The sequence below is a fragment of the Thermobia domestica genome, chromosome 18, assembly GCF_964235325.1.
Source record: "Thermobia domestica chromosome 18, izTheDome1.hap1.1, whole genome shotgun sequence".
In the NCBI taxonomy this organism is placed as follows: Eukaryota; Metazoa; Arthropoda; class Insecta; order Zygentoma; family Lepismatidae; genus Thermobia; species Thermobia domestica.
In genome coordinates this window covers 173,182,416-173,254,504 of record NC_137471.1, presented here as the reverse complement: position 1 = coordinate 173,254,504, position 72,089 = coordinate 173,182,416, and the positions used below count along the sequence as shown (strand labels likewise).

Genomic DNA, 72,089 nt, shown 5'->3' with positions numbered 1-72,089 from the left:
AATCGTATCATTAAATTGTTCCGACTGTTTCTCAAACAATGCTACGAGCATATTATTTAATTCCTCAGGCTCTGACATTTTGTACAAAATTTAGTAATCAATAATCAAAACTAATAATTTCTCTAATTCCAGCTAAAAATGCACTCTATTGGTTACTAATGATTTCTCTAAAGGAACACAAACATAATAAAACACACAATCAACAACAACTATTAAAGGTGAAACACGTTTAAGCAATGCACAAAATTTGTCACGCGTTTTACTTTTTGTTTTACTTCTTAATACCAGTGCAAGGTAAAAATAAACAAGATCACCGTATTGTAAATCTGTCCCGAGTTTGTTTCTGTGTCAATTAAATATATCTGTCCCGGGTTTCGGCACCAATTAAATATACTATCGCTTTAGTGAAAGGAGGTCGTACAACTTTATTTACGTCTTTCGTTTACATTAATTTTGAACTAGAAATTTTCCCAATCATCCGCTTTCACCTGGAAGTATATACATGCTTTGCCAACCTCTGCCTGAGCTTGGGAACGACTCAAGTAGAAGGGTTGGTAACAACGTGTTTGGTCGCGCCCGAACTATCCAAATATAAAGATTAGTAAAAAAAATATTGATTTAACTTTTCTTGTCTGAATGGAAGTTTGGCGCGAGGGATAGTTCACTACACAAGCATAATTGGAACTTGGTACATTCCGCAACCTATTCTCGCGTCTACGTTCAAAACTAAAGACAACAACAAACAAAATATAAGGAAAGCAACAAGATAGAAACTCCGGGACTTAGTTATAGACTGTTCATATTTGACAAGAAGCAAAAGTAATAATCTTACATGCACTGGACACTACATTATAAATCACTCGATGATCGCTCCTATCACATCAATTTATATTACTTACAGTTTAATTCTCCTTAGAGGCAGTAAGCTGGTTCCGTGTTTTCTCCGGCATGCTAAGTTCCAACTCGATGAAATTCCTTATTTTTGGACTTTCCTTGATAATATTACGAGTATTGCATTCCGTCGTCACTTTTACATGTTAAAGTCACTTATCTTCGCCAACTAGGCATGGATGCTCTGTTAAAAATTACACTGTTACCAACAAAATGTCTCACAACTCGGGATGCACGTTGTACTCTTTGAGTCCCAGATCCCGATTGCTTGGCGCACTTCTCAACTACACAAAGCATGTGAGTAGAGCATACTTGGGATATAATGTAGTTTCTGATTGGTCAGTAATTGAAAAGTTGTCCAATCATCACTAACTTTAGGAAATCACCGGAAGTACGAAATGATCTAGTAGTTTCTAGAATGTTCTCGAAGCTATACAACCGGAAGTTCCAATGTCTTTGAGACAAAGAACTGTTGCTCTGCACACACACATATTCACAAGAAAAGTCAGTTTGTGGCGTCGAAGAGAAGTCATGTGCTGAACGAGTATGCGCATAGTTGCCAACCGTTGACTTTTGTTACCAAAAGTCAATTATGAATTTAATAAAATGCACGCATTAATTTTTCTTGGTTCGGTGGTCGATAGCAAATATTTAGTCGATAGTTGATCGATTTCGTCTAAATCCGCACTGATAATCTCCAATAATTTCATCTGCGTGTGGGGTCAGTCTTGCTAACAGAATATTTGAAAGGATTTTATAGGATGTTGACAGAAGAGAAATGCCTCGATAATTATTACAGTCAGTTTTGTCGCCTTTCTTGTAAATTGGAACAATGATTGATTCGTTCCACTCTTGTGGCAATTCTTCCTTGTTCCATCTAAGGAGAATGAGTTTGTGTATCTTGTTCCACAATTTTTCGCCTCCAGCTAAAATTAACTCAGCCGGAATTTCATCTACACCCGGAGATTTATGTATATAACACTTTATCGTTTCGAATTCTATATCCTCCGACACCTAAAAATAAGGGTAGTTTACTGAAGGATGAAAATTTAAAATCATTAAATTGTCTCAAAAACGGCTGTAAAGATTTTGCTTGTATTTTTACAAATATAGTATGAATCATTGCTCTGAAAAAATACGTAAGGTGTAATTTACTGTATGGGATGCATTTTTTTGAACAATTTTCTCAATCACATTTTATAAATAAATGTATCATTAATAACCTGACAATATGACACAACTCGTTCGTCCTGTAAACATTCATAAGAGGTAGTTTAGCCTACTCTTCGACGATTTTCCCATTAACGCCTGACTCAATTTTGTTCATATTTCATAAATAAATGTTACATAAATAACCTAACGATATGGTATAATTCCATCATCCTAAAAAGCTAGAAGTGGTATATTACTTTTCGGAGTAAGTTTTACCCTACGATTTTGTCGAGAACGACTCAGGCAATTTTGTTCGTATTTCATAAATAGCATAACTCGTTTGTCCTGAAAAAATATACAAGGGATATTTTATTCTTGGGGATGTCTTTTTTAACGATTTTCTCAGAAAGTACTCAGACGCTTTTGCTCATAGTTCACATACAATAATCTCCTTAATAATTCTAATGTATGGCATAAGTTATTTCTAACAGAAATATGACGAATGGGTACTTTACTTTTGGACGTGAGTTGCTTCGAACAAAGTTTTCTAAAACACATTATTTTATTCGCATTTCCCAAATAAATGTTTCAGTAATAGCTGCAGCCTAACACGAGTCAGTTTAAGAAATTCGAGCGAGAAAATTCAGTGCGTTTCATCCGTACCCATTCTTAAATATATTTTTAAATGTTACACCCAATCACAATTTTCCTAACAAAATAGAAACTTCTTCTTAAATGTGCCTTGTTGTGGCCAAATGGTTCAAGTGCATTGGTTCTGGATTTGATTCCCGGTAAGAGCTAGTGTATTTTTATCCAACGTTAAGGAATAGGTGCAAAGAGAAAAGTGTTTAAACAAGTCTAACCAAGCTAATGAATAATACCAAGAAATAATACAATATTACGAAATTATAGAAGAAATGTTGTTAATATTAGATATTTGCGTGTAAAATGTCCAACCCATGACTGTCAACTCCAAAGGTAAGAAAGTGAAACATCCAATACCAGGTTAATCAGTGGCCTCTAGTTAAAGCTATCCTACTAGGAAGTGATTGAGATACCAAAAAATATTGTAATCGCTGGGAGACATGTTAGGAGAATACATTGGGTGAGAGAGTTTAATACTGGAACTCATGAATAGTTTCTGCACCTTCGTTGAGTATTGAAGTGCGTAGGTCTATATAGGTTTGCATTGAAATGATCATTAATACACAATGATCTGTTGAACATTACGGGGGGCTTGCGGACAGGTTTGCAGTACATTTTACGGGGTTCGATATTGTAACGATCCCAGCAAACTCCTCAGCCTTTCCGCACTGTACTCTATAAGTTAAATTCGTGCTTAATTAAAACTATGTGTTTAAATTTAACACTGTTAACCATTAATACCTGTGCACTACGGGCAACAATCCGCCAGTAATTCTTTATTTTTGCCCTTTGTTTTAGCGCCATAAATGTCTTTGTTCATAAATTTCTTTGTCTATAGTTTTGCATATACGTAGCGTGGACATTAAATTTTGACTTCTACGTCTAATTACAAACACACCTATAGAACGAGCACAACAAACTTGGAATATATAGTTTATGTATGGAAAATCATACACGAGGCGCTGCACGGGAGAGCAGTGTGCATACATATGGCAGTCAACGTCCTAAGAAATTTATAATAATAATAATAATAATAATAATAATAATAATAATAATAATAATAATAATAATAATAATAATAATAAAAGCAGAAAACGAAACAGTTATTTACATAATGTATTTATTTAAGCATGGAAGTGCAATAGACTTAAGTTATTTCTCTCTCTCTTTGAAGGGAACAACCTTTAGGGTGCCAAGACGTAGAAAAGGACTTGTGGCACTCATGACTATAGAGTTGTGTGTGTTTGGCACATCGGGTTCCTTCGTTGTTAGCCCCAGCTTTCTAGACCGGACGCAGTTATTCCCGGTAGAAAATACAAGAAAATATACCTTTCTATTACTATTAAAGTAAATAATTACACTCATTCCCTCAACGTGATACTTGTTTGTTTAACTGTATACAGACAGCTGATCCATGGGAGAATCGTTGATAATAATAAATAAAATAAACTCGACAAATATTCTTGTAATTTGCTGGGCACGCCAGTGTGCCTGTTATCCGGTTGTGGCACACTGGAATATAGGGTATGGCTTTCTAATTTTTCCCCAACTATTTTAACTGCTTCTATTGAAATTAATCTATAATAATAAGAGTGAATTTAGTCTTCTTACCCTTCGATTTAGAAATAAGGTCAGCTAGAATTGTATATTTAAAAAATAATAATACTCAGAATTTTATAGTACTCAGAATAATACTCAGTAGTTTGTTTTATTCGAAATGATATACTTCCTGCAACTGTTTGGGTTGAAATTATTTGAGATCAAATCTGTAAGTTTTACGACCCACGGTTATACCGAGTAGGCTAAAGGACACGGTGATGATGAGAAATGAATGAAATGGTGGAATGAAGAAAGTGGGAGAAAACGGGAGAACCCCGAGAAAACCCATGCACATGGTGTTTGTCCACCACAAAATTCACTTGGTGCAAGCTGGAGTCGAACCAAGGATCCCATGCACCAAAGGTGAACGCTTTATCACTGAGCCACCGCGGCCCCTCTGAAATTATTTATAGGAGAGAGTGACTACTTTATGAAAACTTGATATCGAACACATTTGTTTAAAAATACCAGCTTTTTGTGAAATGTTGCTTAATATTCAGGAAAACCTAAGTCAATAAAATAATAATAATAATAATAATAATAATAATAATAATAATAATAATAATAATAATCTTAAATTAAAAACTCTCTGGACCTAGTGCATTGGCACAATTCCACGAATTAAAAAGAGTATGTTTACTTCTCATGTAAGTGTAGAAGGACGTAATCCCTGTTGCTTTCAATATACGAAGAAAGTGTCCAACTGTCAAATGGTATGCTACATAAAATGCCCTATGCAACATAATGTAATATAGAGTCATCATTTCAGGTTGTCTAAAGAACCCTTTCGTTTTAGCAAGAAAGGAAGAAAATAGAAAATACTCAGTTTTAACCTAGTAGAAAGTTTGCAGATTTAAGAGAAAATGTACAGAGTTGTTGGATATTAAATGTAGTTCGGATTAATGGAGTAAGACACCGTAGTTCATTGTATGAAATATACTGGGAGTGACCAAGCCATTGCCTATGGAAATATCGAAAGAGATACGTTAATGATGTTAGTTGCAAACTGTTGTAGAAATGAAAAATTTAAGGAAATCTCTAAAGCTCTGAAATCACAGATCCAAATTGACTAACTGCTAAGTAAAACTGCTAAATCTGACTAAAGCAAAAAAAAAAAAAGTCTTAATGAACAGTGTTACAGTTTCAGACACATCATTCTCATATCAAAACTACGATAGAAGTAAATTATGAATACAGGTGAATTTGCAGTTCTGGAATACCAACAAATGATTTTGCTAGATGTAAATTTTGGGAAAACTTTTTTATAAGGTTTTAGATTTATTTATTGGTTTGTTTGTTTATTAGCTTCTCCATGCCGTAAACGTCGCCAACACCTAGTGGCCCACTTGCCGGTAAATGGCGATCGTCAATATAGCGACGCGTCGAAGGATTGCCGCTAGTGTGCCACTAGTGGCAGGGATTCGTCGAGTCGAAGCAGATATCTAGAATCGGGGATATTGAAGTTACCACCACGTAACAGCGAGGACTTCATTTTGATCCCCGCTCCTTTGATTTGTCACGGAGAATCGCAAAGGGACCAACACGAACTATCGCCAGTCATGTGCTTGCGGTTATTATTATATATTACTTTTCCCTCACGAATTGTTATTATAAGGACAATACTTGAGCTCCTTGGGTCAAGAGTAACTCCTGCCTTTACATCATGAAGTGAAAAATCTTGAGATGTGTGCGTATAATTGTATGAATTTAGTTGGCAACTGTCGCCGATCACTAGCAAGTGAATATGGGAGAACTATGAAAAAAGTAAATAGACGCTTGCCATTTTGTTATAAAATTACATGACGAGTGTATTTGATCTGATTCCAAACAGTTATCGTCAAATATACACGGTTAATGGAGCACTCTGATTAGAAATATTAAAAATACTTCAACGATTTATCACTCTACAAGCTGTGTCTTCATAATCGCCTCCGTGGCGAATTCGGAAGAAAACGCAACTAATAACCCTAAGGTTGGTGGTTCACGCCCAGCTCAGGGCACTTTATTTTTACTTTTTTAAAAAAAAATGTTTGTAGACTCACCTTAATGCAAAGGCGATTTAACGTATTTTAGGGGAACAATTTTGTGGTTCGTTGGCGTTCCGTCGCTTCTCTGCCGGTGGTGGTATAATTTTCAAAGCGGAAGTGGGACCAATTTTTGGCTGCGGGACCATCAATTTTTGGAGATATGTCGCTAGTTGCCTATCGGTAGTCCACCGACGCTTACGGCATGGGGTTGTCCCCTCACAAGTGAGGCAGATTGTAATCGACCAAGAGTGTTTGGGAAAAATGGGAAACATCTTCCGACTTCGACTTCTGAATAATCCGTTTAGGATCAAGTCGAATCAAAGCTGCGTCACGGGAAGGTAGAACAAGTGAAGCAATCTTTCCAAGCACTACGCTGAAGAGCCTCTGTCTCATTCAAGAATTAGATTCTTCAGGAAAAGTAACAAGTTTATTACTTGTAATGTATTCTTTGAGTCAAAGTATTTTGCAATAAACCATCGTTTTGTAAGATATTTTTACGATTGTATACTATTAGTTTCGAAAATTGTACACATAATATAATTTCCCATCATGGATTTGAAAAAAATCAAAGTTCGAACAAAGAAAGATCTTCGATCCACATGTCTCTTTCATTATTGACCCTTAATTTATTTTAGTCCTAGACAAAGCGAATCGATTGGATGGCTCTAAGTAAAAACATTGATTTAGATGGTTAAGTAATCTGGAAATTCCTGCTGTTATTTCACGAAACACAACAAATCTTGAGAAACAAAAACAATTTTGCTTACCAGGGGAAGGGAGTAAATCATCTGCTTACGTTTGCTTAACTAGGAAGAAGGCAAGGGCGCCGGTCCTAGGGAGCTGGGCCCCCCAAAGCTCATGTAGGCTCCTTTTGTATTTATGAATATACAAGGTTTGGCATAATTTGAATGCAATTTGCCTTAAAATCCTAATATATATCGTCTGCATTTGAATGTCCTCCCAAAAAAATTACAGAGAAATCGGCGCCCTTGGAAGGTCTAGTGAAAGGAATAAAAATGTAATAACGTAATGCTTGAACAACTCTATCTAATGGACAAAAGTAAATTAGTATTCAACACTTCTTTCAATTTTAAGCATTTCAAAGATTCTCGTAATTTAGTAGCGTCCCGGATTTGCATTTTTGAAGTACGGGTACTCTATCTATACCTTAACGTTTCAGACCACGCACTTAAGCCGCTTTGCCACAAGAGGCACATAGGAGTTTTTCTTTCGATTTCCTTAGGAATATTGAGAATGGTATGACTTTTAAAATTATGTTTAAAAAAAGAATACATATCGACACAATAAGATGATAATCTAATACCTAGGAAATATATTGAATTGTTTTATTTTTTTTATTCCAGCCTTTTAATATAAGCATTTCACACTATTGTCTGTTCTAGAACAATACAATTCTAGTTCATGTACATGCTAGCTTTGGAAATACAGTAGAATTTCGCTTATTCGACATAAACAGGCAGGCAGAACGCTGGATAATGTGGATGTGTTAAGAAAAGACCTATTAAAAGTAAAACTTATGATATAATTTTACATATTACACATCTAATAATAATGTTTTATAACAAACAACTGCACTGCACTGAATCAGGGACGTATCCAGCGTGAGGGCTGTCCCCCTCCGAAACTCAAGCACTTTTTAATAAACATGCTTTTACCCCTTTCAGATTCTTTTATATCAGTTTACTAATAGTCAGTGTCCAAACTTTGAGCAATGTGCTGTTGTCTTGTTATAATTCTAAGAACATACCATAATGCCATTATACCATCTGGAATTAAAGAACAGGAATTAAATAGGATTAACATTTTGTTTCCGTTCTGTTTTTAACTTTAATATATTAGAACGATGCACTCAATGTCTTCTTGCTATTATTGTTATGTGATATACGTAGGAGACAGTTTTCTTTAGTTACATATTTCTCGAAAATATGTTTCATTTTGTTTGTGCTATAATGCAGTTTCCAAAGTAAACCGGTTTATAAATGGAAAGTAGGAAAAAGTTTAAGAGAAATACAGAACTGTTGCATTATTATTATTATTATTATTATTATTATTATTATTATTATTATTATTATTATTATTATTATTATTATTATTATTATTATTGATATTGATATTTTTAAAACATTAGAATTACGTGCTTACGAGGATTCGTGTTGGGCCCCCTCCGAATAGAAAACCTGGATACGTGTTTGCACTGAATGATAGATGTATGAGTCAAGGTGTAGACGGGCGTGCTAGGCGATATACTCCAGAGCATGAAAAATAGATTAAGACCACAACTTGCAGTTCTTCTTGCCGATTGGTGCTTTCTGCAATGATATATCGGATCATACGGTATGTGTAAGAAAGGAGGGTCGGATAAGCGAGACCATGGTGTATTGGTGTTTCACGCACCTAAACCTGTAAAATGTTTGCATAAACGATTATCTTTCACTCCCTAGCTAAATTTGTGGGTATGATCACACACCTTGCCTCATAAAGTATAGTCTTATAAAGAAAAAAATATTTCTTTAGCTAAAAGCTAAAGGGAAGACAACTTCAGTAATATACTTTAGTTTTTTTTATAAATAATGGCAAACTAGTCCATTTCATCACGATAAATCACGTTTGATACTAAGATGTCTTTTTCTGTCCGTATATATCCTTTACATTTTGTTGGAGACAAAATTGTTATTTTCCCAATAAAACAGAGTGAGAGAAGCTATACAACAACATGAACTGAAAACAATAGCTATTACCAATAATACTGTAGTCCTGGATATCAATAAGTTGTCCTTAGTATATTGCTTCGGTTCTTATTAACATGAAAATTATAATGTTTTGTAAAAAAAGAAAGAAAGAAAGAAAGTAGAAGAAAAAAAAGAGAATGGGATAGGGTGGGATTCGATGTGGTGTCAAAGCAATAAAATATCTACGAGTCCGCCACTCTATCCACCTAACCACAGAGGCTACGTTGTGTTTGTTTTTCTTTCTTAAGAAATAATCGTCATAACCATGGTGCGTATCGCTTCGAACCTTAACAAAAGAGTTTTTCTGTTTAATTCTATATTTTCGTACGACATCTTAGTTACAGAAGCTAATTTATATTTGGCAGGCAATCTACACACTAGGTTTTAACCAATAAATGCAACATTTTAGTCCACTATCCAGTTCCTTGATCCATCTCCTCGACTTCCCTACTGAATTTCCTCGGCAATTGTGCTGTGCTACTGAAAAATCCCTAGAAATCATCGTTGCCAGTATACACAAAACCAAGCATAATTTTGATTTATGTTTATATTTTTATTATTTTATTATATTTTTTGGAAATATCTCCTTAGATGGATTGCTCTCTATTATCTCCACATACTAATAACTCAATTTTACCCATAAACGTAAAGAAAAAGGAATAAATGCGGAAAATCGTGAGTTACAGTATACGCGCAATTTTTTTTGCGCATGGGAGTACTAATGCAGTGTGTGCAAACGATACCAGTCAGCAATGCTGAGTGTGAGAGGGGTTTCAGTGTAATGAATAATGTTGTCACGCCAACTAGAAACGCGCTATCGGTTGGAAGCGTGTCATCTTTAATGATAATAAACATTAATTGTCCGGCATTGTCCGCAACCCCTCCCGTACGATAAAAGCTGGATATCACAAGGAAGAAACACCGCCCTCTCAAGTTGCTAGGGAAAAAATCGAGGCAGAAGAAAACAAATCGAAGGGAGCTTTATGGAAACTACGGTGACTTAACTGCATACCTTGTATTATAAGAGGTAAATTCAGCTATTTTGATATTATTATTCACATAAAAATTATGTGAAAACACTATGTTGTAATGAGATTTGTTTGATTTGTGTTTGCACAAGATTTCCCAACTATATTTAATATGGAAGTGCCTGGAATTTTACAAGATTTGACTAAACCGCACACACACACATATATATATATATATATATATATATATATATATATATATATATATATATATATATATATATATATATATATATGGTAGCCGGGAAAGCCCCGGTACTTTTTTATCACGAATTTAAACATTGCCCTTACTGTACATCCCATTATCCCTTAAAGCCACTTTTAAGGTAAAATAAAATAACGAACGTTTTGGTTTGTTTCAGTTTACCGCACCACGGTTATGCCATGATGACTAAAGGAGACTTGTACTTACTGATTATAATGGAATCTGAACCACTTTTTCCGTTCAATGTATCCCACCGGGAACCGAATCCACGCGTGCCGTAGGCAAGCTTGTTAGCCACTAGACCAAACGGATGTCCAAAATAACGAAAGTTAAATATTAAATGAAATATTACATGATATAACACACGACGGTATATATCCCTTGAATCAAATTACATAAGAAAGAAAAGTGTTTAAATCTTCTTACCTTAACGTGATGTGTTTTGTAGAACCAGAGATTCCAGGATCGTCATCATCTTCTGATTGAGTGTTCCGTGCAATCACTTTGTTAATACAAGACATGTGTTTAGTTCGCAAGTGCGATAATAAAGCACTTGTCAATCCTCCTTTGCATCTAAGTACTTTTTTACACAAGAAGCATGAAGCTTCTTCTCTAGTCTTGGCACGTTCAAAGTATTTCCACACTTCACTTCGTGACATATTGTGATTTGCTTCACCTTAATTGCTGCTTTCACCCTTATCTTGCAGGTCACTGAAATGAATATTAAATGCTTGCTCAGTGCGTTTGCGCAGTTGACCTTGACAATTGTTGCACCATATGCACCTGCAAATGTTTACTATCAAAAGCTCGACACATTATAGGCTTAAGACTTTTAGGTTCCAAAACGTTCAAATTAGAATAAAGTACATTTGAGGACGTTATACGTTATCAAAAACGTTGTTTAGCATTTTGTTTTATATATTACAGAAAATGACATTTTCGTACATTTGATTACCAGTATATTTTAACAATGTTAGCTATTGTGCACATCGAAACATCTTTTAATACAACAATATTTTAGTTTTAAGCTAACATCTTTTAAACAAAATAAAATATTAATAGAACTTTCCTTACCTGGAGTTGTTAATCAAATCTGGTACAAGTAACATTGCCAAAGGGGGCCAAAGAGGCGGGCGCTACCCGTAGGCTATACCTGCACCCCAGACTGGTAGTAAATTTTAATATTGCGCAATTAATGTGAAATTAGCCTTTTCAGTATAACCCCCCTCAAGTAAAATGTATCCAGCCTTCGATTGTGTCCCCAAGAAATTAAATCTGATACTGTAACTGGTGGTATAGAATATCATAGCCAGTTAAGAACTACAATGAACCTACTTTTTTATTTTACTTATTTATTATTTTTAATTTTCCTATTTTTAAAATCAAATGCACTTCACTTTCCTAGAATCACACTAAGGGAGAAAATAATACCTATATGAGGAAGAACATACCGCGTAGAGGGAGCCTTGTTATTCCATTGTTCTAAACTGTTTGACGATGAGAGGCTAAATCAATATTTCGTGCGTTGATATATATATATATATATATATATATATATATATATATATATATATATATATATATATATATATATATATATATATATATATATATATATAAACGGCAACTTAGGGTTTAGATTCTAAACGCGGGGGACCCCGTCCCGACTTCGAAAAAATATGTACGCGTCGCCCAGTTCCTAAAAAAGATACCATGGAGAAAGATAGGAAGGGGGAACAAGCGTGACGTCATGCTGCTACCTACCGTCCTCCTACCTTTTGAGATCCACTTTTACCCCTTTTTATGACCCCCAAATTAGAACATTTTAGATGGTTTAAAATTCTTGTATTTTTGATCATAGCAACTTGACCTGCAAAGAAGACAAAATTTCTCCATTAACTGTACGAACGAAATAGGATCATCCTTAAGAATCTGAAGCTTCGACATAACACTCCAGGGCATAGTGTTTAATTTCAGTATTCTCCCCATTAAATTGATTACTTGTGACTATAAATATCTATATATTAAAATGCTAGGTTTATATGTTTTTGTGTAAAGAAAAATTTATATGTTTGTCTCCAATCCTTTTGACAATGAGATCTCGAAAACCACAAGTGCTAGAATCGTGCCATTTTTGCTGGTCGATTCCAAATTTTGTGTAGATTGGCCCAGTTCCAATTGAATATTTAAAAAACATGGCCATTATTTCTTTAATACATTTTTTAGGGTACACTGGAAGTGTTGACATTTTAAAAAATAACACATTCTATAAGTTATATACTCCAACACAACATGTTTGTATACAGTGGTTGTATATTTCTCAGGCGTTTGTTTCATGATCAATTGATAATGATAATCGAGGAAAACTATTTCTCGAGTGATGGAGAATCTTTAATATACAGAATGTTTTGCTAATGAACACCATATATCAGTGGCATTGTAATAAATTGTGTATGTAATGTATTTGCTTATTACATACTGCATGCAAGAAGAAAGAAAGCACTGATCATACATGAATTAGAAATTCCAACCAGAAGTAGGTTCAATCTTGCAAACGGTGCGAGATATTGAAAAAATAATCGAAAAAATCTCTCCTTTGTGGTACCCCTTGCCGATTTTTATCAAGACATCTTTCATTTGTGTCAATAAAGGGACATGTACAGATGTTGTGAGGAATGACAAGGAGATTCATGCTCATATGTGAATGATGCGCTGTGTAGAGAGTGCAGGTTAAGCTAGTCTAATTAAAATAAATCCAGGTTCTAAAAATCTATTGATAATAAGGAAGGTAATTGTATTCGAAACAACTAGAGATTTACAGAAGAGTGAATATTGAATCGAAGGAAAAACATGTTTTTAAGCGTAACTAATAATAATAATAATAATAATAATAATAATATTAATAATAATAATAAAGTACCGTTATAACAAAAATCCCAACTGGGTTTTGATGAAAGTTCAAACTGGATTTAAGTAGAATCTCAAAGGTAGTTCTTGATGAAAACGGAAGCCAATTTTGATTGAAAACTAAGCCGATTTGAAGATCTAAGACATATGTAGATTCTCAAGGAACCAATACCGGATTCGGTAAACATCACAATGGTTTTAGTAAAAACTAAAACTCAAAACTGTTCTGGAAAACACATAAAATTATCTGTGGAAAGGAAATGGGCTCCGGAGAACAACGAAAAATATTCTGGTCAGAAATGGAACCAGTTTTGAAAAAACTGATACAGGTTTTGATGAAAAACTGAACCGGCTTTGAAGAAAACCGAAATCGGTTTCAGTAGAAAAACCGTACCGGTTTTTGAAGAATACAAGAAACGGTTTTGGAGAAAACCGAAACAAGTTTCGATGAAAACCGAGCCGTAAATGAAGAAAACCGAAACCGGGTTCTGAAGAAAACCGATACCGTTTTTTGGGAAACCGAAATCGCTTTTTTGGAGAAAACCGCTTTTTTTTAAAAATTTTTGAAAAACCGGTTTAGGTTTTCTTTTTGAACCGGAAACCGAAAAACCGGTTTCTGTGCCTACCACTAGTATATACTGTATGTGTGTGTCGTCTTTTTAAGCGTATGAGTAATTGTATGTTTATCTGTTTATTTATATATTTATTTATTTATGTGTATTTATATATATTTATAATATTATTTAATTATTTATGCCAATTATTTGTTAGTTTAGATTATTTGTGCTAAGATCGTCCTTTTGATGTGTGTGTGTAATTTACAACAGATAGGAAGCCTCGGTATATGTAAATACGAATTAGAATACTTGAAGTGGATTGGCTGCTGCCAGGAGCCAATCAGAAGCAAGATATCTCAGCTCTTGTTTGTATATAAAACTGCACGTTTCTCATGTAGTCTGATGAAGCCAAAATGTTAATTGGCGAAACTGTAACACGTATGTAATATTTTTATGTGAATATACTGTTTTGCTCAGCAAATATTTTGTTTGTGTTTAAGTATATATAAAGCAAAGCTTCTACTTATGGAAAATATTACATGTGTAAGGATAAAATATTATTGTAACGCCGCTAGTGGCGCATCGAGCCGGAAGCTTCATATCGTGTGGAATGAGTTGATAGCCGGTAAATTTGCAATTAAGTTTGGGAGTGAGATGCGTTTTACTGATAAGTAATGTGTCAAATAGTTCCTCGTGTAATAGTTGTTAAAATATGAGTTTATGAGGTAAGTACAAGAGAATGTTGAGAAATAGAAATAAAAGTCATAGTCAAATAACTAGATACATGATCACTATGAAGTTAAATAGTTGTTTCGGGTGGAGATACATGAAAGTGCACGTACGAACCACTGTAAGTGGCATGAAAATCGAGGTGAAGAATGTTGCGAGCTGCGTGCTGAACGTGTTTTAATATTAATGGTTGTGCAAAAGATGAACGTTTTGAAGAGTGTGGGTGACAAATGCTAATAGTTTATGCATATAAAGAAATTGATTGGTCTTTCTAAGTCACACCTTTTCGATTTTGAACATAATGAGTCAATAGTGGTACTACAAGTTTCAGCCTGAATTCTTCTGGAGCAAGCCGAGACTTGCAATTGTAGCTGTATCTCGGAGGCGGGAATTGATTCCAAGTTTTGCAGATTGGAACTTGTTGCAGATTCGGACAGTTTTCATAGGGAAAGGAAAAGTGTGCACCTCTTTGTAGGATAACAGGTTCATAGGTTGCATCTGTTAGTAGGATGTACTTTGTTTTCTTGACAGCGTTTACCTGGGAGCAGTGTTCCCACACTTGGTACAATTGTACCAAATTCAGCCCTTTTTGTCATTCATCGGCCCGTTGGTACCTCGCTGGCATTTTCAGCCCTTTTTGTGAAAAAGTTGGTACAATTCTACTCAATTCAGCACCATTTAACAAGTACTTGTAACATTTTCAAGTGTCAGTAAGACTTTTCCTACAGCTCATGTTACTCATACCATTGTGACTTAAAATGATTAATAATGTGTTGTGATGTCTTTCAGGGAAGGTTCTAGGACCCTGGACCGGTTTTACATTTTCTACAAATGTCAGTTTACTTACCTTATATTCTCCTTACAGTCTATTATCCTCCTTCGGTCTTAACATAAGCGAGAATACGGTGGATAACTATACTTTATTATTTTATATTAACGTACTATTTACACACGAACTCGAAGATGATTAATTTGTTCCTCGTTTTATATATATTTTTTTCATATATGGCCAAAATGCCGCTTTGGTTTATTTCACTTTGAAATAAAGGCGGGTTTGATTTTCTTGCAATACATACCGAAGATGATAACCGTTTTACCAGTGGTGGATCTAGCCTGGTGCCGGGGGCCCAGCCCCCACTTTTTTAGGTGACAAAAATAATTTAATCTATTACATATATATTTTTGAAAGTTTATAGTAAACTCATCATATAACTACTTATCATAGCCTGAGTTCTGCCTGGCCCCCGTTTTTACCTTCTACCTAGGTAGATCCGACACTGCGTTTTCCCTTTTAATTTGCGGCCTCTGTTATATTTCCTACATGTGAGAAAAGTTTCATTTACTTCCACGGTTTTTCGGGGCCCTACTTTTTGGATGTCTTTCAGTTGACTTTGAGTTTAACGTCCCGTTCAGCAGCGAGGCTATATGAGACATGGACCTACTGATTAACGTGGAATTCGAACCATATGAGCTCCCGCCGGGAATCGAACCCAGGTCTCCCACGCCAAAGGGGCGTACGCTAACCGCTTAGCCACGAAGGAGCACCTTGGATGCCTTTGAAAAGTAATTTTTAAAAAGAGGTGTCTTGATTTGTACTCTTGGAAGAGGGGAGTCTTCTAGAACTTTACCTCTTTTAGTTTCGTGTTATAGAGCCATGTATGACACTGATATAAAGTAATTAATTCAGCCCTTTTTGTTCCAATTTGGTACTATTTTTCAGCCCGCTCCAGAGCTAGGACTATGTCAACACTGCCTGGGAGAGGAATTTGTCGTAATGAGCAGGATTGTTCAAATCGGCGTCTCTTATTGAAAATTAAGATTTGTTTATGCAAAAGGTCGTTCATATTATCCTAGGATGTTCTCAGAATTCGAACTATGTACGTTGGTCCCTCATTGTTCCGAATACGGATGCATTTTTAAAGGTGTATCCCACTTCAGGAAGTTCAGCCTATATATCAAGTGTTATAGATAGAGGGACCCCTCGTAATACTATTGACATGGTATGTGGCTGAGGTTGCTAGTGTCGGATGTTGTTGAGAGAAGTTAAAGTTGCAGTTTTCCTGAACATTTCGAAACTGGGTTGTCACGAATTATTTTGCGAACTTAGCCGACTGTGATTTAATGATGAATCCATTGTTTTGTTCTTACCATTTGCGAAATATCTTTGCGTTGCCGATACTGGAGAAGTTAGAGAAGTAAAACCTTCGAACTAAAGTACTTTGGATTGTAGTTTTGCTGTAGCAAGCTGTAGACAGGCTGCAGAGGAGGATAAGCTGGTTGAAGTCAGAGTCGGAGCTCAAGATGCTATGTGCATTTGTATGCTTCTTAAATGGTGGTGAACTCGTTGATGATGCTTGGTGGGTGCCACTGATTGGAGAACGAGAACTCTGGGAACTTGGTTCAGTTTATGCTGAGCATAAATGAAATTGTGTAATGAAGAAAGTGGGAGGAAACTGGAGAACTCCGAGGAAACCCAAGCACACGGTGTTTGTCCACCACAAAGTTAACTTGGCGGGAGCAGGGTTTGGACCCGAGACCCCATGCATCAGAAGTGAACGCTTTACAACTGAGCCACCCCGGCAATTTTATCTTCAAAGGATGTATGAAAGACTTTCCATCATCAATTATCATATGCAGTCTAATAACCGAACTGAAACAGTATCCAAAACTGGGAGATGAGAACAGGATAAGAGTGAAAATGATCATAATGATGATCAAAAATTATGCTACTTGTGTACTCCAGCCAGTACGCTCGTGAAAACTCTCAATTTCTTGCAACCTGTAGCCTGTTAATGAATTAGCATCACTGTGCGCCCACATCAGTGAATAAGTAGAGTCTAGACTTGGCAGCTACGCCTCACTACATGCGCGCAAGCTGAGAAAGTATGTGAATGCACTACGTTTTACCGGCAAACCAAAGTGGCTAGCAACCTATGAGAAGGTTACGCCCTCTGTAACGTGAGTGATGGAAAAGAATTAATTTACAAAGTGTAAGTGGAGATCTGTGCTCTATCGAAATTTTACAATTATACGGTATAAAAACTAACAAAAAATCAAAAAGAAAAAAGAAAAATGGGCGTATGGAACTTTGATCCTTAGCCTTATAATGTAAGTAAACATATATAACACAACTTAATATAGACAGATTGATTCAATATAAATACAATACAATTAGAGAAAATAAAAAATGAGTAAAGGGATAACGAGGACGGAGAATGAGGGGAGGTGCGAAGAAAAAGTTAACACATGTGTATTGTTAATCAGAAAAATGACTGTGTCTTTTGCGTAGGGTCATCTCTATGTGATGATGGGAAACGGAGAAGCCAAACTGAGCAGGAAGTGATTACTGTGCAGGATATGATGGATGAAAAAGTGGAAGATGCTAATGAATAACATAATCAGATATAACCTTCAGCCCCAGATTAGCACCAATTCGTGACTTTTTTTGAATTATTTGTAAACAACTGCAACATCAGTTTTCTTATTTGGTATGTTAGCAACTTTGGGTGAGACACTTGTAGGTTTCCGGAGAAGATGTGGATTTCGTATTTATATGCCTAAAAGACCTCCAAAATGTGGAATTAAAATTTTTATTCTTGTTGGTGAAACATTATACTACACAACAAATATACAAGTGTATGTGAGAACACAACCAGAAGGCCCGTTCCAGATGGATAACAAACCTGAAGAAGTAGTGAAGAGAATGTGTCAACAGATTCATGGTTCATCTTGCAAAGAGACCTTTTTACAATAATCGGTTTACAAGCTGCAATTTGGTTAAATAAATGGAATGAGACGAATTGTAACTATTACAGGGACAATTCGTAAAAACAAGAGAGTTGCCCCCGCGTTTGTGAATGCCAAACAGAGGAAAGAATACAGTAGTGTATTTGGTTTTCATTAGAACTGCACCATTGGTTCATATGCATCTAAGAAAAATCTGTGTTTAGTGCTGATCTCAAGTATGCACAATGACGTCAAATTAGATGAAAGTACCAGAGGTAACAGAAAGCCAGATATCGTCACATTTTACAACGATACTAAAGGTGGGGTGGACATAGTAGACCAGATACCTCCTGAATATGACGAAGAAAGAAATACTACACAATGGGAAATAACGTGATTTTATCACTTCTAAAATGTAGAACCGACTAATAGTAATGTTATACATTCAGCGAACACAGCAAGGTTTTTCGGATTGACTCTAGAAGATGCTTCTGTACCTCCTCATGTAGGAAAGCGAGGACGATGTTACATGTATAAACACAGTATGGCCAGATATTTTGCCAAAAATGCTGTAAGTGGTTTTGCCTAAGTCACGCAAAAATGATGTGTGGAGACTGGTGCAGAATTGAAACGTGAATATACCGCTATTAGGAGAAATCCTGGTTTACTTCTTTCTAGTTAATATATATTTTATTTTCAGTACCGGTATTTAAGCAATAAAATAGCCACATAATTATCGAACTTAATTTTAACAAGAAAGGTATTGCTTCAATAAAAATGCACAGTTTCGCTTAAAGCGTATCCACTGACTGGTGTTTGTATTTAATATTGTAAGTATAATACAAATTTAAATCCTAGTTCACATCTTATCAAGCAAAAATGTTCCTCGGTCCAGGAGGCAAAATGTTACCATTCATAAACATTTTTTTCACCTTACCACTATACGGTTAAGAACAATGAACGGTTAAAGTGTACTGGCAGAGCGTAAACATTAGGGACAAGGAGTATGATGATAGCGATTTGGTGTGGGTTCTAAAGTGAGGTAGTATATATTGCATGAGGGTGCTGAGTTTGGAAGCGTTTGTTGATATACGTGAGATTTACTTTTTCGATATATTACTGTAGTATGGACAAGTTATGCATTGGTATAGCTCCAGAGTGGGACTAGGTAATCGGGCAATGAAAGGTATGTGGAAAACTTTTGGTTAGAAGGTCAACAGTTTTTTTTTATATAAATTTTGAGTAATGAAAATATCCACACTGTAAATCTGTATGTTAAGTTTGACAGTAAGAAATCTTTGTATGTACTTAGGATCGTCTATGCATAAAATACAAAAAGACGGCATCAAACCGCATAAAATTTCAAGTTCGAGCTACTGCTTCGGGAAAAATATTTGAGCTATATGCTTTATCATTTCCATTGTGAACCCAGTAGTAAGGCAACGGCTAGAGTCTGCGTTTGACAGTTGGAGATGCAGTGAAATATCGTTATCATTTATTGGTAGAGAACACTCAATTAAAATAATTTACAATGTTCAAATCAGTTGGCAAAAAAAGAGTGAGAGTGACTTGGACAACGTGATCACACGCTAGAAAAGTGTGCCAAATCAGATGTTTTATATTCTGCGTTTAATGTGGTGATGTACAGTAGAATGCTGCTCAAAAGTGCAGTGAACAGAAAACTACCATTAAACTATACTACAAAAATGTACAAAGTGTTACAAACAATTTTACAGACTGTGCCGTAAATATGGCTGTTTAATATTGAGCGAAACATGTCTGAAAATATCGATAAGGAACAGTGGAATGTCGTTTCTCAACCAATTCTCTACACAGAAATAAGACCGCAAGACCATAGAGGCGGATTGTTTGTAGTATTAAAATTAATGGGGCACCAGAGCACACAATGATGTCGTACGTGAGTGTGAAACTATTTGAGCAGAGGTAAGTGTGTCCAAAAACAATCTTTGTTGGGTGTTTCTGCAGACCATATAAGAACAGTGCTCAAAGTTTACTTGAAAGATGCCACGAATCATTTCCAGATGTTGTCAGAAGGTGACCAAAGTTGCTTATTTTGGTGACTATAACTTTTGCTTAGATAGGGTTCTACAATAACGTCAGACACAAATGGCATCCCTTTGTCGACTATTCTACTCAAACACTCAATTTGGAATAGTACAATTTTCATAGCACGAGTAAAAATAACAGCTTAGATTATACCATCTCTATTCCTCCAACGGAATGCGACATCTCATATAAACTCTCCGCACGTGTGAAATTTTTGTCCTTTGTGGATTATCATTTACTTTGCAATATGTGAACCTTGAGTAAATGCCTTGCTAAGCTCTTTGCATCTGTTTGGTGACTGACTTGTGTTCAACTGCATTTCAAGGTTTGAGCGTAAACTATATTGTCTTCCACACCTCCCACGTGTGAGGTTTTGATCCTGTGTGGCTCAGCACGTATGAACGTTGAATAAATTCTATTCCAGGATTTTTGCAAGGCGAGATTTTGCTACTGTGTGGATTCACATGTGTGTAGCCAATTTCGAACGTGGAGTAAATGCCAGACCACACTCTTTAAATGTGTGATGTTTTACTCCTGAGTGCACTAACATGTATCTAGCTAAACTTCAACGTATATCAAATGACATACCACACTCAGGGCATATTAATGCATACTCTAATGCATATTAACATGTGCAGCCAGAGTTGAACTTCGATTAAACTTCTAACCAAACTCTTATCATACATGACCTTTTTTCCTGTAAGGATTAGCGTGTGTGTAACCAAACATAAACGATATTTAAATTCGCCATCACACTCGTAGATTGTGTGATATGTGTTCCTCTGAGAATTAACATGTGTGTAGCCAAACTTGAAGGTTGAATTAATCTACCACTACCACACTCTTGGCACGTGTTTGGATTAACAAGTCTGCAGCGAAACTGGAACCTCGATTAAATGCCTTAACACACTCTTGGCATGTGTAATCTTTTTCTCCATTATGAATGAAATAAATGTAGCCACACTTGAACGTAGTCTAAATCCTTCACCACACGCTTGGCACGTGTAAATATCTTCTGTGTGAATTAAATGTGTGCACCTAAACTTGAACGTTGACTAAATGCCTTTCCTCACCCTTGGAAGGTGTGATGTTCTTCTCCTGTGTGGATTAACATGTGTCTAGCCAAATGTGAACGATGAGTAAGTGCCATACCACACTCTTGGCACATGTGAGTTCTTTCTCCTGTGTGGATTAATATGTGTCTAGCCAAATATGAACGATGAACAAATACGCTACCACACTCTTGGCACGTGTGACTTCTTTATCCTGTATGGATTAACATGTGTCTAGCCAAATGTGAACGTTGAGTAAATGTCTTACCACACTCGTGGCACATGTGACTTCTTTCTCCTGTGTGAACTAACATGTGTCTACCCAAATCTGAACGAGTAAATGCCTTACCACACTCTTGGCAAGTGTGAGGTTTTTCTCCTGTGTGGATTAACATGTGTCTAGCCAAAGTTGAACGGAGATGAAATGCCGCACCACACTCTTGGCAAGTGTGATGTTTTTCTCCTGTGTGGATTAACATGTGTCTAGCCAAATGTGAACGATGCTTAAATGCTTTGCCACACTCTTGGCACGTGTGAGGCTTTTCTCCTGTGTGGACTAACATGTGTCTAGCCAAAGTTGAACGGAGATGAAATGCCACACCACACTCTTGGCACGTGTGAGGCTTTTCTCCTGTGTGGATTAACATGTGTGTAGCCAAAGTTGAACGGAGATGAAATGCCGCACCACACTCTTGGCAAGTGTGAGGTTTTTCTCCTGTGTGGATTAACATGTGTCTAGCCAAATGTGAACGTTGAGTAAATGCCTTACCACACTCTTGGCACGTGTGAGTTCTTTCTCCTGTGTGGATTAACATGTGTCTAGCCAAATGTGAACGTTGAGTAAATGCCTTACCACACTCTTGGCACGTGTGAGGCTTTTCTCCTGTGTGAATTAACATGTGTCTAGCTAAATCTGAACGACGAGTAAATGCCTCACCACACTCTTGGCACGTGTGTAGTTTTCCTCCTGTATGAATCACCATGTGCGTAGCCAAACTTGAACATACTCTAAATTCCTTTCCACATACTCCACATATGTGAGATTTTTCACCTGAATGCACAAACTCACCACTTGACATAATTGATCGTTGATTAGAGCGTTTATCACTATTATGGTACGTACGACGCTTTTCACTTTCCTGCGTTACCATATTTGTTGTCAAACGTGATCGATGAAATCCTTTGCCAAACTGCGTCGAAGTATCAGATTCCTCATAAGAATGAGAAATGTCTTTATTCAATGAAGTAAACGTATTCCCTTCTCCGTGGAAAGCAAAGATGGTATCGTGCCTGTAACAAATTCAACAAACAATGAAATGTAAATGGAGATAATGATTAATTAGCAAGAAAACATGTAATCATTCGCTATATTACATGATAAAGTTACGCTATATTACATGTTTTATTACATTAAATATTGTAGAAATATGAAATGTAGTACCATATCACTATTGTCTCAAAATAAGTTGCTGTAGTTTGTTTCACTATATCAAATTAAACTATCATTTATATCGTGGCGGACATAAGTCTATGACCAGGTATTGTGGGCTGCCTTGACACAAATGCACAGCATGAGAATTAAATCTGTCTTATCTGTAGTTTCGTGCGGAGTTAAAACAAACTTGCGATCCAAAGGTTTAAGAACAACTCAACGTATTAATAGGAACTGTACGGAAGATCATTCACTTATATCATCATAAGAGGAACACGAAAGGCGTTTTGAAACCAATTAAAAAATTACATACAACTTTCCAAACTGAGGCAGAGAAACTTAAAGTAACAAGACTAAGGACGAATCATTTACAGCGTTGTGATCGTGGTTCAGTGGTGTAGGGGCTTGACCAGTAATCTCGAGGATCTTCGATCGAATACACGTCAAGCATTTTCTTTTTTATTTTTTTTTATTTTAGGAACTTTGATGGAACACACGCTTCATTACATTCAAATATTTGAATACTCGTTTGTTTCAGCACTTGAAATATCAAGTTTTCAGGAGTAATACTAATAATAATAACAATTATCTCGAAGAATATTTAAAAATTAAAAGCTTATTATCGCTCAGGTCGTACCATTAGAAGCACTAACGTGATATTAGGCAAAAAAAAAATCTGTTTTGTGTAATGTTGCCTATGAAATGACGAATTTCTCATCTCGATTCTAAAACAAACAAAACAAAATCGGGATGAGACATTTCAATTCGAGACGGGACAAGGTTAACTCACACTATAGTCATGCTTTGGAGATGAGAATCGAGACGAGACCAAAACTATCGTAAACATTTCTCAAACTTATCTCGATTCTAGAAATAGTGTATGCCACTCTTTAAGCTACAATTGCTCTGTAGACTGAATCTTATACATCATTTTGTTAGTTTGTATTTCAAAGCTCACTGAATTATGGTCTATGTATATATTTTTGTAGCAAACTTTTTTAATTACATCTGCAAGCTTCACAAGTTAGTTTATTACAAGCTTTAGTTTTCAATTATATTCAGTTCTTTTTTTACAGTTTTTTTCCTGAAAACGTACAGTAGAATATATTCTACACGAAATATTAGCGGAAATCTTTCGTTTAAATTTGAGTAGCTGTAGAGGTGTCTCATGATGGTACGGAACCCCTTTCCCGAAACCACTTCGACATCTTCTGTAGCTTAGCCAGCATAACCATTACTTAAAAACAACAGTAATTACGGCTCTTGTGAGTTCAGAATCCCTACTTTCTACACGAAAATTACCTCGAAACTTTCCGTTAAACATATAACTTTCCTTTATAATATTTAGGTCGTTGTAGGGAAACTTTCCGTCTAACATGTAGCTAGTTGTAGGAACGTATCGAGAGGGTACGTGCTGTTGCTCCTGACACTTCTCTCCAATCCCGACTATTTTTGTAACTTATGGCTTATGCTAATGCTTATTATACAGGCTTTAATACAATGTGTCCTCATACGGAATTTGTTACCTATACTATTATTATTATTATTACTATTACTGTATATTTGAGACCTCAATATTACGTCCCCCTGCCGTAGCATAGCTGGGATAAATGCAATAAACAAGTGACAAATCTTTGGAAAAAGACGAAAATCAATGTGAAGGTTACGATTATGTTTACAAGAATCTAACAACTACCAAAAAACACGATTTCAACCACATGGCGACCGTTTTTCGGATTAAATTATAGCAATCTTCCTACAACTGCTTTTACAATACCATTAGTAATACAGATAACGTGTTGAGTTTTGAATCTGATTAGCCTAGTGTCGACAGTCAATATCCATCAGATCCTCGGCGAACACAATTAATTAAAAATAAAGCAGACTGATAGATAAAAACAAGAGCTGAGTAATGTAGATTTTTCATGTAAGTTAAGTAAATATGTTTTGACCTTGAGAGCAACAGAGAGATTAACGTAGCTCATAAAAATTTTTCTTGTTGATTTTTAATTCTATGTAGATGTGAGTGGATAGCAAACAGCTGATTGAGTATACACACATACATACATGTTTTACACTATGCACCTTCATGTGCATTTATGAATAAGAGTAAATGTTTTAATACTAATACACAATAGCACACTGAGCAAGGCTATTTGATAATATGTAAAAAGAAAACAGTATCACGTGACAGATTCAACACAATAACTGTGCAAACAGAGAACATATAGAGAATGTTTCGGATAGCAGGAATTAGGACGTACAGGAAAAGAGGAAGCAGAAAAATTGAACTAGTCTGAAGAAAAAAGAGAAAAGCAATAGCGAACAAAGATCAAGGGGGAGTAATATATAAAGTAGGATGCGAGGAGTGTAACAAAATTTACATAGGAGAAACAAAAAAAAAATGCAAAAAAAGGATTAAACAGCACCAGGATGATGTAAGATTGAAAATGGACAACAATGCGATATACAAGCATCAGAAAGAAACAAACCACAGGATAGGGTGGGAAAGAGCAGAGGTTATAAAAGTAGAGAAAAGGACTTTGGTGAGAAAATGGAAGGAAGCCAGAGAGATTATGAAACCAGGAGGCAAGGTGATGAACTGGAATGCAGGATTCTCGATAAATAAGGAGTGAGAGAAGATTCTGCTTAAAGAAGAAGGAATAAAAAGGAAGAAGAAAGAAAGGGAAACAAAATAACAAGGAAAATAAGGATAATTAGAGGACAGGACGCATCCAGCGGAAAAAAGTAAACCTTTCATTGGATACGTGTACAGCTAAAAGGTGAAAGTGAAAGCCAGACAAGTGTTACTTTTTAAAGAAGGGGCGGAACCTAATAAAAATTGATCTCCGGACAGTATATATAAGTGATGACCAACTCCCAGCAGCCAAAAGGAGTGGAAGTCTGATGAAGACACAGTTATTGTGTAGAAACTATCACGTGATACTGTTTTTCAAATATTATCACATGGCCTTGCTGAGTGTGTTATTGTGTATTAGTACAAAATGGAATCAAGGCCTGATAGAATAGTAATAGAAAATATTTTATATATGGTACTAGTTTATATCTGTGTTAATTTTATATTGAAGCACTTCGCAAAGTGAATCCTGAGTTGTGAAAAGAAGAATTGGTTGCTAATGGTCGTAATATCAAAATTCTTAGACTCTCATGTTTTAAGTGCATGTTTATTATTTTTATATTAAACTCAGACATTTATATTTTTGTACTTTGAATTAGTTGCTCGTAATTCATACCAATTTGGAGGCTAGTGTTTTAGAACAATTTCAAGCAATGTTGACAGAGGAATTAGAGAAACAATTAGAAACCATTGCTCAAAAATGGTAATGAATATTGGATGTCTAGGACAAAAAATAGATGAATCAGTAGGTGAACTCTAACAGTCTGTAACAGAAACGATTTGGGAGCGTAGGAAAAAGCAAATTGAATACCAAAGCAGACAGTTTACGTAATAATATCAAAGTAGCCAATAATTCCTTAACTGAAGTACGCTCTGAATTAGTTAACGCGGCCAATCATGTTGATTCAGTAACTGCTGAGTTTAAAAAAATTGTAGCGGAATGAAAGAAAGGTCTCACTGTGTTCTATGAATGCATGAGAACGGCACAGGTTGTGTGTAGGCAAACCAACAAAATAAAACAGTGCAAGGCTGAAAAGAAACCGTAAATAGACCTACTTTTGAATTCGAGCCGGTCCACGTTGGGAAAGATATGTACCAAATAAACCCGAAAGTGGATTACAGTGAGGAAAAGGAAATTTGCTGTGTAGAGATAGCGAAAAAGAAGAATCGTTACGCGCACCTGTAGACAATTGTTTCTAATATAATTGTTTTGCCGGCAAGGGATACCGATGTTTCACACATGATAACCGGTAGCGTTGAGGTTACGCGTATCCGCCCTCTCGAAAAAGCCAGGGAAGACTTGAGAGTTCAATTGATGATTTTGTGTGATAACGAAGTTACAGTGTTGTCGGTTTTGTTTCGCAGGCAAATGGTTTTGCGCGACTTAACAAATTCAAATTTGTCTCTGTAACAGTGTATGTCTAACGTAAGTTGCATTATAGTGCTGGAAATCTTTTCCGACTTTATCAGCTTTGAGTATTGTAGAAGGAAACGACTTCAAATTCACAATAGACCCGCCAAGCGAATTGTGTTTTACGTAGTGAAGGTCTCGTATATAATACATCGGTCGGAAATGTTTACCGTAAAGAAGCGTAAAAGTAACACTTCCAATAAAGCACACGCACTCGAAAGTATATTTCCGTTATAGAACCGAAATGTAACAGCAAGGTTAAGAAGAATAATAAGATGGTCAATGATACCCAGTTGAGTTTTCGTAATACATTATTAACGTAAACTCGATTTCGAGGAGCATAATCAGTAAATTAAAATGAGCAGACGTGATCATATCAGTACATCAGATGCAACACTTATTAATTTTCAGTTGCCGAAATGTTTGAATTTTCAAGCTAGTACTCCACTATTGCGAAATTGTAAAGAGCAAAATTTAAGTGTAGTGCTACTCAAAATGTAGACAAGTTGATTGCTCATGATGAAAACAATGTTCGTCGACCTCCACATACAGCGTATTCTCAGCACGCACAACCACACATTAGGCGTGCAGAACGAAATAAGTTGAGAATAAAAGGAAAGAGCCTTGGTAAGCGTAATTCGGAACGCACTAAACTCGGTCAAAGACGAACTACATGCAAATTAAAGTCGAGCTGTAGGCGAGGTTATTTCGAGTCAAGCATGCGGAAAAAGTATACATCGATTCCGAAGAGCACTAAAAAGCTTAAGCGAAAACACGTACGAACATTGTATAGTAAACTACATGGCAAAATATAGTATTAGTAAGCGCAAACCTAAAAAGAAATTTATGACAGGTATCGCAATGCAGCGTAAATCCAAACGTCGTAAAGGAAGGCGTGTCATTACGTGGAAGTTTAGTAAATACGCTGTAGAAAGGAGAAAAGTTCCGAAATTAAACAAACTAACTGGAAAAGTACATGTAACCGTGCTAAATTACAGCTTACAAGCGTAACCGGCACAGATGGAAAATTAAAATCTTAGCACAAAAAAAGCGTGAACTTCACCCGAACTCGGGCTAAACCCCGGAAGAGATGAGAAATCAGAAATACCGAATTTGAACTTTTAAACTTTTAGATTATGAAAAAATTATTATTGTTTATGTATTTGATTATTTCCCCGAATTTCGAAGGTTTCTTTTCAGAATCAAAGTGTGTGCCCACCGCCACTGACGCACCAGTCCAAGATACCATCAAAATCGCTCTACAATCAGGTACGTTTCCTTAGATGTCATGTTTTGTGGTTTCCTTACAGCTTTTGGAGATGAAAGATGAATGTGGAAAGGAGAGGAAAGACAGCATTGGAAATTTTAAACAGTAATTGATTTAGAACGCGATTTCGGACTTTGAAATTGTAATAATACCGCACCACTTTTGAAAAGTATGGCTGTCCCGTTTGCATACGGACTTTCAGTATCGAATTCTTATTAGGATGTTTAAGTTTTGTATTTTTTTTCAGGTTTTTCCAGTTTTGGGAACCATACTTCATAATAAAATTTTATTATAAAATTTTGCTTGAGTTTTTAATCATTCTCCTTTATGTTTATATTAACATTAACTGTCCCCATACAATCAAGCATTTAGAGACATGTTAGGCAATTAGAGATAAATACGAACATAATTAGAGAAGTACTAGTAATAACTACAATTAATCACAAAGTTAAAATTTTGGGTAATTAAAAAAAGGTGCTCTTCAGGTAGTGAATTTTTTCATCTGGTGTTGTGATTGTATAATGAGAAAATATGCGAAATGTGTAATGTAAGATTAAGTCGCCGTCAAAATACTGTAAGTTAAACACAATTTAGTATAATATTGAAAGTAATTGACAATAACCTTGAATTTAATAAAATTGCTCGTTGAGTTGTTCGTCGTTCGATATATATATGCAGTCTACTATGAAAAGTCAATGTGCATTCAATGTGACTAATAATAACTGAAGTTAATTGACTTCAGAGAAAGCGATATTATAAGTTAAGAAGAGTTGAAGGTTAAAATATAGTTCATCCCCTAGGGACATCCCTACTTTCGTTATAAAATTAAACTGACGAAACCAGTGCGACGCCTGGTTGGGTCCCAGCTAATATGCAGATTCGGCAATTGACTAAAATTTCCAAATTTTGTTCTAACTTTTAATGTTTGGCATAATTAGAGAAAAGTATAATAGTAATAAAATTGATGTTCGGATTTTAGATTTTGATATAATAATTAGTTTTGATTTGGATTTATAGAAAATAATTAGAGTTTTGATTTGGATTTAGAGAAAGTAAATTAAATGTTATTCTTTTTGATGTTTGAAAAAAAATCTTGTATTCTTGTGCCGGGAATCATAAACCGATCTAAAGAAAAAGAAAAAAGGAAGCCCGTTTACGATTCCACGGTACCCTATACCACGATAAACACCGGAAACTATGATGTATCGATAGCACGGAGTGCCTACGTCAGTTAGGCAGTATATGGTAAAATTAAGGTTTTTGTTATGAGAACATATTAAGATTGCTACGTACGAGTAGGCCCGGAACAACAATAATGTTTAATGAACAAGTTAATATTACTGTTATCTTGTGTTTCACTATTGTGACAAATGCTCTCGGATGTGACTTTATTCTCGATAAAGATAAGTGCAATTGCTAGTAAGCCACACATAAGTATTAGCTAGCGCTCTTTAAAAGGTTACATTTGTAAACCTTCCAATTTTGTAGGTACGAGCGGGCCTGAAGTAATACTAATGATTAAAAAATTGATGAATTGAAATGTGGGGCTGTACCATTAAATCTCCTCCCAGGGTGTATTTCTTGTCGTCCTCTTCATTATATTTATTTTCTTAAAATGCCTCCTCAAGGCCTGAACGTTGACAGCCCAATTGGGGTTCGGAAATTAACCCTGATTTGTCATGACTTGAATGCCGAAGGCATGCAACTAGGGTGGTATGTAAGGTCTTAGGGTAGAAGCGATTCATTCGAATCGTCAGGGACCCTGCAAGCTTCAACTGTAAGAGATTGTCAGCACCGTTAGTTTTAGGATCCAATTCATTAATCTGTATTTTTTATGAATGACTTACAACCTGTGTTCTCAACTAATTATGCACAGAATGGCGCTCCGTAGGGCCTAACCGCCGTTTAACTAATTTATCTGTATTAATATGTTCAAACGGTTATTAGTTACGTTGTATAATATAACGAAACTGACTTAACATTGACGGAAATTCGTTTCAAATTTGGCGGTCCTTACAGTGACTGCATTCCATACCATTAAAACAACCAACTCTCCCTGTAATTAGAACTGATGCTGACCCCCAACATTAACACCAAAATAAAGTTACATGTTCTATCGTAGGGGGTAGTTGAAACTTCGTGTATACAGTTCATGCTTTTACCGACGGAGGACTGTGAAACTCTCTTCATATTTTGTGCGAAGTAATGCCCGATGTGCAAAGTAACCCCTTGTCAAGGTAGCTAGTAACCACTGTAAGCGAAATGAAGTATCCACATTTAGTGTGGCAAATCATAACACGGAACTATGAAAATGTTTGGGAATGAAGGGATCCATATAATTAAGAAGTTACGTCCCTAATGTATTGTGTTACTTTGGAAGACAAATATACAAGCAAAGAATGCATTTCAGCATGTTAACTATAAAATACTTAGGAACGTACAAGAACACATTCAATACGTAAGACATGTAAGTCATCCTAAATACAGAATTTTGAGCTATCCTTGTTTACCCACATTCTGCGTAATGCCCTAATCTGCATAGCAATCTTATTTTTCCGGCCATCTAGCACATACTAGTTAGCGTTGTTTTTACAATAATTCATATATTATGTACGTTCACCAAGCCTTTAAAGTGATCCCATATTAAGAAATGCAGGTCCATACCCTAAAAGAGATTCCTGGGAATGTAAAAAGTCGACTTCCTTGAAAAAATGAGTGCAGCTATGAATTGGACTGATATATGGACCTCTACAAATAATGAACATCCATTGTTGGTTAAAATATTCTTTATCTTGTATTTTACTTATGTCTTTAGAAGCCCGCCGGAAAACTGAGGCTAGACCCATTTGGGCTAAATCCTAAATAAAATCACAAACGTCCATAGTTTATGTTCGAATATAATACATTACAAGTTTACATTTGTATAATTTTAGAATAATTACCATTCTCATTATTAGTTATTTTACATAAGTCTCTATATAAATAAAACAATATCGTCCAGCACCCATATTTTAAATATGTGAAACAATTAGTGAGAAATGTGTAACCAATAATAAAGAAATAATTATTTTATCAAGATATGAACTACATAAGAATTGTATGGATGGTATCAATCTTATTATTTTTATTTGGTATGCAGCTTGTCTATGTGTCCCATGTCATTTCCAAATTGTAGGCTACTAACTTACGTTCATGATATCTCCCATACCTAAATATTTCTCGTGAAGTATTGCTGTTAACCAACAAAATTTCCGAATCCATGTAACCGTATTATCAATCTGAGCCAATTAGTTAATGAAAAATTGAACATTACCTTTCTGGCCGAACTGAATTTAAACTTTTAGTTGTTATTTGTTGGGAGTCATCAGAATACGACGCGTAATGCTCCTGAACCACAATTTTTCTTAGCGTTTCTATATTACTTTCAAATACAGGATCTTCTTCTAGTGCTAATTCTGGTTTCACCCTATCAACGTTTAATTTCACATCCAAAGAGCACATAGCTGTATCCTTGTCCACTGATACCTCTCCTTCCGTTGTAGATAATATTAACTCTTTGTTGTCATTCATTAGTTCGTATGTCCACCCTTTCCCTTCGAGCGGATCATCATGACATAAGTCATAAGCAATTTCTTCTTTGCACATCAATTCCAACTTAACAGACGCCTTACCAGCCATTGTGAATTGAAATATAATAAGAATTTAACACTGTTCTTATACTCCCCTTCTATTTTACGTTGCCAGTGTTAATGAAATCATTTACAAGTACGTTCTCAAAAGCAACTTTATATTTCCAATCTTCTTCTTCCTCCTCTTATTCTTCTTCATCAGCCATAATTGATCTCTCGGCAATTGATTGTTTGAAGTAAGAATTAAAAAAGTTTTGCATAGTATCATTATCACTGTACTGAACAAGAATATCGGCAATTTAGAAAGGTAATTAAACGTGTAAAATGTAAAGATTAGAATAGTTGAAAAATGATAAAAAAGTAACAATATGTGTACAAAGTCATAAAACAGATAGAAAGAAGTAAGTATGATAAAGCGAAAATACGTGAAAAAAGAAGTATCGCAATCGGGAAAAAGTCAAATTTCAGGTTCAGGTTCAGGTTCAAAGTATTTTCCTTCTTCTCTTCGGATGTTTGGTTCGTGAAAAGAAGAAAAAAAGAGAAAGTAAGTACTGCTCCTTTTTCATTTAAAGTTTTCCATTTTCTTTTTCCACCAAAATTCAAGAAGTTCTTTGTTTTTTTTTTTATTTTTCTTTCTCACTTAGTTCCCTTGCATTTACATTAAAGCCTAGCCTCAAAGCAAATTTAACCAAATTTCCTTCCTTTTTCATTTCATCGATCCATTTCCATTTTTCCCTGATTTTTAGCGTTTCTTCACATTATAACAATAATTATTCTAATGTTTCATCTTCTTTAAAACATAATTGACATTTTTCGTTCACTGTTTTAAATTTTTTCAATCTTACCCCTGTTTCAAGGCTCCCTGACCTGGCTTTGAAAAGTAAAATGCTTCGCAAATCATTGTTCATATAACTTATTTTCTCATAACGCCTTTTATATGTGTATATTCCTTTCAAACTGCTCTTCTTGACACCTTCTTCATACCACTTTTCCTGCGCTTTCTCTTTAATTGCTTCTTCTGTGATTTTTTGGAGAGAAGTATGGTACAATAGGAAAAGGTCAGAATTAGGAGAGAATTTAGAACAGACAAAGGCGGCTGAAGGCCAATTTCAACAGAACAAGAGGTAGAGAAAAGTGAGGAGTGTAAAATGACTGGGAAAAAGTGTAGAAAAAAGAAGGGAATGTATGAACGTGTAAAGGAAAGAAAAAGTGTGTAAGTTTAGTAAATATGTCTAGAAAACCCCACACAACTCTCGTCATCACCGGACACACAAAGCACGATGCACTCGCCATAACGGCCACTCCACTCGATATTTCAAGGATACTCTCCCGGCAATTATAGACTGTACTTGCAATCAAATATACGATCAGGTTTTAATATGATACAGAATAATTGCTTATTAAAAAAATAGTTCTTCTTCTTCTTCTTCGCAAATATAAAGCCCGACCTGACAAAGACCATTGGAAATTTATAATGTGTTTAAAGCCACTGTTGTATACTTGTTGAAGGCATGAGCTACCACTGACTTTATATTATTATTATTATTATTATTATTAATAATAATAATAATAATAATAATAATAATAATAATAATAATAATAATAATAATATGCGTAACAATGAATGAAAAGTGGTTGATGTGTTTTCTTTGCACTTTTGTTTTGATATCGTTATTGTTTTCCACCTAAAATTAAATTGCACTAGTTATTTTTTTCGTTTATTGTATTTGGAAAATTTCAACTTTTACCAATGTCAACTCATTCAAGAGTAGTGATAGGCAGTGGGAATATTTCCGGTGGAAAGGAAAATAAAAAAACGGGAATATTCCCGTTTTGTTTTCTTGCATATCAATTTCCGGTAAGGAATTTATTTCCATTTCTTTATTTTATTTTCCAAATTATAAGAAAAGTATGACAAATAACTTTATTTTCATTTATTATGATATACTTCTAGGATTTAAACAATTTGGAGGTTAAAAAAATTAAAATTCGTTGACTGTATTTTATATAACTAGTCATATGATTTTTTCTAACAAGGGACATGCTTCGGTTAGAACGCGATGATCGGCACAAAAATTGGTATACATATACAGGACTAAGTAGTGAACACTGTATGATAAGTCATTCCCGTGTAAAACTCGTTTCCCGCCGACAACGCAACCTATCCTTCGAAACACTAGCAGTTAAATTACTCTTTATAGGTGCTGAGTGATGGATCAGTCTGGCGGGTCAGTGCGTCGTAGTAAGCTCGAAGTAGTAGTGGTCGACGTATATTGAGCCGAGTCAGCAAAAATTTTAGTGACGTCATAGGTCAAAGGTCAATGACCTTGGCCCGGGGTCAATGACCTAGGGGTAACTAGGACCACACCCTCTAAATTTTGGCAGGGGTACCATAGCCCACCCCCTAAATTTTGGCAGGGGTACATAGGACCACCCCCCTTAAATTTTGGAAATTGCCAAATCTAAAAATTTGGTATGGTAGCCTAGGACCATAGTATGTATCTCTATCAGTATTGAGGGTCTATGTCGTTCCCTTTCATGGGTAAAAAATTGCCAAAAATTCAAATTTCGAGGGTTTTTGACCTAATTTATCCCCTTTGATGAGGTGTTATTACAATATATGGTTATATGGGCGTATACAGGGGTCCATTACCTTTCACAAGACATGGATATATTAATGCACCCCTTGAAAAATTTGGGAGGGGTACCTTGGCCCACCCCTTAAATTTTGGAAATTGCCCAATTTAAATATTTGGTATTATAGTATAGGACCCTAATATGTATTATGATAAATTTGGATGGTCCACCTCATTCCCTTTTAGGGGTACCAAATTGCCAAAATATAAACGTAAGCAATACGTAGTACCACGTGTTTGGTTTTGACCTAAGTTATCCCCTTGGATGAGGTCCTATTACCTTATATGTTTATATGAGCGTATACAGGAGTCTATTACCTTTCATAAGACATGGGTATATTGGTGCACCCCTTTAAAAATTTGGGAGGGGTACCTTGGCCCACCCCTTCAATTTTAGAAATTGCCCAATTTAAACATTTGGTATAATAGTATAGAACCCTAGTATGTATCACTATAAATTTGGGTGGTCCACCTCGTTCCCTTTTATGGGTAAAAAATTACCAAATTTTAGTACAACCACGTGTTTGGTCTCTTGACCTAATTTATCGCCTTTGATGAGGCGTTATTATCCTATATGGTTATATGGGCGTATATAGGGGTTCATTACCTTTAATAAAACATGGGTATATTAATGCACCCCTTGAAAAATTTGGGAGGGGTACCTTGGCCCACCCCTTAAATCTTGGAAATTGCCCAATTTAAACATTTGGTGTTATAGTATAGGACCCTAATATATATTACTATAACCTCGTTCCCTTTTAGGGGTACAAAATTGCCAAAATATAAACGTAAGCAATACGTTGTACCACGTGTTTCGTTTTTACCTAATTTATTCCATTGGATGAGGTCCTATTACCTTATATCGTTATATGGTCACGTATGGGGATTCATTTCCTATCATAAGACATAGGTACATTTGTGCACCCGTGAGGGGTACTTTGGCCCACCCCTTTAATTTTGGAAATTGCCCCTTTTACATGTTTGGTATTATAGTATAGGACCCTAATATAGACTAGTATAAATTTGGGTGGTTCACCTCGTTTCCTTTCATGGGTACGAAATTGCCAAATTTTAGTACAACCACGTGTTTGTTTTTGGCTCAATTTATCCCCGTGGATGAGGTCCTATTACCTTATATGGTTATATGGTGATGTATATTGGTCCATTTCCTATTATAAGACATGGGTACATTGATGCACCCCGGGAGGGGATTCGGTATCATAGTACATGCCTCAACATGTATCATGATAAATTTGGGTGGTCCATCTTGTTCCCTTTCATGGGTAAAAATTACTAAAATATAAACATAAGCAATATGTTGTACCATGTGTTTGGTTTTTGGCCCAATTTCTCCCCTTTGATGGGGTTCTATTACCTTATATGGTTATATGGTCATGTATATGGGTTCATTTCCTATCTTAAGACATGGGTACATTGACGCACCCTTTAAAAATTTGGGAGGGGTATCTTGGCTCATCCACTCGGTTTTAGAAATTGTTTAATATAAGCATTTGGTATCATAGTACAGGACTTCATATGTACCACTATAAATTTGGATGGTCCACATCGTTCCCTTTCATGGGTAAAGAACTACCAAAAATCGAATTTCGGAGGTTATTGACCCCTTTGATAAGTATTTAGCACGTTATAGGGGTATGTACAGATGTTTATTACCTTTATATGTTTATGTTCCCTTTTAAATTTGGGAATTATCAAATAACAAAATTCGGTAAACGTTTTCTAGGACCCATTGTAGATGTTGGTGTTCCTCTTATGGCCAAATATTCAAAATTTAAATGTTATTGACCGGCTTTATTATTGAATAAGTACAGGATTTATTACTTTTTCATAAGACACAGGTGTATTTGTGTACCAATCTTAAATTTTGGGAGGGGGTACATTTCTTATTGTCATATCAATAATTGGTAATTGTTCTTAAAATTGGATAGTATCTCATTCATTGGGTAAATCATTGTCAAATATGAGTATGATCACGTGATCAGTTATTAACCTATGATGGGATTAGGAGTCCAGGACATTGGTACATTGAAACTTTGTAGGATAATTTGAGAATTGTCAAATGAAATTACGTCATTGGTTTTGATTATTCCCGCCAAATATAAACGTAAGCAAGACGTTGTACCACGTGATTGTCCTTGATGAGGTAGTGTACAGGGATTCATTTCCTTTGTTGTGGTACTTCTTAAGTTTGAGTACACACACTTGTAGAAAACAGTTGGTTCTACTCAGGTAAACAATTGACGGACATTATTGACCTTATTGAACATATAATGATATGATTAACTCTAAGACTTAGGTATATCAAGAGAAGTATTCTTTAAATTTGGGAATGGTGATAAACAGAATTTTAACATAAGGCGCGAAATTTGAAACAATCCATTGAACTTTAGTCACAGCTCAGTCTAAGATCATTGGTGGTGATTGATTTGACCTTGAGCTTTAGAAATCTGATAGCTAACCTTATTGAATCTTATGACTTATAGACGAAAGGCAATACATGCTACAACAGTTTGAAATTTAATCATAAGGTGATGTAATCTGACACTAGCAAAGTTATTGTTAATGCAATTTGATTGGCTGATCACGGTCTTTCCTGCAATCTGATTGGTTGATCACTATCTTTCGTGCAACCTGATTGGTTGTTGATTTTCAAATCTTTGCTTCATTCAGTTTTAAGTTTTGTTTAACATTTAAAAATCTTGGTTTCGTTCACATTTTGCACTCACTGATAAATATGATCAAAACCGTTTATTTGTTAATCGAATAGTTAAATAACCGGATAAAGTTTGACGGTTAACCGTGAAACGTAAAATGTTTAGTTTAAAATTTTTTGTTTGAAAATTCTTCCTTTCAAATTTTTGTTTGAATTTTTTGTTTCAGAATTTTGTTTGAAATTTTTTTGACAACTTTTGTTTCAAACTTTTTTGGTTAAAAATTTTTCGTTTGAAATTTTTAAAGATTTTTTCGTTTCAATATTTTGTTTAAAATTTTTTGTTTGAAATTTTTGTTTGAAATTTTTCGTTTCAAAATTTTTTGTTTAAAATTTTTTGTTTCAAAATTTTGTTTGAAATTTTTTTCGTTTCAAAATTTTGTTTGAATTTTTTTCGTTTGAAATTTTTTGTTTGAATTTTTTCGTTTCCAAGTTTTTTTGGTTCAAAAATGTTTTCAAAATTTTGTTTCAAAGATTTTTGTTCGAAATTTTTGTTTGTAAACAGTTTTGTTTGAAATTATTGTTTGGAAAATTTTGGTTTGACATTTTTTAAGTTTGTGCACTCATTAGTAAAGAACCGGAACTGTTTAGAACAAAAACATCTGGCAACACTGTTTATCACAATGCAATAGTACACGTCAGAACATGGGGCTGTACTTGAAATGAAAAAACAAAATCATTGAAAAGGATCATTTTATTACATTGGACTGGTTAATTACATACATCCATACCAGGTATAGGATGTGGATATTGTCGATACAATGTATTTTGAACTTCTTGCACTAGTTTGTCTTTAGCGTATAATTTTAATTCCAGGTGAAGTCTTTTAAGGTCTATTGCTATATCAATTGGTGGAAACTCAATGTCCATTTGATCACAAATAAACTGTTTATCAATACAGGTATGCACCACGAACGATGTTGACAACCATCACAACATCTAGATACATGTTGTACAATATGCATGACACATTTTTCAAAATAGTACTTTTTCAGAAATATACTTGTTTTGTTGGATACTTCCACTGCATGTTTAACACACTGGAATACGTTGATGAGTTTGTTCCATTCCGTTTGCGTTAGATACACCATGTTGCGAGGGACATGAAATGTACTCTTTTTACGTAACAGCACCATCTTCCCTTCAAGGACTGTACGCAGCACCACTTCATGATTTGAGCCTAATGATTTGACTATGGTCACATTTAGCTCGTCATGAAAATAATCATTCATTTGGTCGATTCGTGAACATAATATTTGCCATTCTTCAAAGTTCAGTTGTACACCAAATTGTTCTGCTTTGCCCAATCGAATCACAGGTTCAAATGTTCTAGCACTGATACCAATCATCACATGTTTTGTTTAAAATATATTTATTGGATAATAGCTTGCGAAGAGGAATTCTTTATCGTTAGAAGTACACATCGTTCCTCCTAAAACGCACTTGCTCAAATGATTTCGTGAGATGACACTGTATTTGCTGATTTCATAGAGTTATTGCTGACGTCATTGGAAAGAAATGTGCTGACGTTTGAATTCATGATTTCATCACAGTTGCTGACGTCATCCTGACCAACCAAATTCATAGATCGCATTCTGCATACAGCTACGTCTGACGTCAAAGGAAATTGCTGACGTTTGAATTCATGATTTCATCACAATTGCTGACAAAACCGGCTGTGTACTAAATTCAAATTGATGACTTCGACCCAAGAATACTTTGTAACATAAAGATACAGATCCAGTATTTAAGAAACGCAGCAGCTCTTCTTGTTTTGATGCTTCCATGGGTAAATATCTTGCTGGTAAAATTATATTCTTATCATTTTCAAGCTTCACTACGATTCTTAATCCAAACTTTGTAGGGAATTTTTGGCTAGCTAAGATTCTATAAGGTACATTTTGTTGTAAATCAGAAATCTTGGTAAATGATTTCATCACATCACGTGTGTTTAGAAATTGCAGACAAGTAGCCATGATGACGTTATCATGAATACTAACTCGAACAATACTTATATATATGATGCAAAACTGATGACGTTGCATTATCATGTTCTGACGTGTACTATTGCATTGTGATAAACAGTGTTGCCAGATGTTTTTGTTCTAAACAGTTCCGGTTCTTTACTAATGAGTGCACAAACTTAAAAAATGTCAAACCAAAATTTTCCAAACAATAATTTCAAACAAAACTGTTTACAAACAAAAATTTCGAACAAAAATCTTTGAAACAAAATTTTGAAAACATTTTTGAACCAAAAAAACTTGGAAACGAAAAAATTCAAACAAAAAATTTCAAACGAAAAAAATTCAAACAAAATTTTGAAACGAAAAAAATTTCAAACAAAATTTTGAAACAAAAAATTTTAAACAAAAAATTTTGAAACGAAAAATTTCAAACAAAAATTTCAAACAAAAAATTTTAAACAAAATATTGAAACGAAAAAATCTTTAAAAATTTCAAACGAAAAATTTTTAACCAAAAAAGTTTGAAACAAAAGTTGTCAAAAAAATTTCAAACAAAATTCTGAAACAAAAAATTCAAACAAAAATTTGAAAGGAAGAATTTTCAAACAAAAAATTTTAAACTAAACATTTTACGTTTCACGGTTAACCGTCAAACTTTATCCGGTTATTTAACTATTCGATTAACAAATAAACGGTTTTGATCATATTTATCAGTGAGTGCAAAATGTTGAACGAAACCAAGATTTTTAAATGTTAAACAAAACTTAAAACTGAATGAAGCAAAGATTTGAAAATCAACAACCAATCAGGTTGCACGAAAGATAGTGATCAACCAATCAGATTGCAGGAAAGACCGTGATCAGCCAATCAAATTGCATTAACAATAACTTTGCTAGTGTCAGATTACATCACCTTATGATTAAATTTCAAACTGTTGTAGCATGTATTGCCTTTCGTCTATAAGTCATAAGATTCAATAAGGTTAGCTATCAGATTTCTAAAGCTCAAGGTCAAATCAATCACCACCAATGATCTTAGACTGAGCTGTGACTAAAGTTCAATGGATTGTTTCAAATTTCGCGCCTTATGTTAAAATTCTGTTTATCACCATTCCCAAATTTAAAGAATACTTCTCTTGATATACCTAAGTCTTAGAGTTAATCATATCATTATATGTTCAATAAGGTCAATAATGTCCGTCAATTGTTTACCTGAGTAGAACCAACTGTTTTCTACAAGTGTGTGTACTCAAACTTAAGAAGTACCACAACAAAGGAAATGAATCCCTGTACACTACCTCATCAAGGACAATCACGTGGTACAACGTCTTGCTTACGTTTATATTTGGCGGGAATAATCAAAACCAATGACGTAATTTCATTTGACAATTCTCAAATTATCCTACAAAGTTTCAATGTACCAATGTCCTGGACTCCTAATCCCATCATAGGTTAATAACTGATCACGTGATCATACTCATATTTGACAATGATTTACCCAATGAATGAGATACTATCCAATTTTAAGAACAATTACCAATTATTGATATGACAATAAGAAATGTACCCCCTCCCAAAATTTAAGATTGGTACACAAATACACCTGTGTCTTATGAAAAAGTAATAAATCCTGTACTTATTCAATAATAAAGCCGGTCAATAACATTTAAATTTTGAATATTTGGCCATAAGAGGAACACCAACATCTACAATGGGTCCTAGAAAACGTTTACCGAATTTTGTTATTTGATAATTCCCAAATTTAAAAGGGAACATAAACATATAAAGGTAATAAACATCTGTACATACCCCTATAACGTGCTAAATACTTATCAAAGGGGTCAATAACCTCCGAAATTCGATTTTTGGTAGTTCTTTACCCATGAAAGGGAACGATGTGGACCATCCAAATTTATAGTGGTACATATTGAAGTCCTGTACTATGATACCAAATGCTTATATTAAACAATTTCTAAAACCGAGTGGATGAGCCAAGATACCCCTCCCAAATTTTTAAAGGGTGCGTCAATGTACCCATGTCTTAAGATAGGAAATGAACCCATATACATGACCATATAACCATATAAGGTAATAGAACCCCATCAAAGGGGAGAAATTGGGCCAAAAACCAAACACATGGTACAACATATTGCTTATGTTTATATTTTAGTAATTTTTACCCATGAAAGGGAACAAGATGGACCACCCAAATTTATCATGATACATGTTGAGGCATGTACTATGATACCGAATCCCCTCCCGGGGTGCATCAATGTACCATGTCTTATAATAGGAAATGGACCAATATACATCACCATATAACCATATAAGGTAATAGGACCTCATCCACGGGGATAAATTGAGCCAAAAACAAACACGTGGTTGTACTAAAATTTGGCAATTTCGTACCCATGAAAGGAAACGAGGTGAACCACCCAAATTTATACTAGTCTATATTAGGGTCCTATACTATAATACCAAACATGTAAAAGGGGCAATTTCCAAAATTAAAGGGGTGGGCCAAAGTACCCCTCACGGGTGCACAAATGTACCTATGTCTTATGATAGGAAATGAATCCCCATACGTGACCATATAACGATATAAGGTAATAGGACCTCATCCAATGGAATAAATTAGGTAAAAACGAAACACGTGGTACAACGTATTGCTTACGTTTATATTTTGGCAATTTTGTACCCCTAAAAGGGAACGAGGTTATAGTAATATATATTAGGGTCCTATACTATAACACCAAATGTTTAAATTGGGCAATTTCCAAGATTTAAGGGGTGGGCCAAGGTACCCCTCCCAAATTTTTCAAGGGGTGCATTAATATACCCATGTTTTATTAAAGGTAATGAACCCCTATATACGCCCATATAACCATATAGGATAATAACGCCTCATCAAAGGCGATAAATTAGGTCAAGAGACCAAACACGTGGTTGTACTAAAATTTGGTAATTTTTTACCCATGAAAGGGAACGAGGTGGACCACCCAAATTTATAGTGATACATACTAGGGTTCTATACTATTATACCAAATGTTTAAATTGGGCAATTTCTAAAATTGAAGGGGTGGGCCAAGGTACCCCTCCCAAATTTTTAAAGGGGTGCACCAATATACCCATGTCTTATGAAAGGTAATAGACTCCTGTATACGCTCATATAAACATATAAGGTAATAGGACCTCATCCAAGGGGATAACTTAGGTCAAAACCAAACACGTGGTACTACGTATTGCTTACGTTTATATTTTGGCAATTTGGTACCCCTAAAAGGGAATGAGGTGGACCATCCAAATTTATCATAATACATATTAGGGTCCTATACTATAATACCAAATATTTAAATTGGGCAATTTCCAAAATTTAAGGGGTGGGCCAAGGTACCCCTCCCAAATTTTTCAAGGGGTGCATTAATATATCCATGTCTTGTGAAAGGTAATGGACCCCTGTATACGCCCATATAACCATATATTGTAATAACACCTCATCAAAGGGGATAAATTAGGTCAAAAACCCTCGAAATTTGAATTTTTGGCAATTTTTTACCCATGAAAGGGAACGACATAGACCCTCAATACTGATAGAGATACATACTATGGTCCTAGGCTACCATACCAAATTTTTAGATTTGGCAATTTCCAAAATTTAAGGGGGGTGGTCCTATGTACCCCTGCCAAAATTTAGGGGGTGGGCTATGGTACCCCTGCCAAAATTTAGAGGGTGTGGTCCTAGTTACCCCTAGGTCATTGACCCCGGGCCAAGGTCATTGACCTTTGACCTATGACGTCACTAAAATTTTTGCTGACTCGGCTCAATATACGTCGACCACTACTACTCTCGAATTAGTGTTATTTCAGTGTGGAAAAAATGGGACTGGCTGCTGGCATTAACATCCTTCATGTAAGTGAATTGTTAAAAGACAAACTAAGGCGCAGATTTAAGAATCAAATATCAGTTGGAGCAGAAGATGAATGATTTGCAACACTTTGATGCAATTTAATTATCAATGAGTACGAAAAAGAATTAGAAATGATCATACTCGGTCAGAGATGATAAAGAAAACTGGGCCATATGCAGAGTCCTTCTGGCTTGTGATTAGTACCATACTAAAGCGTTCGACTTACATATGTTTCCTGCAGATGTCGGGCGTTTAGCATGACGCTAATCATTTGTCAAAACGACTTTGCATAAGGCGGATTAAATTTCTAAATGTTATAAACAAATTACGTTGGGTAACTGCCAGAACACAGATACCCCACCATTTTGTCAACATTTGCGCTTAAATATGTATGTTCACAATATTTGCATGTCTTTCCTGTTTTTTTTTTTTTTTTTAATTTTGCATGTAACATTGCCACATACAACTTTTCTTCCTGCCTATTTCTCGAAATTCCATGCGTGAATTCACATGTAAGTTCGAATACCTCTTCAGAAATTCTAGTCAGAGAGAGGAGACAGACTGACGTCTATTAAGAAGGGCAAAATTTGATGCAAATATCTTTGAACTGTTATATATATATATATATATATATATATATATATATATATATATATTCACCAACTCGTGTGTGTCCATAGAGAAGAGGCACGTTAGCTGTGGTGGGTATACGCGTGCAAGATGTCGAAAAATACTAATTTGTTAAAGGTGGCCACTTCAAGCTAGTTTTGATTACAATTAGAAGCAGTGAACCGCTTCTATGGTTGCAAGTGACCTATATAATTTCCCTTAATATTGCTGTTCCTTTCTAGCTAGACACGTTTCAGGTTGTAAGCCTGTAACAGCACCTCCGAAAACAATTGAAAGCACTTCATCCTTGACACTCCACAATTGCTCCTTCTGTGAAGATTACTTTGTACATAGTGTTCGTATTTGCTGCGTCAGTTCTTCACTATTACTTTTCAGTTATGTCACCTGAGTGAAGTAACTATTCTGCATACTCTTTTGTTGTGACGTGACTGATTTCACCTGGAAATGTCGAAATACTGGACCCTTCTTCTTTTTAAGCATGTGTCATCTGATATCGTAAAAACGGTTTTATGCAGTGCGATCCAGTCCTACGCGATTGTGACTCAAAGCTACTTGTTGGGACCGCCTACCATAGGATATGGGTGTGTTTCTCAAACTCTTTATTTTCCACATAAACCTATCATTTTCATCTCGCCTACTCCTAGGATTACACCCGAGCTCAATTCCTCTTATTCCCTTTGCTTTAAATTGAACTAGATATAATAATAATAAAAAAAAAACACTTCTGGGCATCTTGCAGTCGTGTGCGTGATTTCCGCTCTTGACGTCTTCATGCTATATAGCTAAGTGTATATGCAGGCATATTATAAATTTGCACACAATAGATGCACAATACTCAAAAAAATAAGAGAGCAGAATATATCAGAAGATAATCAGTGAACTTTCTGGTGCCATCATTTACCTTTGTTATGGACATGCGCTAACCACAACAAATCATTATGACAATAATTCGTGAACAAATAAATTTATTGGTTTTTGATGATCTTTTACGAATATCATGAGGCTTTCAGAGCATAACGGAATCAAGTCTTCAGAAAGCTGAGAAAGTGAGAAACCTGTTTGTAGGTACTTTTATGTACATGGTTAGAACCAAAACTTTTTTATTCAAAAGGTATTTACAATATCTTCATATGAATGTATAAACAATGAAAGGAACTTCAATTAAATATCTCAAACATGAATTGCATCTAAAAGGAACAAAAACCAAAGTACTTGATTCTTTTGTACTCTCAATGCACCATATATGACATACAACAAAAACTCAAAATATTTATATGAAAAAAAACTATATTGATATCTATATGGACAATTCCAGAGAGTTCTGTATGTAGTTAATAATAGCCTGTGATATATATTTAGAATTTCACTCTCCTAAGAGTAGTGTGAATAAAATAAAGCCATCTAACATATTAAAGCTAGCTAAAGCAACTGCAGGATAGAATATGCATATCATGTAATGCCTCTGAACATTTATTTCACATTATATCTCATCTTCTTACTTAGCCGACGGGATAGAAGAATAGAATGAGAATACTAAAAATGCAATACAATCAAATAAAATAATGCCATTTAAGAAGGTCAAACTTCGAAGATTCAAAATAACATTTAAATACATTTCGAAAGACTAATTTTTTTATTTCTTTTTTTTATTTTACAATCCAAACATATTTCACATAAAACGTTCAATTTCAATGGCCTCATCATTATCATCACCACTACCAAGTTGTAATTAATGTACAATAATATAATTTGTTATGAAGCCAAGAGTGCGAATCTGTTACACGTTTATATTCTTTCAATAAGCGTATTGTTTTTTCTGCGACTAGTTTAAATCAATTTTAGTCTATAAAGTTAGTACAATGTAAAACTTTACAATTACTATTTCTACTAATACAGACAACTCCTTCTTAAAACACGAAGATTTACTTTTCACATTCCAAATAATCACACAGCTACATTTGTTGTCCTCTTGTGAATAATTATTTATATCTCCACTAAGCCTCTCTCTCTCTCTCTCGGACTTAACGATTGGCGTCAGTGTTCTACACGGATACTCATAGTCACAGAGTAGAGGACACCGCAACCAATCTTCTTCCAACTTTCTTTTAAAGTACTCTTTTGGAAAACTGCTATCACGCATGTTATTGAGATACATGCAATACTGTCCATGGTATCCATTCCGAAATTCCCCACTGCCTGAAAGGAATGAAAAAGATATAATTCACATTTTGAGTACAAAAGTAATATGATACATAGAATTTCATATTTTCAAAAAATAAGTATTAGAAAATTGAATCTACTTTGCATTACATCACTTGAGATTTATTAAGCAATGTACTTCAGGCACTCCTGGAGCCACATATCAATGTTTATTCTACCACTACATTGATCACTAGAACATGGCTATGAGGGACAGGAAAACACAGCGGTAAGAGCACTTACCTCTGGTGCATAGGGTCCTTGGTTCCATCCCCGACCAAGTAACCTTGTCGTGGAGAACATCGTGTCCGTGGATTTTCTCGGGGTACTCTCATTTCCTCCTATAAAAAACGTTTTAGTGAGCGATATAGTAGTAGAAAATGCATTGATAAAGGGCCAAGAGAAGACCTAAAATAATTTGCTGTTATGAATCTCAAGTCCTAAGATGCAATAGAGGCATTTTTTCACTTCAGGTAGTTCAAAAGTAGTGAGCCTTTTGCACAAAAGATGGTGTGAGTATCCCTAATCTCAGATTATATGAGTCTCAGCGAGTAAGGCTTAACATCATTCGTTAGCCGACGGTTGAAGTAAGTATATGGAAAATGTATCGAAATTCTCGCATTCAGACGTAGGATATGTCGTGAAAATATGTGTGCTTTCGGCAAAGCTTCATTACATCTTACGATTTTATTGCGATGAAGATATAAATGCTGCAAAGGTCTGCAACGAAATTAGTGTTGTTTATGAACAAGATACGTTGAAAAACAGCAAAACCACAATTCAGTCGCTTTCGTTCCAGAAATTTTGATGTCCAGAATGCAACTCGCTGTGAGCGACCAATCACAGAAAAAGTGGATGATACTCTGGGGAAAGTCGAGAAATATGATCGGCACTAATGATATTACCAATGACCTAATGTCCATCATCAAATAGTAGTAAGTCATTTGAATAAAGCTAGGTAGAAAAAAGAGCACGACACTTTAGTGGCATATGAGCTGACTCAAAGAATTATACACGATTAAATTTTATCTGAAAATCTTACTGAAACGTAACGAATTCGAGCCATTTTTAATACAGTTGATCACAAGTGATGAAAAGCAGATAACCTACAACATCAATATACGGGAAAGATTGAAGTCGAAGAGGCCAGAGGTTCTATAATCTCTGGCAAAGCTTACACATCACCACGGTAGATTAAGCTGTGCGTTTTCTGGAATTGAAAGAGTATCTTGCACCACGAACTGATGATGTCGGGCAGAACGACAGACTCGGACCTGAATTGTCGACACTTAATGCGAGTGTGCCTAGGAATTCAAATTAAACGGCTGGAACTTATCAACAGCAAGAGAGTGGTAAACCAGGCTAACATCATTAGTGCGCTTACATACTTGACCTGTCAGAAACTGAGAGAACTCAGTTCAGAATATATGACCATACGAGCAGAGACAACTTGAAACTGCATACTGTAAGCTTGCATTGGAAATCGGTAAGCTAGCATCCGGCTTGGTTGGAAAGCGTGCAAGCATACCACAAACTGGATTCCAGTAACAAAGTTGCATGGATGCAACCTTGCATTCAGTGTTCCATTCAAGCTTGACTCAAGAGATTTACGCTGGCAGCAAGCCAATAAGCCAATGAAGTACCAGTGATGCTATGACGCTCTGCGAACCATCTAAAATATTGCATGCAAGTACAACAAAAGGCAAATTGTATGAAAGCACGTGTTAATACAGCAAGCGTAGAAAGCCGAAAGCCACACACGCACCAAATGGCCGAAAGCTGTCTTGCTACCATATAGCACGGACATAGCACTGTTAGACTATTGTTTGTTTCGATGTCTGGAAAACTCCTAGAGCAGTGTAACTTAAGATTTAAAAAGAAATCTGTTGAAACCGTGTGTCACAATTTTTGACCAGAAAGTACAGAAGGTCTCTAGCAACGGGATTACGGTGTTGCCGAAGAAATGACAAAAAGCCATTGACTAAACTTGTGCAAATATGGTTCATATTTTCTAATCACAACTAACATACTCTCAATTCTACCCTACAAAGCCTCGATATTTATAGACTACCTGACACTTGCTAACAACTTTCTTTATCTGTATACTTACTAACATGTTTTGAGCTCAGTGTCTACAGCTGCTGCGTACACATTTTGCTCAGTAATGCATACCAACTGGATTACGTTAATTGCCCTTAGGTTTGGACAGTTTTCTTTAGCTTTTAAAATAGTTCCTTACGTGATTACTTATATATGCTTTAATATGTATTAAATTGAATAGAAACCGAGTACTTCAAACGACGTTTACGCATTGTTCTATTTACAGTTTTCAAGAAAAATACTTCATTGCCAGTTACAGAAACGAACAGTCGACCAAATGTCAATTTTCTTCATCGCGAAAGTGGTGCGACCAATTTTTAGTGTAGATCACCTAAAGTTTGTATTCTAATGCCTTATTTTATTATCAGTCTTTAGCTATGGGCTATTACCTAACCTACTGGGTAGATGATGCTATAAAAGTTGTCAGACATCCTTAGGGGGCGCAGAAGGACAGAGGAACGCGCTTTTTGTTGTCAACACTTTTACTCATAAACATATTGGAGTAAGTAATGAGCTTGCAGTACATTGGGTAGATTATATGACCGTGACATTATATCATTTATTTTCGTACATATTAAGAATATACGGTTAAGTTGATATAAAAGTGACTCATTCCTTCAAGAGAACAGTGTCATCATGCGTCATAAAAAACTTTTCTTGGCGTATGCCAATACCCTACTAGGAACGGGTTATGATGAAAGCCGCCAACAAAAGTTATAAGCAATGGTGCATTTAGAAGGAAGTCTCATCGGTTAAAATTAGTTCCATCATTTCAATTCAACTTAACAAACTTGCTAATGTTTTGATTACGTGTACTACACAATGGTTAGTAAGTTGGGTAAATTTTCTTATCTTAATTTGAAGTGATAAAAATTTAATTTTTACTGTTGTAACTTCCCTCAAGGTTGGCCACTGATTACAAGTCTTTCACTATTTAGCTCCTAATAGTTTCTACTCTTTTATTTTCTTGGTGCCTACCCACTAACTGCACACGGATTTATAGTACACTTGCAAACTTGTTATATATTTAAAGAGACAAGTGCAAAGGCTGTACCAACCTGTGCTACGTGACCTGCTCGCGCGTCCTTCTCGAACACGAACGTCAGTGATGATGGATATACGCATAAAGAAAAACAAATGTGAAATCTAAGGACTAACTTGTGGTACTTGTTCAAATAGGTAGCTTTGTATTATGACTCCATAGTATTTAACTACATTTTTTACGCTGTTTTTATCTCTACATACGACTTACATGTTCTCTATTTTATAACCCGACCGGGGTTCGATTGTCATGTTCGGGCAGTTAATTTTATATTTAAAGCGGACTTAGTGGTTAGAGGGAATAAGTACTTCACGCTGTAGGTGGGCGAGGTTAGAGTAAATATCATGCAAGCCTCCAAGTTAAATAGCAAATCAAAATAAATGTGACAGGACACGCTGCCCAATCAACATTTGTATACGCGTTGTTTCCGCGAGTTTTGCGTTTCGCTCACTTCGAGCGGTGTGACTAAGCGCTCCGCTCAGTAACCTTCTGAACTCTACCAATGTTGTCTAAACTTCACTGGCAACATTGACAACACAGGATCAGCAGCAGCAGTGTAGAAAGTAAGAACAGGTGGGAAGGTATAAAGAAAAGAAAATAAAAATGCAACTATGAAGAATTATTTGTAAGTGAATTAATAATGGAACAAGAAACTTTTAAGGACTTGTTTCGTGTTAACCTGCAAGTCAAGGTAAGAAACTAGCAAGTGGGCCGTATTCGTGAAGAAGAAGGACTTTGCAAGAAAACACCGCACATTTCTATTGGGTATTACGGTATCCGGGCTCGATCCGTGTACCTTCATGATTGGGATTTTTGGCCCTGTGAAGGGCTTAGCCATTCTATTACGATCCTGGGTTCGATTCTTGTCTGTCCCTGTTCGGGAAAGCCATTCTATTACGGTACAGCATTGCGCTTCCCGGTACGCACCATCCTTAACCGGCCACCGCGGAGAACTCTCAACTCTTTGCCCCCGAATAATATAGCTTTGCACTATTTTATTTAGGGGTTCAGAAAGTTCGTCCCCGCGACAATCGTTCAAGGAAGGCACGATACACCTTACCGTAATGGCCCAGATTCGGACGGAATCACCTGGGAGGAGACCTAAGGCGTGTTATGGAAAATAGATGAGAGCATCACCTACTTTCATGAATTGATCAGAAGTAATTCAACAACCACATTCTGTCTCGTCATGCAATCTGTAAAAAGAAAGAACTGACAAAACTACATATTATAGTGCCATTTATTTTCAATAGTTAAACATACCTGTAACACATCGAGTATTTTGGATATATTGCCCCAATTACGTAGGAAGTCCGTAGACACGCTTAAAAATTATTCACAAGAATAGTTTTAGTTCGTCATGGCGCGCTCGCTTTAGTGATCACATTTTAAGTAGATACACTATGAATCCGAAATAATCTTCTTGTAGAAATCGTTCTTTCCTCCAATTTTAAGAGTTTGCAAAACTGTCTTTCCTGGCTGACGTGATGACAGCATTATGTTGCAGCTACTGTTGGAGAAATTGACTTATTCGGACGTTTTCACATTAGTTGGTAGTCAGGAGTCCATTACCTTCAAGTGCACCTTGCGAAGTCCTTTGTTTCACTCGTAATCTCGATCACGCCCCCCCTGTCGTTATAAAATATTACTTGGGGCTGATTTACTTTGGCAACGACTTACGTAAAAACCATCAAAATATCCATATCAACAACACTATTTTTACTGATTGTTTACACAGTTTTGCGAATACTGATGTTTCTTTTAAAAGTATATTAATATATATATGTTTTCAAAGTACGTTGGGGTCTAGACTTGACTTTGTTTTAGAATTATTGTCGAGTCATCGTTTGCACAAACACACTTACATCGAAAACCGACTATTGCGTCTCAAACTCTCTTTTATTTCCTTTTCCTTTTCTTCTACCCTGTCTTTTAGCACCACCAGACGGCAGCACAATCAATGAGAAACATATACCACACAAAGTGTACAAATTCAAGTGAACGTCACATAATGCACTAACGCAGAATTTGCGTTTATACGAAAAAATATATTATGCTAACATTTGGTACAGTTACATGGGCATCGTCGTATTGAAAACACTTGCATTATATAGTTTGTTTGCATTCGCCATACTAAATATATATATTCACGTACTAATGTCTACGAAAAAGATTGTCTACGAGAAAGTAAGAATGTCTACGACACGCTAAAGCACGCTTTGTACTCGTAACCTTAGAGAATTCTTTTGATATAATCGTTGAAACATATGCGCATATAAAAAGTAAATTTAAAACATTGATTCAATATTTACCTAAAGCAATATAATAATATTCATTTCAAATACTTCACTCATAACCTAATCTATTTTATTGAATACAGCATATCAGTGATACAAGGATTAAATATAATTAAGTTTCTTGCGCCAGTCAGTATTAGTAGAAGTCAATCACTTGTATACACTCTGGAGGATCAGTAAATATAGAACGTCATGTATATAATGAGGGCACAATACGAACGAATTACTTTGTATTGAATTCTTTCAACCTTAAACTCAAATTTGGAACATATATCCAGATCTGGAACATATACCCAGATCTTTTCAAGAATAGCAACTCCCAACACTCTCTGCAACGCATCCATTAAACAAGGTCCACCTCTCTTGTAACCAAAGGGTATGCTGCAATGACGATCCATCTGGCCTTCAAAAGGGAATGCTACAAGATCCCTACAATCTTCAGTTAACTTGATCTGGCAGTAGGAATGTACCAAGGTCAAGAGAAGTTGCACAGGTCATCCCATTAAATCTTGTAAAGAGGTCATCGAGGAGTTCGACCTTCAAATTTGTCAAAGATACGAATTTGTTAAGATGGAACAAATCAAGACAGACTCTAACATTATCTGAGTTCTTTCTGACTTTAACCAGGGGATGGTGATGTTTTCACACATCAGGCTCAATGACACATCAGGCAAACATTTTTGGATCTTCTTCCTCGCCTTATCTCGATAACACAGTGGAAACTGGGTAAGGTCGTTTCACAATTGGATCTTTGTGGTAACCTGGATTGTATACTTAAACTTGTTATATTTTCCTGGGAAATGGGCGAAAACTTTTCTTCTCTTCATCAGCACATTGAACAAAATTTCCTTGTGTTCCGGAGCAATAGGAGTTTTCTGCACCACTTCTCTCACTTTTTCTAGGGTAGGGTAGAGACTCTTCAGTCGCTTTTTCCCTGACTTCCACTCTCTTTGGACAACGACTAAGAATTAAACATGAGATTAAAATTGTGAGTACTATGTATTGTAATCAAACAAACAACATACAATAAGTAAACTACAAGCAAATTATATATTTAACAACCTGAGCGCTCAAAAGCAATTACTTTACTTTTTATTTTCTTAAAATCATTTACTTTGATCAGGTGGCTTTTTCGACTTATAAGAATGATTCTTTCCTATTTCTACTTACAGTTTGCGCTAGCGGCGTGAAATGAGAGTAGGGGATAATTTATAACACTCGCGTTTCACTGCGCACTTAGTGATGGGTAAATTCCCGGGAAGATATTTTTCGGGAATGTTCCCTGGGAAGATTCCCGGGAAGATTCCCAAAATGGGAATTTATCCGGGAATTTATGGTCAATCAGAAAGAAAATTGCAATCTATTACTATATTATGATTTCAAAGTTGAATTAATTCTTATATCACAGCATATTATTACTGTTGTCCACAGAGGATTCTTTAAAATGTATATTCTGAATGGTACCATGTTACTTTATTAACACTTTATTATATTTAGAAAGTGCGAATAAATGTATGTTTATTTATAATACGTTCTATCAATTAAATATGTGTGAAAAAAATATATAGTAACAGTTTAAATTTATATGTAAGTGGATTTGCTCAACTTGACTCTATTGCTGATATTATAAACACATTTAATTTATAAATGTTATAAACTAATTAGATTGGGTAAATGCTAGAAGATACATGTCTCACCAATTTATCAACATTTGCGCATACATATTTATGTTCACAAAATTTACAAGATACTTACTTATTTTTATATTTTAGCACGTAACATTGCCATACACGACCTTTCATTCTACCTATTTCTCGAAATTCCATACGTTAATTCACGTGTAAAAGAAGTCCGAGTACTTTTTCAGAAATTGGAGTCAGAGAGAGGAGACCGAACGACGTCTATTACTAATGGTGGATCAGGGTTTATTAATAGTACTTCATCTCTATTTCTACATAATTCTAAATTACTTTACAAAATGGTTCCTTTCATCATTTGTAAATTAGTACTTTGCTAACTTTTTCCTGTTCTTTAGCATTGGGGGCCAGATTTGCACCTACTTTTTTGTGATATTCTATTCCAATGCGTTTGTTTGATGATTTCATACGTTAAATTACGTTACCAACATTTAAATCAGACAGCGATGCAGAGCGAGCGTTAGCGAATGAAGTTGGGTTAGAGCCCAGCATGGCACGGTATTTTCTATCTTCGTTACCAACAATTCACTTTCTTTTCTCACATAAATCACTTCCACTTACATTTCCGTTTTGTATAAATTCCCTACTGCCCTAAAAACATGTGTTCGATACTTTCTTGATTACTTGAACATCACTATCAACTCATTTCTTCCGTAAATCATCCTAATTTTTGCTAGTTTTGACCCCCAATACTAAACAATTACCTTACTTTTTAGTGCAAATGAAAATGAAACAAAAAATACATTATTAGTTATATAAAGTACAGTCAAAGAATTTTAAATTTTTTAACCTCCAAATTTTTTAAAACCTAGAATTAAATCATAATATATTAAAATAAAGTAATTAGTCATATTGTTCTTATAATTTGGAAGATAAAGTAAAGAAATGGAAATAAATTCCTTCCCGGGAATTTATAGGCCAGGGAAAAACCCGGGAATATTCCCATTTTTAAATTTCTTCCCACCGGGAATATTCCCACTGCCCATCACTATGCGCACTACACAAGGAGGGTAGGGATTCAGTCAGCCGCAGTTTCCTCTTCTGGGCCGTCCTTTCCACCGAAATCTGGTTCCCAAATAGCATCCAGTAGTTCATATGTCATACGAAAGAAAGCATCCAATAGTTATGCTGTTCACAATAGAATTATATTTGGAAGTGCTCCTGCCAAGGTCCACTGACTGCATCAAATTACGTTTAAAAATAAGCTGGCTAGCCCTTTTTCTTTTCGGCTATAACAACTCATAAAATCAAAAAATGAATTTAGATTCAAGGCTCGTTCTATAACTACACAACACCGACACTTGGTTCCTTTCACTTCAACTTTTTAGGAACAACAACGGGCACAAAGCTCTGGAAACTTAAAGTCAGGTCGACGGGCTGGGTGCGAGCCCGTGTAAAAGCCTACTCTACGCGTAGGACGCACGACAGGTGCAATGGCACTCCTGCCTAGCCGAGTCTCTTCAATAGACTGACTTGCGCTTTCTTCGTCAACCTCTTATGCTGCTTTTCCAAAGGGAAAATCCCGGTTTTAACTTGAAACGCAACCAACTGATGCAATGGCTAAATTTAGCGATGAGACTTCTTGCTGGAATGTTCTGTGGAGCGATTCTTCTTTCCTTTTAACCATAAAAGGACTGCTGGGCGATTCGATCGAAGTTGGTTGCTCACACACACATTCAAACATATATGTATATGCTTGAGAAGAAAGAGAGTTCTTGGAAAATTTCCATACGAGGTCTGTTTATTAATTTTAAAATTTAAACTGACTGTCTTTCTTCCCTTAATTAACAAGATTAATGAGCACCAAAAAATCCGTAACAACCTATGACGCCCACAGGGCTCCGAGCAAATTAATATAATTTGCGATGAGAATCCTGGCCGTCGAAGGGTTAATGGTCCATGTTGAAATGTCACTGGAAAAATCAGTATGTTGCGGAACACTCTGTATATAAATCTAATGTCACTGGGGACTTACTGTGAAAATTCGGGATATTGGGACTGTACTGTATATAACGGATCACACTTCACTTGATGACTAACAGGTTGTTCAACCTGTATGACGATAAGCCACCTTTTGTTAAAGCCACCTTTATATGTTCATAAAGCCACCATTAACAAAATGTTCTCATTTTCAGTTTATAGTTTCTTTTATTTATTTATCTATTTATTTATTTTCAATAACTGGTTTCTCACCATAATTAAATGTACTTTAGTTTACTTTTCAATTACATTTTACTAAACACATGATATATTCAAACATGTTAAACCAAATAAATGTACAAATGAACAATGACACAGAAAATACTTAACTACTAGAGAATAGCAAAAATGTGTATACCGATTTCGGAAGTGTAGCCTAACAACGGAATGAACTTTAATATCGGAATTCCTGATCTCTGTATTTTATGTAGTGTGGTGTGTGTAAATGCACCCTTTTACAACAAACTTAATCAATACTTAAACTTTTCTTATCCAAGATATTTTGTAATATTCAACTATTAAACGTAAACATCTATTATAATATCAAAAGATAATCATATTCAATAATATTCATATTCATTCACATAAAAACATTAATGAAACACAATAATATTCAAAGCAAGCATTTCGTAAGACAATTATAACATTAATCTCATACTAATTATTCAAAATACAATATTTTTAATTTACTATATATCAAAACTACTAATAGAATTCAAAATCAAATATACTAACAAGTTTCAATAATCTTACTGCTCAAGCAACAAACAAGAGATTCATTAATTTGTTTCAAATAAATTTAGAATCAAATGTCAACTCTCATTTTTATTTTATCAACTTTACTCACAACAAACGTGAACTTTTATTTTATTTATTTATCAATTGCAACAGGTATGCAGGCATCAACACTAGTGCACGGATCTTTTATATCATTAGCGAACGTGCGATCATTGGCTGATACAATCATTACTTACTCTTATTTTCAACAAACATCTTATTGGCAATAGCGAAATACAACTCCATTTTACGGGCATTAATCGCAAACACATATCACATATTAAGAGGGATTTACAATCCACCTCTAAACGCATTAACCATTTAAAATAGACTTTCCCTACTCATCTAGGAACAAGCTAGGTATTCGGTAAATTACAAGGAGTATCTATCTCCGAACGTGAACCGCCCTCTAATGGCCTTTGGTTTCACGTTAAGATACGCATATATCATAAAAATAAACTCATATAAGGATGCCGCTCTATACAGCCTTTGGCATCTCAAAAATAGCCCTAACTCATTCATAATGCTCAATTGCCATTCGGTTGAACTCAAACATATACAGCTCAAAACTCTTCACACGCAATCATTTTGTTCGCTCGATGACCATTATAAATATCAGCGTGACTAACAGATTTAAACTTGATTGCCTCAACATACTATAAGCAATGGAATCTATTAATTACTATTAAATTGTACAATAAACCAATTTCTTTCCATTATTTATTTATTTATTTATTTATTTTTATTTTTTTTCAAATTCTCAAATTCAATCTAAATTTCGTTATACTTGTGTGAGTTTATTTACAAGTGCCGATTCGAAACGATATTTTCTCCTTGCAAGCTTTCGAACATAAAAATAATCGGTTAAACAACAAAATAATTCGTTAATTATGATCATTCTATTCAAATGAATTATGTAGCGAAAGCTTCAACTAATACTTTTCTCATATCGAAATGAATAAAAACTCTAACAAAGTGAATGAAACAAAAAATTTTCACCTGTACGAATTATTTGACACAAGACGAAACAAAATTAGGTATTCTCTCCGTTATGTGATTCGTTGGGCAATAGATTGACTCGCGAAAAATTATAAAAACGAAGCCTTTTTTTAATATGCTTACTACATAAACACTGCTTCTTCATTTTGGAATATATATATTTTTCAAAAAGATAATTAAGATATACGAACATAATATGTAAACGTAATACGATATATGAAGAAAATTCTAATTCTAATTGTATTTTCTTCACTAAATGCAAATTCTATTCATGAAACTAATAAAGTTAAAAAGTAAGCAAAAACCAGTATATATAGTATTCTAACATTCCTACATATTACATCATTATATGCCAAATACTTAAACTGTTTATCTATGCACTTCCATTACATAACCTAACTAATAAACTATCAAACATTTTAATATACATGAATGAGTTAAATGGCGATTAAGCCTTACAAAGCGCCATCCTGCGAGTCATTAATTGACAACACAGGTTGTAAGTCATCAATTAAACAAAAATATAGGTTAATGAGTTGATCCCGAAGATCAATGAGCGCTGACTTACTATTTTCTCATAGCTAAAGTGTGCGAGGTCGCTGAACTCCCCGACGATTTGAATAAATCGCTTCTGCACTAAAACCTTGTCCCTCCCAGCTGAATGCTTCAGGCATTACAGCTATGTCACAGTCGGGTAGATTATTCCAACCCCAATTGGGCTGTCAGTATCCAGACCTAAAGGAGGTGTTTAGAAAAAGTAAATATATGAAGAGGACAATAAGAATACCCTAGGGGGGGATTTGATACTACAACCCTACATCTGAATCATCATCACTCATTAACTATTAATTATTTTAGGCTCGCTCGTACCTACAAAATTAGTAGGTTTACAAAGTGTTCTTTTAAAGAGCGCTAGCCAATACGAAAATGTGCGGCCTTGTGGCAAAATACACGTATCAACATCAGGATTATTGTCGCATCCGGGATGTCACCGGCCTAATGCTCATTTTCTCTAAATTTAAAAGAGATATTGGAAAAACAGACCTAATCTAAACTTTATTAACCAACCCTCGTATATTCCGAACACTCTAGAAACTCTTCCCTCATCGCTTCAGCATGCATCTTCGCCTGTGTTGGTAGGCCTCAGCTAGATTTTGTGACCAAATATGGACATACGACGCAGAAACAATGACTCCCTTTGAGAACGTTCTCCTGAGTCCGGAAAAACGAGAAAGTTGCAAAAACACTTTACTTCTTGTCATCGCCCAACGCTGATTCGACTATTTAAAATGTCCGCACTTCTTCAGCCAAAAAGTGTAAACTTGGTATTATACGTCATCACCGGGGACCTCCAGCCCCGAGAACATGTATAGAATATTGGAAGCAGTTTGAGGAAGTCCTCCTGCTCTTAATTTTTGCGCGTAGCGCGCTTTCCAGAACAGCAGCATTTACTGCTGCCTAAAATGTAACGTGTGCATCTTTGAGTTTAATCTGTGAATTAGTTAAGCAGTCCATTAATTAACGAAGTGACGTGTGATCTAATACTAAAGTGTTGGAAGTTGAACATAATAGTTTTATTTACTAAAACGATTTAATACGACTAGACAGTCGGAGGTGTTATTCACCATAGCGAATTTAAGTTAAGCCACAAAGCACGAGTCGGCCGAGACTACGGATTAAACATCATACTTATAGTATCACTTGGGATACCTATTGAGGAAAGAACAGTCGGGACTCAAACCTAGGACTTCAACCCCTGAAACAGCGCACTCATTTGGATACAGGACGTCGAGGGAGCAACTCGCGAGGCTAGCCGAAGAAACACGTGAGTCAACTTTTAGCTAAGCAACGCCACCTCTACATTATTAATAATGAATTGTTAATTATAGGCATATTTGAAACTTAAATGCATGTAACATTTATGTTTATACAGTAACATTATATTCTTTCTACGAAAAGTGATTTTGTCATTTGTTGTACATTTAACATTTAGTTTTACCACGAGTGTAGCTTAACAGATATTTTATGTAGTCTGCATTTTCGTCTGCCGTGTTCCCAGTCACCGCAAGTCGGAATTGTAGGCATGGGCAGTGATCATACTCGTCGTAGCGTAACTGGGAATTAAGATCAAGAAAAAGGGGAGTATATGAGAATAAAAAGTTAATCCGAACCACGACGCATATACTGGTCACACCCGAAATGGCTAAACCGTAAACAGGATATACTTCAATCTTCGGGATAAAATTGTATTTAAATATTTTAGTATTCATTTATTAAAACATGATAATAGTAAAAACTTGAATCACGTAGTAACAAGCAGCTAACTTGGTGCAGAATCACGCGTAGATTGTCTTAACCCGTGAAAAGAGAAGAGGAAAAGGGAAGATAATAATAGGTAGTGTTTAAAAAAACAGAAAGTAAATCTAAGTATCACAAAAATATCATTAGTATAATTTGTTTCGTGAGAAATTAAAGCATTTTGTTCGCGAATTTTTCTTCCGTCAAATTTTAGAGTACGTATAAACGAAAGCACGGGGCAGCTGATCATAGCCACACACACACACTCACAGTAGTATATGCACCTTTATAAAATGATGAATGAATAACAATTTGTTTGTTTATGTTCATTGTCTATCGAAACATTTTGCAAAATGAAATTTTAAAGTAACATAACAGTTTTGTGTAATTGAAATGACGAGATAGTTTCAGAAAAGTGTTTGTTTACACCACGTCATTGAAGTCAAGTGTTTATTTCTGCATGTTTTATATTGTGATTTAGTTACTTGTAATTTAAGTAAACATGGAAGCGAACATTTTAGAACAATTTCAGGCGATGTTAACAGAACAATTAGAGAAACAGTCTGAGAAATTAGAGCAAAAATTAGAAGATAATAGTGAACGTTTAGAACATAAAATTGACAGTAATAACGAGCGAATAGATGAATTAAGAAATGAATGCACGAACAATAAGTTAGAGCTAGAAAATAAGTTTGATTGCAAATTCGACCAATTGAGTACCGATATCACAACCACCAACAATTCGATTACAGAGGTTCGCGTTACGTTACCTAACTTAACCAAACGCGTCGAGACGGACAACGCGGAACATAAGAAAAGTATTAATGAGTTACGAGAAGTTGTTCAAATGGCACAGATTGAGTGTAGGCAAGCTACCGAGAAACAACAATGCAAAATTAATGCTATTAAAGAGGAAGTGCAAGTTGTAAAAAATCAAGTGGATGAAATAGAGAAATGTCAGGTACTTACAAACGGGAAATGCGAGATTATTAATCTTCGTGTAAACAAACCTGAAAGCGCCATACAGGAATTGAACGGGTATGTTAAGGAACTCGCGGAAAAGACAACTGAGATAGGTGAAGAAGTGCAAGCACACCGACAAATTCTAAAATTGAATAGTGAACGTTCAGATGGAATCGAACAGACCTTAGAAAGTTTTAGAGAACATCAGAAAGCTACTGTCGAAATGATAATCGAGCATACTGAAAAACAGCCCGCGGTCATTGTAAAATCCGAACATGATCGAGATTTTACTCATGAAATGCATAGGTTAGAAAGAGTAAATCGTGAATTGTTAGCACGACAAGAGCATATTGAAAATAAATTACAACAACTACATACTGATACACGCAGATCTCCACGTAAGGAAAGTCAGTCTTACCAGGAGTACTACGACTCAAATTATCAAAGTGAGGGATTCGAATCTGATAGTAGTATTAAACGAGTCTACTCACGTAGAGTGTCTAAACCTAAACGCGTCATTCAAGTTAGAGATTTACAGTATTTACCAAAATATAAAGGACTTCCGGATGGTAAAACTTCGCGTTCATATATTCAGGATTTGAAAGAAAAAGCTCGAGTTGTAGGTATATATGAAGACGATTTAGTTCATCTTATTCCCTGTCTTGTCGAACAAGTTGCTAAAGAGTGGGTCACCAATTACCCGCGAGAATTTGAAACTTTTAGTCAGTTTGAAAAGGCACTAATAGATACGTTTGATTAAGATACTATTGTCGCTAGTCAGATTGCTTCGTGTAGGAGCAGACGATTCGATCCCAAGACCCACGATAATGTTCGCAGTTTTGCTATGAAACAGTATCAGCAATTGAGAGATTTAAACCCGGAAAGTTCACCCGCGAAGATCATTGCAAGTATTATTGATACTTTACCGCGAAGGTATCGCGAAGAACTGACGTTACATCCGTGTACTTCTTTTCAACAGTTCTTAGCAAGCATCGCCAGAATTGAATCATTACGGCTTGCTGAAAATAATAACATAAAAAGAAATTACAATACATATAACAGTAATACCTACAAAGATAATCGTACATTTCGTGTGCAACAAACTAAAACAACAAACAATTCACCTAATGGTCAGCAAAGGAATAATAGGCGAAATAATGAGGGTGATGGTACTCGGCAAAACTCTTGTAATGCAAACAATCAGGACGCTGAAAAAGCACGAAGAAATAACGAACAGAATCGAACCGAAGGACTTCGTAGTGAGAGGGATAGTAATTGGCGTGGTAATAATAACCGTAGACCAGGACAACGTAGAGGGAATAATAGAGGACGGAGAAAGTATAGACATAATTGGAGAGTCCAAAATAATAATGGATCAAACCAGAATCGAAACCAAGACCAGTCACGCGAAGAATCGGAAAACTAAATGAAGACGGGTTTCAAGGGGGGACATCCGTCGAAACAATAACTAACCAAATCCCCAACAATGTATTCCGTGTTCGAAATTTCACATTTGAATCTGATTCAGATTTCGACCAGGATGCTAGGAGCGATGCCGAAGACGATAAATTTGAAGAAAAGATAGTGAAAGCGTATGGTAGGCAATACTCTGCTTAAATTAATACACGCGTAAATGGAATTGAAGTGAAAACATTGTGTGATACAGGAGCAGAGACTTCGCTAGCCTCCTATGACCTGTGGAAAGAAATTACAAAAGAAATCTCATTTCCTAAATTACAACCAGCTGATGATGTTCTTATTGTAGATTATAGTGGAAAGTTTAAGAAAAAGTGCAAGGGTAGGACCGTTATACCAGTCGAAATAGATTCACCTACATTTACATTGGAAGTTTTTGTTGTGGCAGATCTTAATGAGAAATTTATATTGGGTTTGAATGCATTAGAACAATTGCAAAGTATTATTAATCTTAGTCAAGGCAATATTTCATTAGAATATGATAACATTAGAGTGGTTGTCTCCCTCCTGCCCATTGAATCACCAGGCCGTGACGATGACAGCGAGTCTTATGTTGGATCAGCTGACGAAGAAGATGTCAGCGTAAGACAACCCTGTGTAAATAATATTGGTTGTGGTCAGGAAGAAACTGTTCTTAAACGGGTAGCATCATCACAACAATTGAAAGCTGCCGTTGACCGTGCTAGTACATTAGACCCCCATCAAAAGGAACAACTTTTGGATTTATTGTTTCGATACAGAGAAATTTTTACAAATTATCCTGGCAGATGTAAAGGTTTTCAATACGAAATGGAGATTGACACTAATGAACCATTGGTTCGCAAAGAGTAGCCCATTGCGTACAAACATTTACCGTTCGTACGAGGAGTGATTAAAAAGTTGTTACAATTGGGAATAATTACTGATAGCCAATCTATTCATAGTAATCCTGTTTTAGTTGTCCCGAAAAACAATAATAAACAAAGATTATGCATTGATTTGAGGGCTGTCAATGAACATTCAGTTTTAAGACAAGTTAAACCAGAGCGAATAGAAGACTTATTAGCCAAATTACAGGGCAAACCTTTTACCACCGTCTTGGATTTAAATTCTTCGTACCATCATTGTCCTCTACATCCAAAATCTCAACCGAATACAGCATTCAATTTTGAGGGACCGTGCTATCAATATCAGCGAGTACCTTTTCGGTATAAGAATGGTGGGCAAGCTTTAAACGCTATGATGTCTCATGTATTAGGCCCGGAGTTACACAGCAAAATCATTCGGTACATAGACGATAATTTGATCACGAATGACAGTTTCCAGGATCATTTACAGTTGTTAGATCAGATTTTTGTCAAGTTCAGGCAGTATAATATAACGTTGAACATCGATAAGTGCCTGTTTTGCGCACCAGAAGTATCATTTTTGGGGTACATTATTAGTCCAAATTGAATAAAGAAAGATGAAAGGACGATAAAGGCAGTAAGGAAATTACCAGTACCCACCAATATTAAAAGCTTGCAATCTGCGTTAGGATTATTTAATTGGTGTCAAAATTTCATACCAGATTATGCTACAAAAGCTGTTCCATTGTATGCATTGGAAAAGAAGGGTAAAAAATGGCAGTGGACTGAAGAATGTGAGAGAGCTTTTATTCAGATTAAAGACAATATCTGAGCAAATATTTTGCTGTCACATCCTGACTTTACAAAACCTTTTTATGTCCAAGTGGATGCTTCGACCGTCGGCTTAGGTTATAAATTATGGCAAGTACAAGATGGTAAACCACGGATCCTTCAGTGCATTAGCCGTACCTTGACCCCATGTGAACGTCGGTATTCAATTTCGGAACTTGAATGTCTCGCAGTTATATAAGCTTTGAGAAAATGGAGACCCATGCTGTTAGGAAGACGAATCATTATTGTCACTGATCACCATGCTCTTTTATTTCTTAAACGTGTAAAATCTTGGAACAGTAGGCTATCGCGTTGGAGTGCAGAAATCAGCGAATTCCAACATGACATAGAATTTGTAAAGGGAGAAACTAATAAATTTTGTGACGCCCTCAGCAGACTATTCCCATCGCATGAACACAGATTGCTTAAAGTACATTCGTTCCAAGTATTGCAGGATGAAGTTTTTAATATTTCTCCTCAGCGATTAGCAGATCTTCAAAGAGAATGTCCAGACTATAGAAACGTCATACGTGTTTTAGAAGGAACGGTGGACGAAGTTGAATTTCGAAACAGTAGATATGGAAACAAAACTATAAGTTAGAAAATGATATCTTGCTCATTCGAGACTTTCACCATCCTAATAAGTGGAAAATTTGTATACCGCCAGTTTTGGTGCACAACATACTCACCGCACACCATTCTGATGTAGGACATCCAGGCACCGATAGGACGATTGCGTTTATTTCCAAAGCATTTCATTGGAAAGGATTAAGAACTTCAGTCAAAAATTTTGTGAGATTGTATTACATGTGCTCGAATGAAACCGGATCAACATCCACCAGCCAAGTTGTTAAGTACCATTCCATCACGAAGACCGCGAGATTGTATCTCCATCGATATGTTAGGAGCATACCCTATTGGAAAATCACAGAAGCGTTTTGCTCTTGTCATTATGGATTTGTATACACGATATTGTACTGCATTCGCATTGCGGAGTTCCACAGCCAAAGCGATTGTTAGGTGTTTTGAAGAATATTATTTTCCTATGCTTAGACTGCCTCGTTCTATTCTATCAGATAATGCGCCAGTTTTTCATTCTAAATGTTTCGTTCAAGCCATCAAAATATACAATGTGGTCATCAAATACTGTACTGCCTATCATGCTCAAAGTTCTTTTGGTAGAGAGAGTGAATAAAGAACTGGTTCAAACATTAAGAACTTTATGTTCACAATAACATACGGAGTGGGCTGAGAATTTGACACAGGCTGTACTTTTGTATAATTACTCTATTTCACAAAACCTAGGAGTTTCACCAGCTAGTTTACACCTAAACATTGACTCTTCACGTCCAATATTTTTGCATTTTGGTATTAATGTTAAGGAAGACATGTCTGATGAGGATGGGATAAATTGGAGCAATAAATTAGTTTTGGCCAATATGAAAAGAACTGAAAAAATCAAAAAGAGGAATAAGAGATGGAGTGAAACTCAAGCACACAGACGCCTAGTGCGCGTTGGAGATTTTATATTTGTGCGGCAGCATAATGTGAGTACCCTTATAAAGAAACAAATCGCAAAATTTTTTGAACTTCCGTGGGCCATATATATGTACTAATGTGTCAAGTAATGACAGGGCAGTTGAGTTACGGGACCCTTTGAGTGGTGAAAGTATAGGATATCAATCTATGGTTAGGATCAAGATCTGGACGCCTACACCGCAAACATACAATACTTGGTTATTGTTGGCTAAGAAACACTTGCCTGAAGATTAAATTGATAAATTGCAGAACTTTCCCCATCGACTTGAGACAATCGATGATCCCCTACCTCTGTTACAGCCTGAGTGTGAAATTTATAACCATCAAGAACCAATGAGTGAAGACAGTAATGAGACACAGCTTAAACAACGTTCTGTGCGATTGGAAAATATGCATAAGATAAATTATTTCCTGTATAAAACACGTGACTTGTATGTCACTAATTATTGTATGCGCTCACCCGAATGAACCAGCGAATGTCTTAAGGTCATTATGCCTAACTACTCCAGCGGACTCCAATTATGGCATTGAAAAAAAAAGAGTTGAGTTGAAATTGAAAAGTAAGAAATCATACCTTTTTTCCTTTAGAGACATCAATAGAAGCATAAAGATTGTTATTTTATTTTAATTATTCCCCATCGAATTTCGAAAGTTAGGAATTTGTTTTTCAGCTTCAAGTGTGTGCATGCCGTCACCGACGCGCCCATCCAGAGGAACCAACAGTATCCATTTATAATCTGGTACGTTCATTTAAAATATTATGTTTTATTCTTTCTTTGCAGTTTTTGGAGATGAGAGATGAATGTGAAAAACAGAGGAAGGACAATATTGGAAACTTTAAATAGGTAATCAATTTAGATCGCGATCTCGGACTTTGAAATTTTAACAATGCCCCACCACTTTTGAAAACTATAGTTATCCCGTTTTGGATACAGAACTTCTGTACCAAATTCTTCTTAGGATGTTTATGTTTTGAATGTTTCATTTCTTTTCAGGTGCTTCCAGTTTTGGGAACCAGACTTTTTATCAATAAAATTTTACCACTCCATTTTCTTTGAGTTTTTATTCATTTACCTTGTATGTTTATATGAACATTTAGCTGTCCCCATATCATTAGGCGTTTAGAGAAATGTTAGCCAATTAGAGAGATTTGAAAATTCAATTAGAGAAATACTGATGAATATTACAATTAATTATGAAATTTGGATGTTTGAAAAAAAAGAGCGAGTATGTTTTTCGGTTAATGAATCTTTTCATCAGACTTTGTCATTAAGAATGTGTAAAAGTATATTGAATTCATAATATAAGATTGGTTAGGAGTCGAAACATTGAAAATTAAATAATACTTAGTATGGTTTTGAAAGTAATTGAAAATAATATCGAATTTAAGAAATTTGTTTACGAATTTATTCACGTATGGTGTTCGTTATGCAAAGTCAGTGGATATTTGTTACGACGTTAATGAAGTTCGAATTTAATTGAGTTTAGAGATAACCGTTTTACAAGTTAAGAAGAGGTAAAAGGCTGAAAATTATGATTCAACCCTTAGAGGCGTCACTACTTTCTTTCAAAATTAAAGTGACGAAATCGGGGTAGCGTCCGATTGGGCCTCAGCTAGTGTGTGAGTTTGGCAATTGGATATACACACTTCAAAATTCTATTTCGGCTTTTGACGTTTTATCTTTATTTGAGAATATAATATTTAATTGACGCTTAAAATTTCATATATTTATTAGACATTTATCCTTAATTGACTTAAAAGAGATAATAAATTGTATTTGTTTGGATTTTAGTAAACCATTTTTTCTCTTCTTTTCTTTTGGCTGTACTGTGTTGATAAGATAAGATAATAAAAGATGCGCAAAATATTGTTAGAGAATATGTTTATCATTCAGAGTTGTAAGTTTTGTTATAGTATCTAGTTAAGACAGTGCATCCCAACAATAACCGATACAATTTGGTATCGATGAATATGGAGTGTTTGTTTCTTTAGGTAGTATTACCTATGATAAATTTGAATTCTAAAATGAAAAGTATACATTTTAAACATTTTAAAAATTGTGGTAATTTGGTAACTAAATTTATTATTAACTTCGAACTCATTAACATTATTGGTTTAATTTTGTATAAAAGTTGATAAATATTGTTCAAAATTTTAAAATGAATTTATCTTCAGAATTGAAAAATGTGAATAATAATTGTTCAAAGCAGAGTTAATTAAAACCACGAATATGATATTCCAATTACAAATGATATTTGTCAGATGTAACGATTAATTCAGGATTTGAAAATTTTTCTTCTAATTTCATTTCTTTTCAATCTTTCTTGTATGAAAAGAGTCTGTTGGTTCATAATTGAACATTGTATAATTTTCAACCTACTGATTATCGCCATTATCAGACTTGTAGTATTGACCTTATGTTCTTGTTTCGTTGAGGACATTACCACTCTGTTGTTCATTTTTTATTACTCATTCAAAAAAAAATTAAGCATGATACGTTCGTGCTGAAAGTCGCTTAGCGTTCTCTTACGCATTTATAATTCTATCATTTACTGGAAAAATTGTCATTTTAGATTGTAGATGATTATGGATTTAGATTTGAGGATAAACATTCTCGATTGTGACTTTGCTCCCAGATGTGACTATTCCTAAATATGACTGTAATCCCGATAGTAATAAGTGCATTTTTCACAGGAGGCCGCACATTTTCGTATTGGCTAGCACTCTTTAAAAGAACACTTTGTAAACCTACTAATTTCGTAGGTATGAGCGAGCCTAAAATAATCTATAGTTAAAGAGTAATTAATGACTCAGATGCAGGGTTGTAGTATCAAATCTTCCCCCCAGGGTATTGTTATTGTCCTCTTCACATATTTATTTTTTTACACACATCCTTTAGGTCTGGATACTGACAACCCAATTGGGGTTGGGAAAATTTACCCGATTGTGTCATAGCTGTAATGCGCGAAGCATTCGGCTGGGTGGAACAAGGACTTAGTGCAAAAGCGATTTATTCAAATCGTCGGGGAGTTCAGCGACCCCGCACACTTTAGCTATGCAAAAATAGTAAGTCAGCGCCCATTGATCTTCGGGATCAATTCATTAACCTATATTTTTGTTTAATTTATGACTTACGACATGCTTTGTCAATCAATGACTCGCAGGATGGCGCTTTGTAAGGCTTAACCGGCGTTTAACTCATTCATGTATATTAAAATGTTCGATAGTTTATTAGTTAGGTTATGTAATGCAAGTATATCGATCAATATTTCAAGCATTTTGCATATAATGATATAATATGTAGAAATGCTAGAACACTATATATATACATATGCGGATTTTCGCTTACATTTTCAACTTTATTAGTTTTATGAATACATTTTGCATATTTAATGAACAAAATATAATTAGAATTTGAATTTTGTTCATATACCATATTACGTATATATATTATGTTCGTATATTCGAATCATTATTTTGGAAGATAGATATTTAGAAATGAAGGAGTAATCTTAATGTAAAAAAAAAAGTTTTTGTTTTCGTAATTTTGCAAGTTTATCTATTGCTCAACGACTCACATAAAGGAGAGAATATCTAATCGTTAGTTTCGTTTTGTGTTAAATAATTCATACAGGTGAAAACATTTGGCTTAAGTCACTTTATTAGAGTTTTTATCTATGTCAATATGAGGAAAGTGTTAGTTGAAACTTTCGCTACATAGTTCATTGGAATAGAATGATCAGAATTAACGAATTACTTTGTTGTTTAACCGATTATTTTTATGTTCAAAAGCTTGCAAGGAGAGAAAATATCGTTTGGAATCAGCACTTGTCAATAAACTCATATAATAGTAATACGTAACGAAATTTAGATTGAATTTGAGAATTTTGAGAATTGAGAATTTGAAAAAAAAGATAATAATAAGGGAAAGAAATTGGTTTGTTGTACAACTTAATAGTAATTGGTAGATCCCATTGCTTATGGTATGTTGAGGCAGTCAGGGTTAAATCTGTTAGTCACGCTGATATTTATAATAGTCATCGAGCGAACAAAATGATCGCGTGTGAAGGATTTTTGAGCTGTATGCATTTTTCAACCGACTGGCAATTGAGCATTACGAGTGAGTTAGGGCTATTTTGAGATGCCAAAGGCTGTATAGAGCGGCATCCTTATATGAGTTTATTGTTATGATATATGCGTATCTTAACGTGATGTCAAAGGCCCTTAAGAGGGCGACTCACGTCTGGAGATAGATACTACTTATTATTTCCCGAATACCTAGCTTGTTCCTAGATGAGTAGGGAATGTCTTTTCTAAGTGTTTAATGTGTTTAGAGGTGGATTGTAAATCCCTCTTGTTATGTGATAGGTGTTTGCTATTGATGCCTGTAGATTAAGTTGTAATTTGCTTTGCCAATAAGACGCTTGTTGAAAATGAGATTCGGAAATGATTGCATCAGCCAAAAGTCGTATGTTCGCCAATGTTATACAAGATCCGTGCACTAGTGTTGATGCCCGCATACTTGTTGCAATTAATAAATAAGTAAAATAAAAAGTTTACGTTTGTTGTGAGTTATGCTGATAATTAAAAAAAAAGAAAAATGTGAGTTGACATTCGAATCGAAATTCATTTGAAACAAACCAATAGAGCTTTTGTTTGTTGTTTGAGCAATATGATTATTGAAACTCCATAATATATTTGATTTTGAATTCTTTTAGTATTTTGATATTTAGTAAGCTGAAAACATAGTATTTTGAATAATTAGTATATGATTTACGTCATAATTATTTTACGAATTCTTGTTTTGAAATTTTTTTTGGAATTATTAATATTCTGCATGTATGAATATATATTAGTTGGTATAATTATTTTGATGTTATATTAGATGTTTATGTTTGATAATCGAATGTTATAAAAATTTTGAATAAGAAAATTTAAGTATTAATCAAGTTTGTTGTAAAAGGGTGCATATACACACACCACACTACATAAAATACAGAGATTAGGAATTCCGATATTAAAGTTCATTCCGTTGTTAGGCTACACTTCCGGAATCGGTATACGTATTGTTGCTATTGTGTAGAATTTAAGTATTTTATTTGTTAATGTTTATTTGTATATTTATTTGGCTTAATATGTCTGAGTATACTATATGTTTAGTGAAAAATGATTGAAAAGTAAATCAAAGTACATTTCATTATGGTGAGAAACCGATATTTGAAAAAATAAGTAAACAAATAAAAGAAACTATAGACTGAAAATAATGAACATTTTATCAATGGTGGCATAAAAGTGGCTTAGTCAGAACTTAAAGGTGGCTATATAAAAATAAAAGGTGGCTTTATGAACATGATAGGTGGCTTTAATAAAGGTGGCTTGTTGTCATACAGGGCGAACAACCTCACAATTACTAAGTGAAGTGTGATATGTACAGTGCAATCCCAATACACCGAATTTCTATGGTGAGTCCCCAACGTTCTTCGATTCATGTACAGGGCACTCCACAATATAGTGATTTTCTAGTAATACTTCAGTGAACTAGTGAAATATATTACATACAGTACAGTCCCGATATACCGAATTCTTATGGTGAATTCCCAGTGATAGTTGATTCATATACAGAACGTTCCACGATATAATAACCCTCAAGTGACATTTTAGTATGGACCATTAACCATACAACGCTAGGGTTCTCTTCACAAATTGAATCAATTTGCTCGGACACTGTTCAGGCCCCAATAGGATGTCACCGGCCTAAGGCTCATTTTCTCTAAAATTAAAAGAGATATATTAAAAACAGATTAAATCTAAACTTTATTAACCAACCCTCGTATATTCCGAACACTCTAGAAACTCTTCCCTCATCGCTTCATCATGCATCTTCGTCTGTGTTGGTAGGCCTCAGCTAGATTTTGTGACCAAATATGGACATACGACGCAGAAACAATGACTCCCTTTGTGAACGTTCTCCTGAGTCCGGAAAAACGGGAAAGTTGCAAAAACACTTTACTTCTTGTCATCACCCAACGCTGATTCGACTATTTAAAATGTCCGCACTTCTTCAGCCAAAGAGTGTGAACTTGGTATTATACGTCATCACCGGGGGCCTCCAGCCCCGAGAACATGTATAGAATAGTGAAGTAGACCAAACGTTCAGTCTGCGGCAAGCAGTTTGAGAAAGTCCTCCTGCTCTTAATTTTTGCGCGTAGCGCGCTTTCCAGAACAGCAGCATTCACTGCTGCCTAAAATGTAACATGTGCATCTTTGAGTTTAATCTGTGAATTAGTTAAGCAGTCCATTAATTAACGGAGTGACGTGTGATCTAATACTAAAGTGTTGGAAGTTGTACATAATAGTTTTATTTACGAAAACGATTTAATACGACTAGACAGTCGGAGGTGTTATTCACCATAGCGAATGTAAGTTAAGCCACAAAGCACGAGTCGGCCGAGACTACGGATTAAACATCATACTTATAGTACCACTTGGGATACCTATTGAGGAAAGAACAGTCGGGACTCAAACCTAGGACTTCAACCCCTGAAACAGCGCACTCATTTGGATACAGGACGCCGAGGGAGCAACTCGCGAGGCTAGCCGAAGAAACACGTGAGTCAACTTTTAGCTAAGCAACGCCACCTCAACATTTTTAATAATGAATTGTTAATTATAGGCATATTTGAAACTTAAATGCATGTAACATTTGTGTTTATACAGTAACATTATATTCTTTCTACGAAAAGTGATTTTGTCATTTGTTGTACATTTAACATTTAGTTTTACCACGAGTGTAGCTTAACAGATATTTTATGTTGTCTGCATTTTCGTCTGCCGTGTTCCCAGTCACCGTAAGTCGGAATTGTAGGCATGGGCAGTGATCATACTCGTCGTAGCGTAACTGGGAATTAAGATCAAGAAAAAGGGGAGTATATGAGAATAAAAAGTTAATCCGAACCACGACGCATATACTGGTCACAGGGAGTAAGTCACAATCGAAAAGAAATCATTACATTTGACCACATCGGGTCGAGATCATTTCACTTACAATCAGAATGTCATATTCGTTATTCAATTAATTTTTCTTTAATAATTATTATTCACACTTCTTCAATTTCTAAAATATGCTCATTTCAAAATTTAAAACAATATTTATCAAATTTTGTGTAAGGTCAAACCGATAATGTTAATGAATTCAAAGCTAATAATAAATTCAATTATCAAATTTCCATAATGTTTTATAACTTGTTCATCAAACATTAATACAATTTAGTATATACTGTTATGTAATAAAGTCGATGTATTCTCATATCATAACTTTAATTCTGAAAAACATTTCCTGAAATACCAACTTTAAGTTTATTTATTTATTTACTCTAACCTAGCTATAACAATTTATTAACAACAATTTTGCGATAGATGTTTAATGGCAACTAACTGGGTTACGGGCAATTGCAAAACTGAGCTAAAATATTTCATATTG

General features: G+C 35.2%; 1 protein-coding gene across 1 annotated transcript; it reads right to left on the bottom strand.

Annotated features, from left to right (window-relative positions):
* Positions 1-19,001: 19,001 nt before the first annotated feature.
* Positions 19,002-32,204, bottom strand: LOC145676169 (uncharacterized). The gene is made up of 2 exons (XM_081747074.1): positions 31,397-32,204; positions 19,002-22,625 (listed from the first exon to the last, which is right to left on the bottom strand). The coding sequence occupies exons 1-2, from the start codon at positions 31,759-31,761 to the stop codon at positions 21,545-21,547; spliced, it is 1,446 nt and encodes a 481-aa protein (XP_081603200.1). The 5' UTR covers positions 31,762-32,204; the 3' UTR covers positions 19,002-21,544.
* Between the last annotated feature and the right edge of the window lie 39,885 nt (positions 32,205-72,089).

Coding starts and splice junctions, on each gene's coding strand:
- LOC145676169 (XM_081747074.1), bottom strand. CDS start 31,761: ATGGCTGGTAAGGCGTCTGTTAAGTTGGAATTGATGTGCAAAGAAGAA. Junction 22,626..31,396: donor AATTCAGTTCGGCCAGAAAG/GTAATGTTCAAT, acceptor AATTTGTTACAG/GCACGATACCATCTTTGCTT.